General features: G+C 42.8%; 1 protein-coding gene and 1 long non-coding RNA gene across 4 annotated transcripts; both read left to right on the top strand.

The window, feature by feature from the left end:
- Positions 1-937: 937 nt before the first annotated feature.
- ARL4A (ADP ribosylation factor like GTPase 4A) lies at positions 938-4441 on the top strand. Of its 2 annotated transcripts, none has more exons than XM_067562124.1 (2): positions 938-976; positions 1724-4441. In XM_067562124.1, the coding sequence occupies exon 2, from the start codon at positions 1833-1835 to the stop codon at positions 2433-2435; it is 603 nt and encodes a 200-aa protein (XP_067418225.1). In that variant the 5' UTR covers positions 938-976; positions 1724-1832; the 3' UTR covers positions 2436-4441. The 2 variants fall into 2 exon arrangements, with proteins under 2 accessions (XP_067418225.1, XP_067418224.1); XM_067562123.1 differs by lacking the exon at positions 938-976 and adding an exon at positions 1424-1562.
- A 10057-nt stretch (positions 4442-14498) lies between these two features.
- Positions 14499-68655, top strand: LOC137162117 (uncharacterized). 2 transcript variants are annotated; one of them, XR_010922286.1, is made up of 3 exons: positions 14499-14678; positions 67540-67608; positions 67721-68655. It is a non-coding gene; the product is annotated as an uncharacterized lncRNA (long non-coding RNA). The 2 variants fall into 2 exon arrangements; XR_010922287.1 differs by lacking the exons at positions 67540-67608; positions 67721-68655 and adding exons at positions 45854-45939; positions 46799-46860.
- The last annotated feature ends 3434 nt before the right edge of the window (positions 68656-72089 follow it).

The following is a 72089-nucleotide window of genomic DNA, read 5'->3' as shown; positions in this document are numbered from 1 at the left end:
CTGGAGCAGGGAGGAGAGACTGGGCTGGCAGCTCAGTGCCCGGCAGAGGGGCACGGGGGAAGCCTGCTGAGTCCTGGCCCTTCCTCGCCCATATCTGTAGTTATCTGCTTGACAGTGGGTGGCTGGAGGGAGCCTGCCTGGAGTGCGAGGCTGCAGCAGGGAGCTCTGGGCAATGTGTGGGAGGCGGTGGAGGTGGAGGGGTCAGGGGAGTCCCTCAGCCCAACTTCCACCCCGGCAGAAATGCGGGGTGAGGGGTGGGCATGCGACCCCACGTGCCGCCACCGCCTCCCCACGCATCGCCTCTGAGGGAAGCTGAGGGAGCCCAGCACCCACGCTGGTGCCAGCCGAGCCTGGCTCCTCGCCCTGGGCTCCGGGTGCAGCCGGCCGGGCGCTGCCAGCGGCTTCTCCGCAGAGCACGGATCCGGGCGGCGGACGGGCCAAGTCCGGGCAGTGACAGTGACACTGACACGGGCGCGGTGCGGCGTCCTCCGCTTGAGTCATGACACGTCACGCGGCTGGGCTTTGCGCTCGCTGGGGGCGTGCCCAGGGCACGGGGTCAGGGCAGGGTCTGTGCACGGAGAGGGCGCGGCGGCGCATCGACTGCGGCCGCGCGGAGGGGTGGGGGATGGCCGGAGGGGCGAGAGCCCAGCGAGCCTCGTTTGAAGCGGGTTGCTAGGAGACGGATGCGCGCGGGGCCAATGGGGAGGCTGTTTGCGATGACGCTCGGGGCGTGCGAGGGAGCGAGTGCGTGGCGAAGCCAAACTTCTCCCTCCCCCGGGAGTTGGCGCGGGCTCCGTGGGTGCGTCACGCCTGAGGGCGAGGGACGGCGCGTGAGGGAGGCTGACTCCTAGTGTCCCCGTGCCGGGTCCGGGTGAAGGGGTTGGGGGCGGGGCCTGGCCTCTACGGCTTAAAGGTGTAGCCGACTCCCTCTCCTGGGTGTAGCCTGTAGCGCGCGAGTGGCGGCTCCTGGGGGCCGGTGAGCGGCGCGCTCCGTGCAGGGGGTGGGAAATGGGATCAGTGGGACTCAGGAGCCGGGGCTGCCGACTGGAGGGCTCTTGTTGGCCCCGCCACGCACGCAGCGCAGCGCAGCGCAGCGCAGGGGAGGGGCGGCGTTGCTAGGAGGAGGGTCGGAGGGAGCGGCAGGCTGTGGGCGCGGCTGATGCGTGGAGCCCCGCGGCGCGGGAGGGGGCTGTACCGTAGCGCGGAGCGCTGGGTCTTCACGGCTTAAAGGTGCAGACCCCGAGTCCCGCCGCCGCCGGATCCCCGGAGGACGGGATGGAGCGCGGAGGGAGGCCCCCGCCCCGCCGGTGAGAGGCGGCCGTCGCTCCCACCCCCTCCCACCCCGCAGCGCCCAATGGCCAATGGGCGGCGCGCTGCGGGCAGGGGGCGGGGCTCGGGGCTTTGCAGAGGGAAGAGACGCTGCGCCGCTCGCGCGCTTCGGCGGCCACTCATTCAGCGGCCGCGGACGGGCAGAAGGGCAGAGCGCGGCGGCGGCGGCTGAGGAGCCGACATGGGCGCGCCCGCGGCGTGAGGTGCGGGCTGCGTTAGCCTCGCCAGCCGGGGTAGGTGCGCGGGCGGGGCGGGGCGAGAGGCGTAGGCTGGGGCTGAGCGCGCGGACCTGGGTGCCGTGGCGCGGGGAGCGGCCGGTCTCCGGCTCCCTTCAGGCGGGGGCGGCCGGCCGGTCACTCCGCCGGGCTAACGCCGCGTCGCTTGTCGTTGGCAGGTTCTGAGCGCGGCGCGGCCGAGGGGAGCCGTCCGTCCGTCTGTCTGTGGCTGTGTCGGCGGACTCGGCGGCGGCTCGCTGTCCCCTCCCGCCCACCCCGCCGCCGGCGATGGGGAATGGGCTTTCGGACCAGACGCCCATCCTCTCCAGCCTGCCCTCCTTCCAGTGCTTCCACATCGTGATCCTGGGGCTCGACTCGGCGGGCAAGACCACCGTGCTCTACCGGCTGCAGTTCAACGAGTTCGTCAACACCGTGCCCACCAAGGGATTTAACACGGAGAAAATCAAAGTGACGCTGGGCGGCTCGAAAACGGTCACCTTCCACTTCTGGGACGTGGGGGGCCAGGAGAAGCTGCGGCCCCTGTGGAAGTCCTACACCCGGTGCACGGATGGCATCGTGTTTGTGGTGGACTCCGTCGACATCGAAAGGATGGAGGAAGCAAAGACAGAACTTCATAAGATTACTAGGATATCTGAAAATCAGGGCGTGCCTGTCCTTATAGTGGCCAACAAACAGGACCTGAGGAACTCCCTCTCTCTCTCAGAAATTGAAAAGATGTTAGCAATGAGCGAGCTGAGCTCTTCTACTCCCTGGCATCTGCAGCCTACGTGTGCGATCATAGGGGATGGACTCAAAGAAGGACTTGAAAAACTACACGATATGATAATTAAGCGTCGAAAAATGTTGAGACAGCAGAAAAAGAAGAGATGAGTTCTGTTTCCACACTTCTATTTTAGAGTAGTTCCATGGTCAGAATTTGACATAACAGCTTCCAAAGCCTGACCTGCTTGTTATGTTAAACAATCGGTTGCACAACCTTGCCTTGTGGAAGTTGTGCAGACAGAACCTTTTGAAAAGCAAAAACAGAAAATATTTTTCCAACGTTCTGGCACTGTTATTTCTGATGCCCTATAAAGTAGTATAAAGTTATCAGGAAACAGATAAGTGAGTAAATGTGACCTGGATGTCTAAATAGCCAAATAAAATGAGAGTTTTCTGCTTGGTGTTGTATTCATATATTTGAGGGTGCATTTTTGCAAGAAATTTGCATTGAAGGCATTCAGTGTTTTTAAACTTCTAATGCTTGTAAGTGGAGTGTTTAGGTGAATATATACAGCTTTAAAAATATTGATTTCAACAACGTGTATGGAGTTAGCAATCCATTATTTCAGGAGGCTGTGAGCCTTGGGGTTTTTTATCTTGCTTGTTTGGTAATGATTTTCATGAGAGAGTTTGGCTATGGTATGTTTTTTAATTTGGCACTTTTGAAGTTGAATCACTTTTAGTTCAAATACTTGAAACTTCAGTGCTGTGATTCTTCAACTGATACAAGTAAGACTTGTTAGACAAGTACACAACATGCAAGAGCATGGATCAGTTTTCCCAACATGTAGCATGATTTGGTGTGTAGTCTTCTTAGAAATAGCTATGCATTGTTATACAGTGCTAACTGGGTTTAGAATATACTCATGTCGTATGGAGACTTGTTCCAGAAATCTTGTTTTCTGTTCAAAAAATTAAGTTACTGTGACATGCCCAAATTATCAACACAAAATTAAATTTGTTGTTGCGGTAAAGGAGATGTGTACAGCAGCTTAGGTCTCCCAAGATTTTTACCAGTACAGCATTTTTAGCTCTAGATGACAGTCGGCAATAAAACTTGATCATAATGAAACCTAAAGAGAACTAGTCAACAGAGCACACTTTTTGTATCTGCAAAAATGCCCAGATTTGTTAGTTATACTGCTAGGTCACTTTCAGGATAGACTTTTTTTTATTACAATTCTTGCAGTGCTTGTGTTTAGGAATGTAAAGAAGCTTTATACACTTGAAACATTTGACACTGGGAAAACGTAAGTTTAAAGATGGCCTGTGTTCTGCTTTAATTATGCTTTAAACTGTTCTTGTTTACAAAATGCGCAAACAGTATTAACTGGGCAGGACAGTGCATCTGAGAAGGGAGAATAGTTTTTCTTACTGGTACAGAACTTCAAACAAGTTGTCTAGACATCTTGGTTAGCAAATGAAAAGGACTAAAATAGAGCCTGAATTTTAAGACTAACTTTAGTGGTGCTGTAAAACTTTATCAGAATGTTAGATTATCTTGAAACTTCCATTAGAAATATCAGACTTAAGGAACAATGCAAGATTCATTTCCTCTTACTCAACCAGCAAAGTTAATTCATTCTTACCTATTGCCATGTATTAGGGGGATAACCGCTAGAAATCTGAATGTCAATCAATGTAACCTATTGATATCTGTATAAAATCAAATTTTATAGCCAGCAGCTGTTTGTCCAGAGGTAACCAAAAATGCACTTTAGTGTTTTCAATTATTGAAAGTGACAGCTGTTTTTTAAATGAAATCTTAGTCCTTTTGAAAGAACTGAATTAGTTTCCAGTGGAGCTTTTGTATGTTGGTTATGTATGTACCTGCACTAGTGACATTGAAAGTCACTTACTCAGTAATGTCTATATTTATAAAAACATGGATAACTTCTTAAACCTCAATAAACACAACTCAAAACAAGTCTGCAGGGAGAAGGTGTTTGACTTCCTTGAGTTGCGGTGAAGTGTTCTTGTTGGCCTCTGTGTGCAGATCTCGCTCTCGATAGCAGTAGAAATATCTGCATGAAAATCGAACTCTTATAAATGTGAGATTTGTAAATGTGACAATGTTATAAATCACAGGTATCTCATTAAAGACTTAATATCAATGGCATGTTTGTATTATGTTCCATATGTTTTTCACAGAACTCTGTTTGCTTCTAGCTATAGCCACTTCTCTGTCTTCTTGTGCAGTGGTGGTGTGTATTGTAAACTTTACCTTCTCATGAATAGATTTAGATTTTACATACATATTTAATGGTCCAGCTCTCAAATTCTCAAAATTCTGAAATCATATATCATATTAACTGACTATACAATGATAATATTAAGTCCTTTAATAAGCTGAGACTATAATGCTCTTACTTGGTTTAGCATATCTTATGCTAGAAAGCATTTTTGTGACTATGTAGATGAAATATGTTGCATTTCTAATATTTACACAAGGTACTTTTTCATTGTAAACAGATGTAGGTTGAAATCTTCAAACAGTGCAGAGGATTCAGCCACACCTCTTCTTGATTTTACAGGAAACATGGGTAAAACCCTTGCACTGACTTGAAATCTCAATGGTGTTATCAATACAAAGTAATCTTTTAATTGCTCTCACATACTTGTGTATAGTGATTTAAGATTGTTCAGCTTTGACAGAAATATTTGGGGCCACTTTTTTCAAAATTATGTGGGTACAGTTGTTCGTACAATTTGTAGCACATAACAGCTTTTAAAAAAGAAAAAACCCTCACCTTTGAAGATTTTGAATGAAAGTGTTGCAAAATGCCTCAGATGTAGTGAATCAGTACCTATCAAATCTTATTCTACATTTTTATGTAATACCTTTTTATCCTAAAAGGGCTGAGGCAGATTTGCCTTATATTGCCAAACTTCCAGTTTCCCTTCTCCTCTCCCCTAATTAGTGGGTTGTAAGCTACCATTGTACAAGGAGGCATTGAAATGCTAGTCTCTTTTTATGGCTCATAAGTGAGGACTGTATGCTGTGGAACATGCCCTCTCCTTCATCTGAGAGCTTAATGGCTGGTAAAGTAGATTTTGTGGGGAAACTGATTCTCTGTGCTCCTTGGCCAAAGCCATGTAAACACTCTTCTTTCTTTCCTCCCTGCCCAACCTCTTCCGAATAGATATTGTCTGAAGGATCCTATAAGATGCTGTCAATGGGAGTCGCGTCTACAGCAGCTTGAAAGATCAACTATATTCCCCATAACTTTCAAGAAACACACTAGTGTTTCATGCACTACCTGTTGGTTCCCCACTGGCTGGTAACCTGTTATGAAGAACAGTTTGAGGCAGAGGGCTGTGAACATGGTTGTACACTATATCTTGAACCTCATAATCAGTTCAATAAGGTACCTTCTGCAGGGGACCCCGGCTGTTCTTAAAAGTAACCATGTTTGTGTACAAATCGCTACCCCCTTACTATAATGTAGTATTACATAATGCTGACTGGGAGCAGTGTTATCACTAGATAAAAGAAAGCTTCAAACAAGCTATGAGTTCTCCAATAAGCAGAAGGTGGGATGTATAAGGAAACCTTTATTTGAAATAAAAAAGAAGCAAGCATTTGTTTAAATGCTCTGTTCAAGTTATTTTACTGTTATGGAACTTAAAAGATTTGGTAAATGTTTTTATTGATATTTTATAAACTTAAAAAAGGTATTTGCTATTTCATATAAGGACAATTCAAACATTTTAAGCTCACTTTAGGAAATACCTAGAAATGTAAAACTGAAGCAGCTGTGTCAGAGAATTAATTATATCTAACTTTACCTACATTATTGAGATAATACTTATATCAATAAATCAAGCAAACTGTTCATTTCTCAGGTTTTATCTTACAAATGTGGCATTGCTTCCATTAATTATACAGGCTAAATCACTATACATAAACTTTATTTTTCATAGAAGTATATGAATTTACATCTGTTTTAGTTAGCAAGTAGTGTTGATCTATAAGATACATTGCAGGTCCTGTCCTTAACATTAAGTTGAACATTGCATTGAACATGTATTGATTATTCAGTTTTTCAGTACTCTGAATTATAGATGTCAGCAAAACAACACTTAAGAGAGAAGTTGCAGTTATTAACCCCTTCTAAATCATATTTCCCCTCCAGTAAAATAAAATGCTTGCTTCAACTGGACAATAGCTATATGTATTTACTGCTTTCTACACCCAATGTTCAAAAGACTACATGCAATTCTTATATTTCTGTTGGTGGTATTTCTATATAGTATTGTAATACACATGTTACAGTTTATATGTGTACTGATGTAACAAATCAAGATTGACTGTGGGATCCACAAATGTACATAGGAGCCTAAGTCCTACATTTAAGTACCAAAATCACCACAATCCTTTTTTGCTCCACTGTGAGCCACAAAACTGCTGCCCCCTCTAGGTGCTGAAACTTGCTGCCTAAATTTTCAGAATAAGAGCTCCCTTGGTTGCTATGTTTCAGCCTCTGGGTACAGGCACTACCTCCCACTATAAGTCTGGTCTCCTATCTTCCTGCTTAAGCGATTCATAAACTGGAGGAAGCCAACTAAGTTGTGGAGGGGGCCGGATCCAGTAGATGTATTCAGTCTGCCTATCAGATTGACTCCCATTCAAACTCTGGCAAGAAGAAGAGGAACTTTGCTGCTTGTCTTGTAGCTTGCACAGGATGTGGGAGACCCAGGTTCAATTACCCCAATCTCTGGCAGATGGGGAGAGGATTTGAATAGAGGTCTCCCACCTCTCAGCAGAGTGCTTTAGCCACTAGGCTATGGGATATGCTGATGTGTGAGTTCTTCAGTGTCTCCTGTTGAAGTTGTTCTACTGTGGATAAATAATTAGTGATTGATTGGAGTAAGAGGCATGGATGTGGGGTCTCACCGTCCCATGTGCTGGTCCAAACCACTGGACTACAGAATGATTCTCGCACTCTCAGAACCACACTTCTACTGTGGCTAAATGTTTAAATCATCATTGAGTTGGCAATGATTCTGTAGCCAACTGGTTAGGATGTCCACCTGGGAGGCAGGAGAGCTGGGCCCAGTTCCTATGCTCCAGTTACTCTTTCATTGTTCATTAAAAGTGGAACAGCTTCACCAGGAGATAGTGAGGGGGAGGCCCCATCAAAATATCCCACACTTCTGTGGTTAAAGCACCTCACTTGAGAGTCTGGTGTAGACTCCTGTTAAATTCTTTCACCTCTGCTGCTAGAGAGGGGGGAATTAAACCTGGGTCTTCCACATCCCCCATAAGTACTCTAACCTCTGGGTTAAAAGTTATAAGGTGGACAGTTGTGGCACCACCACCACCTCCTTTGGCCATTTTGTGTGGGGTGGGGTAAGGCAAGGTACATTCCTGACTCATTCCCACAAGGAAGAGTGTAGGCACTTGAGCTGCCTGACTCCATCAGAGGGGCTTCTATTTGTGGACTGCTATACAGAGCTTGGTGCCTGCCTACAGGTGCCTATTTTTGAGAGGGCCTGGAGCTTAGTGCACCCCTGTCAGGCCAGAATCTCCCATTGGCTAATCTATGTGGCTCCCGCCTAGTGTGCTGACTTTTGTGTATCACATTCATTGTACAGGGAATTAAGGCACCTAACTCAGCTTTGTGGGTTACGGTGTCATTCCTGTGATTTTTTTTTCTAGTCACCTAGAAGTTAGGTGCCATGCTGCTCAGTATGGCAAGGTCTAAGTCCCTTTGTGGATCCCACCCTTAAACTTCACTTCTGAGAGTGGGAAGAAGTAAAACTATAGGGAAACAGGAGCCTTTGCATGCAATTAACAATTCAACTGGAGAAGGGTAGGTGATGGGAAAGAGGTTGTTGGAAAAACCCTTTTTGTCACTAGCAAGCATCTACACTGTGATGCTACAGTGGCACTGGTGCAGTACTATTTCTGTGCCACTGTAATGTCTATAGTGTAGACTAGCCTTTAGTCTTCTATATAAAGCCAAATGCAAGCTAAAAAAGTAAAAACCTGGCCTTAAAGCAATTTTTAAAAACCTGACTGAAAAAGAACCACACAAAATAATCCCTAGAAGTAAACTAGAGCTTGGACGAAATGAGGGGTAGGAAACCCAGCAATCTCATTCTATTTTACAGATCCTTACCTCATGTAAAATTATATATGAACAATAATCACAGTAACAAAAGAGAAGATCATTTATAAGGAATATAAAACTTCATGCTGTAGGACATAAGCCAAGCATTAGCTGGCTGCAATCAGGAAGAAACTTCCCTTACAGGGAGACTACCCTCTACTTGTCTGTCAGGTTTCTTGCACTTTCTTCTGAAACATCTACTACAGGTGGCTGCTGGAGACAGGATATTGGACTAAAAAAATGATCTGGTCTGGCATTTCACTGTTTCTATAAGTACATTGAGTATTATTTGTTTTATGTTGTATACCGAAGGCCAAGCCCTTAAAATCTTTGCATCGAGTATGAAAATACACCATCATTCTGTTCAAACAAAAACTATATATTTTAATTATGAAAGATAAAAGGTGTTGGTAGTAAAAGGCAGGTGTAGTCAGGGAGAAACTCAGATGTCATAAATTAAAGAAAAAACTCTGAGTTAATTACTCTGCAACAGGTATAAATATTTTATCTTACCTTTAAATATTGTATTGAGTGTGGATTGGCAGGACAGACTATTTTCTACCATAGGACAGAGCATGTATTGTGTTGACAAAAGTTCTAGAACCGTGTTCCTTGTCTTTATAGAACTCTAGGAGCTAGAGGATTTGAACTTCTATCCATTTAAATCCTGCAATGCTCTGCTGTACCCAGAGTTCTAGTAAAGCGGGATAGGAATTAGATATAGCTGGAACCATTGATGTATTACTATCCTGCAGCATACACTTTGGCACGGGAGGGGAGAAAACCATGCAACTGTGCTCCTCAGTAGCTTTCTAATTTATCCATTATTGTCACAGAATAACCCCTGGGAAAGGGGAAGTTTCTCTCTCTTCGCCATCAGCTGATGGAATAGATGACAGCATGACACCACCTTCCTTGCACTGGGCAGGTAGTGGTTTGGCAATCTGGTTTATGTGATTTTTCAACCATGAAAACGCAGCATGAGCAGATGCAGTGCATTTGTCAACATTTTGCCAACCTGTGGAACCCATGGCCTGAGATGACCAGTCTTACTGGCCTGATCTTGCCCCAATTTGGGACTCTAGAGACTGCAGAAGCTTCTGCCCATTTAGATGAATCCTTCCTCAGGCACTAACAAGAATGCTCTTTCTCATTTGTTGTTTTGGTTTTTTTAAATTTTGAATCAGTTATTAAAATGTAGCTGACACACAATACTTGTAGTGTAATTAGAGCTCAACTATAGTGGGTTTTGCCAATTTTTTTACATGAAATTCTTCAATTTAGTTTTTAGTAACTATAAAATGAATGTTGATTACTTGTTATTGAATCATATTAATATATATGTCCTAGTAACTTTGTTTTTGCAGTATCACATTTTCACCTCTCTCCCCCCTTACCCTCCTTTGGCTGCCAAAACTTTAATAGGCTTTGAGTTTCCAGTGAATGGGGCTGAGGGGAGGAAAGTTCACAATAGGGTCAGGCAGAGGACAATTTCCACCTTTGCTGCTATTTCTATTTAGCTGGAGACAGTCTTTTGCAAAACTGGCTTAAGGTGGGGGGAGGGGGAAGCTCAAGCACTTTGGCCTTGTCTACATTAGGGACACTTTCTAAAAATATCCCATTGTTGCTAACCTTATTTAAACTCCACCAGTGTTAATAACATGGGGCGTTCTAGTTCTATGGCAGTTTATAACATTGCCTGATGTTTAAAATACCTACACCAGCTGATAATACATTGACTGCGCGGTGTCCCCATGTGCTAATAACATACTGAGCTTGCAGTTCTTAAAGTGGAGAAGTATCACAGACCTGGCAAAATAGTTTTTTTTTTTTAAAATGAGCCAGGTCACTGAGTGCTGCACTTAAAACAATGTCTTTGTAAAGCTGCTACTGCCAGATTATGATACATAGACCCCCCCCACACACGCTTTTTTCAGACCATTTTAAGCACTGTCCATTTGTGTTAGGAATGATGGGAAATATTTCTAGTGCAGGATACTTTATTTCTCAATGAAATCTTTGATTCTGGAGGAAACATTGGAAAACATAATGAAATGTCTCAGCAAATACCATGTTCTTCTCAGTGTTTCCCCTCAGAATTCTGAATGCAGTGTCAATAGGCACTGATTTTAACCAGTTGTTTTGTTTCTAGTATTTTATATTGATTTTGTTCCTGACCCGAAATGTTAAAAATAAACACTGAAAAATTTCTAGGAAATATTTTTAAAACTTTAAATCAACTATTACAGATATAATTAATAAGGGTCATTTTGGAGTACAAAGCTACCATAGGTTAATAGTCTTCTGCTGCTACATAAGTACTGAGATATTATAGTTTCAAAGCAGGAGATTGACAATATATAATAATCTCATTTATAATACCCTAAATATTGAATGTACATTTTATAATATTACATGATAGGTGATATTACTAAAAAGCTGCATTCTGATTGGCTTATAAAACATATTTCTTCTGTGTTTTAACCAGACAGAGATACGTATCTCTCACTGTATTAAATATACTGTATCTTTATGAATGAGCTGGAGTCTACTTACAGTAGAATTATTGACCTACTGCCTTTTAATTGTCACAGAAAGTAAATTTATTGGGACAAAATCATATCTGATGTAGGCCCTATTGAAATGTATGGTGTTACACTGGGCCTGCAGGTTGTGCCTACAGTGAATTGTGAAATTCTCCCTTGATTACCACAGCACCAGTGCAGCTCCACATACAGTAACAATGGAGCGCTAATGTAGTCCTGCCACCAGCATTTTTATATCTGTGTATCACATAATCCTACTAAGAGAAGGTCTAGCCAGCAGACTAGCCAGCAGACCTGACTGAAAGGCCAGCAGACAGTTTACAATTCATAGATTCCAACGCTAGAAGGGACCATTGTGACGTCTAGTCTGATCTCCTGTATAATACAGGACATAGAACTTCCCCAAAATAATTCCTAGAGCATCTCTTTTAGAAATACATCCAATCTTGACTGAAAAATCGTCAGTGATGGAGAATCCGAGCCTATCCTTCCTAAGTTGTTCCAATGGTTAATTACTCTCTCTGTTAAAAATGTGCATTTTATTTCCAGTCTGAATTTGTCTAGCTTCAACTTGCAGGGGCCCAAGTTTGCTCAGCCATTCAGAATGCTGACAGTCTGCTGCTGATTCCATTTAGCATTAGGCCACTGATGTTCATTGATAGCAGTTAAAATATGCTTGTCATTATGCATAGTTTTGACTTTAAAGCAAATTGGAATGAATATAAGGTCTTCTAGTCCTAGAAAATGAATTTCAGGGTACTGGTGATCAGCAACGTTCTTGTGTTAGAACAGCATCTCCTCAAAGCTTTTATCTGAAGCAGCTATTGACAAAAATTGCTCATAGTTTGTTTAAAAGGAGTGGCTCACTTTATACAGTACAGGAGAGTGTAATGTTGTGCAGTATTTTCAAACCTGAGGATTCAGAGGTCCCCTGTTCTCTCTCTTTGGCTGTAATGAAGCAGTCAGCGCAGGCTGTAGCTGTTAACAGATGATAATGCAAAGTGAAGGGGTGGGCCATGGAAAGCCCTAAGGTGGCTCAGCATGGTGCTAAATTCTCAAGAAGAGCTGATTGCTTTCCAAAAATAAGAGCAGGAACTAGGGCAGATAATCCACATAGATGCACTTGCCACTGCTACACATTCACGAATAGTTTACTGTATTCAGAAATAAGAACCTTTACACATTTAATGTTATGTACATGTAAACATACTGTACATATGCATATACACATTAATAGGATTCCTTCAAGAATTGCTCCTCTACTAAAGTATTATTTTATTATTGTATTTTACTGTTACTAATGTATTTGAACTATATTTAATATATTCATATTTTAAACCATTTAATTCTAAATGTGAATTGCAAACATATGACTAACTGAAACAAAAAATACATTTGAAATAATGTGCTGTGTTTCAGATTACCTTTACTTTATTATCAATAGGACAAATATTATCCTGATTTGGTATTTACCTTGTTCACACTACACATGAATCATGCCATTCTAGTTTAGCTCTAAATTATGATGGTGGTATTGCTACTGCTAAGAGCTACAGTTGTGTCAGCACTTCTCTTATAACTTCTTGTTCCAGAAGTTTAATAACCTAATAATCCATGGAATTTCACACTTGGCTGAAATTTGGCACAGAGGTTATGTGCTTGTGGGCTAGTTTTGAATTTTACCACAATTTCTTTTAATTAAATGCATTTGATAGGAAGGTAAATAAAGGAAAAAAGAAACTTGCTATTTTGTAATGCTCATTGTACTCCTATAAGATTAACAATAGCTTTGTTTATTAAAATGAAAACATATGAGCCCATAGTTCCTAGTGGGAACCCTTGGGAAATTTTTTCTTAAATTTGAAATGGCAGCTGCTAATGTTTGCAAATCAGACATTTTCAGGGTGGGTAAGCTTGTAGCCTTATTCCTGAAAGTACTCTGAGGGCTGGTCTACACTGAAAACTTACATCAGCAAAGCTACATCTCACAGGGGTGTGGATTTTTCATGCCCCTGAGGGATTTACCCATGCTGGCCTGATCCCTGATGTATGCAGAGTTAGGTCAATGGAAGAATTCTTCTGTCTGCCTAGCTACTGCCTTTCTGGGAGATGGATTAACTACAGTGATGAGAGAACCCCTCTTGTCACTGTAGTGAGTGTCTACACTGAAGTGCTACAGTGGTGCAGCTGTAGGGATTTGAGTGTAGACATACCCTCATTAATTTCAGCAGGACTACTCATGCCTACCTTCCTATTGTTTTTTTACTAGGCGTACTGATGTGCAATATAAAACTAATATAAATAATCCATGCACTGTGTGAGAAAGCTGGTGCTGATGAGTTCCCTTTGCGGTCAGATTTTTAAACTAAAGGAATTGGAAGAAGAATCTACAACCAGTGGAAACATAGAATCTCTTGAGGTTTGCTTAGAACTAGTCAACATAACCTTGAGGTTGTGTTAATTTTTTGTGTTTTGTGCATGTTCCCCAGGCACCAGTTGTTTTTAGGTGCCCAAGTCTGGGCTTTCAGTGGTTGATCAAGAAAGCCTCTTTAGAGGCATTAGCAGGATAAGGAGCATTTGAGTCTTGGGGAAGAACTGTGTACTTATGCTTATTTCTAGAAAGAAGGGACAATTCTGCAGGTCTGGTTAGTGACTCTGTGGACTAACCCCAACAAAGCTTAAGAAGACCGTGTCCTTTCCTAGCTTCAGAAAGACAGTCACTATTGGTTGGGTGGTGTAGAAACTGAGGCAGTGTTGTGCTTGGTGAAGTTCTATTTCCCTGTGCTATAGGATCCAGAGCTATTATTTAATGTCATTTGACTCTAGTAAGGAAATATCTTTATACCCATCTTAGAAGAGCCCCTACAAAATGCATCTTATCTGATTCTCTGAAAATAGCTGGTTTACTGTATCTATTGCATTGGCCAGACTCTGGGCCCTAGGAAGTCCCTAGTGTTGTAAAGGGGCATCTAAGCTATCCTAACTGGGCAGTTGAGCACTTCCCTGGCATAAGGAAATCCATGGCTGGCGCAGAACCACCACAGCTGTCTACATCACCCCTACTGATTTGCCTCCCTTCCTAAGCATAGTGGGCATGTTAGACAGGGACTACCAATTGGTGATTCCGAGCTCTGAGGGACAGCATTACTAATGCAGCATAAATTAGAGCAACCCCAAGGCTGCTCTAACATTCACTGTGGGCTGAACTGCCTTTAGCAACCCTGCAGAATAGGGAAGTGCAATGTTGGTATACAGCCATGTCACTAAGCTACTGGCCCCTTTGAGGGAAGTCAGAGCCTCATCTATCTATGTTGGGTTTCTCTGAGGAGAATGAGTGTATCTCAGGTTACCTGCATGTAATTAAGTGGTTGGTTGGCAGCTAACTGATTAATGAACACCTGGACCTGATAAAAGGCACCAGGTGGTGGTGGTGGTGGGAGGGTGCTTTTAGTGAGAGGAGGCAGATGGTAAAAGGGATTTAGGAAGGAACCTTTTAGATAACTGTAGGAAGCTCAGCTGGTGAAGTGTTGTATGCTGCTGAGAGAAGAGCTTTAGCTGGCAAAAAGGCTCTACAGAGGCCTTGGCTCCATGGAAGGAATCCAAGTTGAGAGTGCATTGTGGGTAAAAGGCCTGGATGTGGGAGTGAAATTCAGATGGCATCTGCTCCCTGCTGAAAAACCTGGGTGAAGGTATTCCTTGTGTTTGTGTGGAACTGTTGGTTAAATAAGTGGGGAAGGGATGTAGATAATGTTTTTTTGATACATAACAGCCTTCATTGGGGAAATTAAGGTGAGGTGTATGTGCTGCTCCACACCTGACTACAAGGGAGCATGTAGGGATGGCACAAGCTTTTGAAAAAATATCTTTGCCCTGGACCCAAGAATTAGCTCATCTGTTCAGCACTTTTGTCATTCTAAGAGAGGCTATAGGATTTGTTATTGTCCTAATAAGATTCTTGCATGCATCTGTCCTATTTTAAAATATTATCACTTTTCCCTGTGCTGTATTGGAAACTTTCTCTCTGCCATTGCATTAGGCATGGCATGGTTATTCTAAATTAAAATGTTGCATAAGGGTGTGAGTATAGATTAAAGAAGAGTACTCCAGAATCTGGCGCATAATCATAGCGGTTAGAAATGATTCTCCTGAAAGAGAACTCTGGTTTTTTGAAATTGCTCTTGAACATAGATTTAAACATTAGTGGATAGTTGGCAAATTAAAGTAACTAAAAACTTGAACAGGCTGCCTCTGGTTCTAAGAATTCATTTCAAATAAACCAAACTGTTAAAATCAAAGGTCATATTGTTATTCAGCAGGGAATAGTGCCACATTATTTTTTTTCACAGTTGGGGAATAATTTCTAGTGTCTGACACTTGCTGCTTGGATCTAGAGTCCTCCAGCAATGTTTAGTAAAGGTCTGCAATAAAAGAGATGGAATTCGGTAGTAAGTACATAAGGGATTCTTTATTTAACATGCTGGGCATATGCAGGCTTTGATTACACTTGAGGAAAATTCCTACCGTGATGCGGTGGGTTCAACTAAATTGGTGAGACCCTTACTGTAAATAGGTTCTGGCCACTACTGGCATTTTTACTGTTAAACTGATTGATTTAGCTACCATGGCACTGGAAAGTCTGCAAAAGTGGCAAGGACCTGAGCTTTGCCAAGCTGCTTCTCTGTCACCAATGAAGGGACAGCTGGGCCAAATTGCAGTGAGATGCCCCGTGACCTGGTGCATGGATTAACAATGCCACTCAAATTTGGCCCAGCCTCCCTTCCCTCACTGAGGGGCAGCTGGGCCAAACTGAGTGAGTGAGGCTGTAACTTGGTGTGCAGGGTCACAACACTACTCAAATCTGGCCTGGCTGTGCCTCCATTATGATGGAAGGATGGCCAGGCCAAGAAAAGAGACTCTGCTGTTACACCACCTAGCTCTGGTCAGGTGCCAAGGAATTTGAGTTCTCAAAAGTGTGTGTGTGCGCGCGCGCGCGTCTAAAATATCCCTTTAAGTGTTTAACTAATATCATGGCAAAAATGCCAAAGCCAATAGTCTCTTATGCTAGGGCACCCACCATTGTGAACACTCGTTAAATTGAATCCATGTTAGTACTGGTGAGGTTTTTAAGACTCCCTCTTTTCACCTTGGCTGCAGACTCCGTAGCATTCTTACTCCAACTTATAGTCTGCTATGCAGTTTCACCCTGTGGGATCTACTTGAATCTTGACCAGATCAGACAATTATGTAACTAAATGGATTGCTGAATACACTATCTCTTTCCCCATTTAAAATGTTAGGACATTATAGAACAGTCAAATGATTTAACTATTCAAAACTAAGAATGTACAAACAAAAATGGATTTAAAGTATCTTAACAGTAGCACAAATAATTCTCAAGTGATGTTTGAAGAATCACTTCTTGCATCTCATTGACCTGTCATCAGGGACGTGTATAGTTAAGTCCTTGGGGGTTCAGAAATCATCAGTGTTGCTGTCTCTGGGTCTGTTTGTGAAGAAATGTCATCCTCACCATCTTCCTCCTTTTGACTGGCTGCAGGCTGTGTCTGACCTCTAAGGACTCTGACGTGTGAAGCATTTCATGTTCATAGAATTCGCATTCCTAGGGGAAGCGATTAAAGTGGCTTGGATATAAGCCACTGCATGACAGTAGCAGTGTGGGGGTGGGGGGGTGTCAAATAGTGTAATTGATTTCTCTCCTTTCCTCTTGCGGACTAGTGCAGGGTCATCGCTGTTACTATTAAGTGCTGATGCTTGACTTTCTTGATCAATGTGCTGCTTCTCTTTAAGTCTGTGTCAATGTTATGCAATGCAAAGTTTGGCTGTTAAATTAATAGGCATCTAAACAGCTGTTGTGCAGGAAATTGTCCTGTATCTGAACATAGTGTTGCGCCATAGTTCCAGAGAAAATTACATCACATCTATTTCCAGGATCTCCCCTGTACTTCAGGAGTAAATATGGCTTGATTATAGAATTTTCAGCAGCTGTTCAGCCTCCATGTTGGCCCAAGTATTCAAGTATTCAAGACTCCAATAGGGAGTGAGTTCCTCTCCACCCCCTCCCTCCCCAATATGGTGGAAACCCAGAGACTAGGCAAAGTCTGAACTTCTGGCTGGATGTTGGTGACTCAATTACTGCTAACTTTCATGGGGCTCTCCTAGCAGTTTGGGGGGGGGCGGTCTGCTGAAGTACAGTCACACCCCTTCTCAGGGACATGAGGACTGGACCTGGTGCCATGCTACCTGATTCCTTTTGCATAGGGGAAATATACAGAAAGTAGGCTCTGCTGATTGCCTGCCAACAGGAATGCTCCAGATATGGTGTACACTATATGGACCAGTTGCCCTTCAATTAGAATTTAATCATAACTGTATTGCATTAGTTCTGGATAGCAGAGTACACCTAACCCGTCTATAAACAGACACTTTGGCATATGATTTTAGATAGGAAGGGACAGACTTTCTGATCTTTAACTGTGGCTGTTAATTATTATTTTTTAGTGTTATAGTTAAAGCTGTGATAAAGCAGGTAAGGTTGTTATCCAGTGGAGTTTAGATTATCCTGGACAAGAGACCGTTGTGCCCACAGGGACATTCTCTCAGTCAGGAGTCACTGGCTTTTAAGAGAACAGTTCCAGTATAGTCAACCTCAAGTATTCAAAAACCACATGATCTTTTAAGAATTTTGGGGTTTGATTTGCTTGCTGGCTTCTGAGCCTTTAGGTTGCACTCTGTTCCCACTTTCAAATTTTTCTCTACTATGAGGGCTAGGGTTTTTTTTTTTTTTTTTTTTTGTTTTTTTTAAAGGAGGTGGGAGTGGAGACTCAGTTGTATGACTCTAGGAGCTGGGGTTTAAAGCAAGACTCTCAATCATATCGTGCAGTAGCAACAAACACTGAATCAGACACTGAGCTAAGATGTAGCTAGATTCCTGCAAAAAGTCTTCTATTATGCAAGTAACTTAGCAAAAAATGACTGCCCCAAAAGGATCCACAACTGAGCTTGGCTGATTTGGTTAGTGAGGTAACCATGACTAGATTACATTTTGTGCTTAGGACATCCAGAACTGTGAGCCGCCGTGTTTCCTGCTGATGCAGAGCGGTGTGAGCTCTGCTGCTGCTGCTAAGCTGTGTGTTAGCTCCCTGACACATCAGCTTGTCTGCCTTGCCAGCAAAAGTTTCACGACTGTAAGCCCAAACTTTGCCTTGCAGGTAACAATCAGTGAACCCATGTTCCCCACCCTGCAGTGTCTGGTTCTCTCACTGGACACACACAGGAATTAGCTTTGCAGCAAAGAGAGTGTACACACCAGCCTGTTAGGCTAGCTGAAGACTCGCCCTCCACGGTTAATACACAGCAATGAGCCAGTTTTGTAATAAAACAAGAACGAGTCTATTAATAAAGAGAAGATAACATTGATTCTTGCTTAGTATCACTTATCGTATGGCTACAAATAAAACAAAACACTTCCTAGTTACTAAAACTTAGCTAGTTACAAACTTTGTCTAAGCAGATGTCTCACTTGCATCAAGTTTCCATCAGTTCTTGCCTTCAGGCCAGCTTTCACAGGCTCAAAGTGTGCTGTCTCCATAAGTCTCTTAAAGTGACTTTTTGCTCCCTTTGTGTTACTTGAAGTCCACTATCTCTGCCTCAAGAGCCTGGAAGGCTTCCTGGGGTGCAGATTCTGTCTTGCAGCATGATTGTTGAGCAGTCATCTTCCCAGCTCATTTCACTTGCTGGCTTTGTTACATCAGATGTAAATGTACTTTCATTGTCCTTTGCCTGTAACCAAACCAGTCGGACAGGTCATACACATTCCTTTGTCTAGAGAAGGCTGAGTTTATGCTCTGCCTCCCTAACACACTTTAAGAACCTATTTCCAGCACACATCTGTAACTCCTTATGCATAACCCATACATACATCACCAGTGCGTCACTAGTTTACATATGATACCTTACATTAGTAGTTTTCAACCTTTTCCTTTTATTGGCTGACCCCTTTGGAAATTTTGAATGGAGGTGTGGGCCCACTTGGAAATGTGTGTGTGTGTGTGAATTCTGTTCAGTCAGTTTACAGTCTGTATTTTGCAGGCCCTTTAGACATAGTCCATGGATGCCCAGGGGTCCATGGAGCACAAGTTAAGAACCACTGCCTTACATGACACTTTTGGGATATATATTATAACAATAGTTTGTTAGGAAAATGAGCGTCTCAGGCCTGATGTGAATTACAGGGGGCGTAATATGGCGTAAAATATGGGCGGGGGGGAGGAAGCTTCTGCCAGTCAGTTTTGAGATGCTCCTGTGGTCACAGCTCTTACTCCACAGGAAACAAAAGCCAAAGCAGAGGCACAGATTTTAATGTGTGAACTTGCCATTTGGCACCTTACTGGCTGAAAGGTCCAGAATGAGTCTTAATTCCTATAAGCAGATCTTTAATTCCTGAATTTGATGCACATATTTCATCCCACAAAACAAAACTCCTATAAACCCTGTGATAGAATGTATTGTTGCATTTTTCTATCTTGAAGGTAAGGGGTCTAACTTTTCCTGAAACCCTTCATTTTGCAAGCAGGGGGTCATTAGAAAATCTTCACTGCAGAAATAGCCCAGGGGATAACCATGGCCAGTTCTTGTAGGACCATTGAGGAAGTCTCTCTAAGGAAGTGTAGGTTTAAGCAGAACCTTAGCCTGCATAGCAAGTACAATACTGCCTGGAACTTCACTACCTTTAGTCCTTTGTGGGTTACTAGGAAGTGGAGAAATGAGCACAGGTGTTGGTGGCACAGCCAAGTAACTGAAAATCATTCTCTCTAATACAATCTTAGAAATGTGAGACTGGAAGGAACCTGGTTAAGTCATCAAGTCCAGTCCCCTGCACTGACATAGGACTAAGTATTCTCCAGACCATTAGTCTAACCTGTTCTTGAAAACCTCTAATGACCGATTCCACAACCCTCCTTAGATAATTAGTTCCAGTGCTTCATTACCCTGATAGTTAAAAAGTTTTTTTCTAATGTCTAACCTAAATCTCCCTTGCTGCAATTGAAGCCCATTATTTCTTGTCATGTCCTCAGTGAATCAGGAGAACAATTTATCACCCTCCTTTTTATAACAATCTTGATATATGAAGACCATTGTCATGTTCCCCCCACCCCAGTCTTCTTCTCCAGACTGAAAAATTGGGTTTGTTTCAGCTTTCTTCATAGGTCATGTTTTCTAGACTTTTTTTAGTCGTTTTTTGCTTTCCTCTGGACTTTCTCCAATTTGTCCATAACAGTCCCAAAGTGTGGTGCTCAGAACCAGACACAATATTCCAGTTGAGGCCTTATCAGTGTTGAGTACTGTGAAAGAATTAATTAGTTCTTGTGTCTTGCTTATAAAACTCCTGTGTGTGTTGCAACAGTATTACATTGTTGACTAATCACCCTTGTCTATACTAGAAAGTGTTGTCAATGCAAGTTACAGTGGTGATCAAATGTGCTGTAATTACAACACTTGTGCCTGTCCACACATCACTCATGTAGCCAAAGCGCGTCCATAGTTGGTGCTTTAGCATCAACTTTGAGAGCAGTGTGCTGTGGGCAGCTATCCCACTGTGCAACTCACTGCCTTGTGCCACTAGGAGTTCTGGGAAAGCAGTTCAACATCCTGTGTTGCAGTGATTTCTGTCCCTCCATTCCATGGGCTTCCAACTGCATTTTGCAGCATTTTTCAACAGCCCCAATCTTCTGAGTGTTGCCAATTCTATCTGAAAGGATGGATCCTGCACTGCTCTTCACTGTCGTTGTCAGTGTTCTGAACACATCATGGCTGGTCATGCAGTATGTCTTGAGCTTCCAATCGGAACAGGAGTCCAAGAGCCTGACCTGCTGTGTGCCAGGCAAACAAACAAACGCTGGATTACTGTTTGCATTCACAGAGCATCTGCACACAGTGTACTCTTGCTTTTGGGTGCATGAAACAAGCACTGGGTGGTGGGACTGCATCATTATGCAGATCTGTAGCCACTGCTCATCATTCCAGACTTTTGAATGCTCAAAACCACCTTCATGGAACTCTGTGCAGAGCTCGCCCCTGTCCTGCAGTGCAAGGACACCAGAATGAGAGCTGCCCTCGCAGTGGAGAAGTGTGTGGAGATCGCCATGTGGAAGCTGGTAGCTTCAGACTGCTACCGGTCAGTCACTAATCAGTTTGGAGTCAGGAAGTCCCCTGTTGGAGCTGTGTAATCACAAGTCTGCAGGACCATTAATCACATTCTGCTATGAAGGACTGTGAGTTTTGGAAATGTGTGTGAAATAGTGAATGGCTTTGCAGCAATGGGATTCCCTAAGCAATATATGGCATGCTTATCCCAATTTTGGCTCCAGACCATCTTGCAATGAAGTACCTCAATAGAAAGGGGGTAGTTCTCTATGATACTGCAGGCACTTGCGGATCACTGTGAGCGTTTCATTGACATCAGTGTGGTTGGTCAGGAAAGGTGCATGCTGCACACCTTCAGGAACACTGGCCTGTACAGAAATCTGCAAGCAGGGATTCTTTTACTAGACCAAAAGATTCCAATGGGGGATGTTGAAATGCCCATAGTGATCCTGGGAGACCCAGCCTATTCCTTACTGCCATAGCTCATGAAGCCTTATACATGCAACCTGGATAATATCAAGGAGCGCTTCAATAACAGGCTGACCAGGTGACGCATGACCATTGAATGTGTGTCTGGCAGATTAAAAGCCTGCTGGTGATGCCTTTATGGCAGGTTAGACCTAAATGAGGAAAATATTCCCATGGTTATACCCCCTGCTATGTGCTCCTTAGCTTCAAAAATATTAAGGGTGAAAAGTTTCCCCCTGGGTGGAACACAGAGGCGGATCGCCTTGTGACTGAATATGAACAACCAGATGTCAGGGTTATTAGAGAGGCACAAAGGGGGGCCATTCGAATCAGGGAGACCTTGATGCTCATTGTCAAAATAGTTCCTCAAGATGGTGTCTTTGTAAATAGCACTGTCCTATTGTGACTGATACACAGTGCAAGCTGGAAAGTAATGTGAGGTGCAACCACCATGTGCAAGAGACAGATTGCTTATTCTTCACAGAGTATGTCTTTATTAAATAATAATTATTCACAACACGCATGAAAAGCTGGGTTGGAGGGGAGAAAACAGTGAGGGGCACTGTGAGCTAAGTCCAGCTATCATTCTGGTAGCCAACTGAATAGGGTACTGAGATAAGCCTGGAGTTTGATAGGAATGTTTGGGGAGGGCATAGAAAGCAGTTCTGTATTGGCTGCATGAATTCAGTTTGCAGCATTATGAGTGACTTTAGCAGCTGTTTGCTCCTCCATGGCTTTTATCATGTGTTTGTGACCTGCTATCACTTGCTCCTGATTTTCCCTATCAGTCTGCTGATTTTTCTTTTTCCCTACCCCTGCCCCTCCCCACCCCACCTTGGGACTGGAGTAGTTTTTGGTTCTCCGTGGTTATTTTATGATCAGCCTCAGGTGCTGTGTGTGTGTGTGTCTGTGTGTGTGTGTGTGTGTGTGTGTGTGTGTGTGTCTGGGAGTTTCCTCTTAAAGGCACATCTGTAGAAGCACAATGAACAGAAGCATTGTGAGTGCAAAAACAGCATTGACACGTTATTGTTAAATATACCTTTACCTCGCTGTACTCTGGCAAGTGCACAGCTTGATGAACAACCAGGGCAGGGTGAGTTGTGCCTGTGGGGGGCCCTCAAGCTGGGGAAAGGTTCTGGGTGGGTGGTGGTTTAGGGTTTTGATGCAGGAAGATGGGTACAAAAATTCCAATTGGGCCACCATTTTCCAGAAGCAAGGTCCCTAGAAGCTGATCTCTCACTCCTGAGAGTAAGCAGGGATCTCCATGTGAGTAATTTCAAACTGGATCCCTATGTTGCTCACCTGTGTGCCGATTTTATCCCTGCACAAATGATGGCTGATTGGCATGGAAACATTTCCTACAATGGGACAAGAAACAATCTCCGGCAGAGGATTGGCGAGTACCTCCAGGAAAGTTTTTTCTTAGAAATCTCTCTGGAGGATTCCTGTGAAATCTCAGTGGCATTAACACACTTCTCTACTGTAGTGCCTAACTGACATGGGGAATAGTAAGCACATGCAAACACAGCTACCCTTGTGCATTTCTGTCCCTTCAACCATCTGTATAATGCAACAAAGCAAAGGACCGCTGTACCTGATAGCTGAGCAGTATCAGCTCAAAAAAATCATTTAACCAAGCTCCTGCATCCTGCATGCCAGAGCCGGAGGGCTGGAACTGCCTTGAGCCCTCCCGAGATTGAGACAAGATCCTGACTCCCCAAGTCACCAAACGAACCAGTTCTCTGTGCCACATCATCATCCAACTCAACCTCCTCGCCCCAACTTCATCGGGGCTGAGTCTGGTGTTTGCTGCCCCCAGACAGGCAGAGGTATCTGTGGGTCTCTTGGTGGTGAAGGTGAGGTCACCGCTGAGTATGGCTTCTAGCTTCTTATAGAAGTGGCAGGTCTTTGTCTCTGCACCAGAACGACTGTTTGACTCCCTAGCCTTTTAGTACACCTGCCACAGCTCCTTGATTTTCGCATGGCATTGCAGCATGTCCCCTTAGCCCTTCTCCACCATTAAATGAGAAATTGACCATAGGTATCCGTTCCTTCAGCTAGAGCAGAGCTGGGACTGCATAGTGCCTTCTCCCCAAATGCCAATCAAATCCAGAAGCTCCGGTGTGCTCCAAGTGGTAGACCATTTAATACATGGAAGTGCCATGATCAGCTGGGAAGATGAGATGTGAGCTCTCCATGCCAACCAAGCAGGAAGTGGAATTTCAGAAATTCCTGGGACTTTAAAGGGGGAAGGCTGGAATGGCTACAGGGCAGCGGAGTTCAAACTGATGGCCAGAGCGGTCAGGATGGGCGGACACTTCCTAGAGGCCATTTACCACCACTGAACCAAGTGTGGTGTTTACACTGATGCTTTGTTGCTAAAACTTTGGTGCAAAAAGCTCTACACCTCTCATTGAGGTGGTTTTATTTTGTTGGAAAATCAGGGGAGTTGGGTTGGTGGTGGGGAGGATTGTAGTGTGTACACCACCACTGCTTTGGCACCAAAAGCTGAGTTTGGTTGACAAAAGCCTCTAGTGTAGACCAAGCCATAGTTTGTGATCTATTAAAACCCCCAGATGCTTTTCTGTAGTACTCCTTCCTAGGAAGTCCTTTCCCATTTTGTATTTGTTCAATTGGCCTTCTTAAGCATAATACTTTGCATTTGTCCCTACTGAACTTCATCCTACTTATTTCAGACCATTTCTCCAGTTTGTCAAGATCATTTTGAATTCTAATCCTGTCTTCCAAAGTGCTTGGAGCTCCTCCCAAATTGGTATCTTGGAAAATTTCAGGGTTTTGTTTAGAAGATTGGCAGTCAAATCCCCTAGAGGTCACCAAATGACACAACTGGAGGAATTTCCCAGAATTTAAATGCTTCATGCCACAGTGGCTTGGCCTTCTCTGCACACTCCTTGCACAGTGTATAAGGCTGGCAAGTGTGTGATATCATTGTCATCCCCACCCCCACTTTTTCCTCTTTTAAGGAGGCAGTTTTCAGCTTGTTTACCTTAGACATATCAGGAATGTGGATTTTCCCTGGGTTTGCTGGAGTGCTTTTGGCTCAGATGTATATTTTTAGCTTTTCCCTCCTCAATTTTACAGGTATGGTTGTTTGAATTTTTTTCCCGTTCTTCAAAATAATTAGTCACTGATTTAAATATGAAGGCCCAGATCCACTATCACAACACCTAATGCCTAACTCTGAAGCACAGAAAATCACAGGAACAACACTGTGATCCACAATGCCTGAGTTAGGTGCTTAGGCTCCATAGACAATAACGGGGAGAGACAGGTGCCTTAGAAAGCCACCATGCTAGGTGGGGAGCTGCCTACTCTAGTCAATGGGAGATGCTGATGAGAGAGGTGCCGGCCTGCAGTCCAGATCTAGGCACCAAATTCTGAGAAGTGTGGGGCTTAGCATACCCATCTCTACTTATGATTCATGAACTAAGGGAAGATAGGTGTCTAGCTGCCTAAAGTTGTGGTTTGGGACCAATCTGATGGGCATGCTCAGAGGCTATCTAATCCCATAAAATAGTCACTGGCAGGGAAGAGGGCAAGCAGAAAGAAGAGCAGCTCCTTATAACCTTTAGCATCGTGCTTAAAGCACTCACTCAGGATGTTGGATCCACCTGATTTGTCCCTCCCAATGAGACAAGAGGTGGCAGATAACTGTTCAAGCCCTATGTGAGTGCTCTAACTACTGGGCTATTGGGTCATTCTCACACTCTTTGGCCCAATTAATATTTAATCAGTTAGTTAGTTAAAATGCAACAACTTCCATAGGAGAGATTGCGGGGGAAGACCCAACAGAATATTCCATAGTCTAGTGGTCAGAGCATCACATGAGAGGGAGAGACCCATGATCAGGTCCCTTCTCCTCATGGGGCAAAGGGGGGCCTTGAACTACGGGTCTCTCCCATCCTGGATAAGTGCTCTAGGCATGGAGCTAAAGATTAGAAAGGAGGGCTGCTGCCTCCTGGCAACTGCTTGTTGGGGTTAAGTGACCTCTGAGCATGCTTACCAGATTGGGTCCAAGACATTATTTAGGCAGTCCAATACCTGCCTTGCCCATGGTTTGTAAATAACTCTGGGGCTTAGGAGGAAGGTAAGTTCCTAGGCACTAGAGTGGGGCACCAGTGTGCATGCTCAGAGGCAGAAACACAGGTGCCTAGGTAACTTTTTTTTTTACACAAAAACGTAAGTGCCAAGTGATTTCAGGTGCCTTCAATATTAGGCAGCAGCTGAGCAATTTTGTGGTTTGCAGGGGTGTCTCAGAATGGAATTTCGACACCTAAATACGTGTGTGGATCTCACCCTAAGGGACTTAGTTAATTAACAAAATTTAGCTTTAAATTCTGACTGAGAACTCCTTCCACTCAATTTTCACTCTTGGTGCTTGTGCTGATGTCATGTCACTACTTATCCGCCATCAATGACCCTTAGGCTATACAGGACTTGAATTTCTGAAGTTTAAAAAAAAAAAGGGGGCGGGGGCAGAAGCCAATTTAAACCCCCAAACCCTTTCAGGTCTCCTCATGCATAATAAGGAAGCAAAGCACACAAGCCCAGCTGTCTTTATTTTGCAGGTCATCTTTAATGCTAATTACAATCTGTGCATTAGAATCTATTGACAGCACTGAAATCTGCTTTCAAGCTCTAGTGACAATACAAACTCGAATATTTAGTGATGGGACTCCCTGTTTGTTGTAAAGCAGCATCTTATGCCCCTGAAACTTGTGCTTGTACCTGAAGCTAGTGAACCCACTGGGATTTTAGTTTATTAAGTTATCAAATGTATATGACTTTCTCCTGTAACTTTTTGTTTGATCTATTTTATCTATTGCATAATAATGAAAGTCAATAGGGCATGACATTCAATTACATTCCTCAATGAATAGTGTTTTTACTTCAAATTACATAATGTAACTTGCCTTCAATTTTGTTTGTGGTTGTTGGTAGGTGGTGGTGTGTGGTGTGTGTGGGTTTTTTTATAGTAGAGTGAACAGAAGGTCTGGGACATATGAAAATAAACATCTTAGGAATTAAATGAAAACAAGAGTGACCCAGATTTGTAGGATCTTCTTTATTATCCTACTGGACTGTTTGTTTTTTTTGTTTTGTGTTTTTTGTGCTGTGGCAGGCAGGTATTTTGCAACTCACTTGAGTTGTTTTAACTTAGTCTATTGCATTACCTAATTGTTCTCTCAGGCATGCTTTATAGATTAGAAGTGTACCCTTAATATAAATGATTGATAGATGCTGTAAGCACCGTAGACATGCATATATCTTGTAGATAAACTTTATTCTGCTTATATACTGGTTCCCTTTGAACTTTAACAACTCAAAGATCCTCTTAGTCCTCTTTTCCAAGCTGAAAAGGCCCCCTGTCTCATTAATCTCTCCTCATATGGAAGCTTTTCCATACCCCTAAGGGGGTGGGAATATGATAGAGGTCTGTAAAATCATGACTGGTGTGGAGAAAGTAAATAAGGAAGTGTTTTCTCCTTCCCATAACAAGAACTAGGGATTACCAAATGAAATTAATAGGCAGCAGGTTTAAAAGGAAGAAACGAAAGTATTTCTTTACACAACACACAGTCAACGTGTGGAACTCCTTGCCAGAGGCTGTTGTGAAGGCCAAGATTATAACGGGATTCAAAAAGGAACTAGATAAGTTCATGGAGAATAGGTCCATCAATAGCTATTAGCCAGGATAGGCAGGGATTGCTGTTTGCCAGAGGCTGGGAATGCCTGACAGGCTGGATCACTTGATGATTACTTGTTCTATTCATTCCTTCTGATGCACCTGGCTTTATTGGCCACTGTCAAAAGACTGGATACTAGGCTAGATGGACCTTATGTTCTTTTCCCCATCATCAGCAGGCTCATCTTTGCTCACCTGGCAGGACTGGCTTAGACTCTTGCAGACTTACAAATAGTTCCTGACTTGTGGCTTAGTTTGAGTCCTCTGCTGCATCTCCCCACCCATCCTCCTTGCTGTTCATGGCAAGGGGTCTCTGTGTCTGACTCCTCTGAGTTATCCAAACTTGGCCCCATCAGCACCCCACAGACAAATATGGCATGCAGTTTGTCGTAAAAGCGGCTGGTCTTCTAGGCAGTGCAGATTTCTTGTTAATCTCTGTCTGTGGTATTCTTGGATACATCCTTCACTTTCACATGGCACTGCTGCTGATTCCTGTCATGCCTCTCTGCCAGCACTTTTTCCCCCCCTCCCCAGGTGTGCAATGTGCTTATAGACATTTCTATGGTTGGTCCATATCTGGGGTTGTACAGCCACTTCTCCGCACAGGTCAAGGTGATCCAATGCTACTTGCCTATTCCAGGCAGGAGTATGTCTAATTGTTCTCTGTGCACAGAGCCAGCCTGGTTCATTGGGCAGCTGAATGCGCACAACAAAGGTGAGCTGCTAGGTGGGCAATCAGGAAAAGGCATTTCAAAAATATGTGGGGACTAGATTTTTAGGGGGGTAGAGTTGGGGAAGGGCTTCCATTCTGTGATGCCTGGGCAGTGGCGGTCAAAACTGTGAACAGAGTAGTTACTGTGGTGGGGACAGGGGCACTGTGGAACAGCTGCTGGAGGACTGTTAGGGTCAACCTAACTGATGTCATGTCTACACTCACTGCATCGATCTAAGTAGGGTGACTCTGGCTCTGTGCCTGTTGGGGAGATGGTGTTACTGCATCACTGTCACACTTGTCTTCTGCCGACATAAATAGCCTGTAAGTGCAAATGTGTGTACAACTTGGTCAATGCTAGTGGACTTAGATTGGTGTAACTTGGTAGTGTAAATCAGGCCTAAGTATCACTTGTACTACCAGGCACCTCTGTGCCTGCATCATGGATTCCTATTGGCTTCCATGAGACTCCATGATTGTACAGGGTCAGAGCACCTGATTGGCACCAAACATTCAGTCAAGGGAATGGAAAGATAAAGCAAAAGCTCGGCAGGCAGCCTGTTTGGATTGCATGAATAAAGTGTCTTTTTGCTTAATGAAAACCATGGCAAATCATGAAAAGCCATATTGTCTGATGCCTCTTCTCTGCTGTGTCAATTAATATGCCTGGTTTTTTTGGGGGGATATGATCAGACAACCGTGCTGCTCTCTTTCCTTAGCTAGGATGATGTTCAAATATTATGTAATGCTTTTGTTGCAGTAACGCAATAATTAAATGCTCTAATTACCTTAGTAAAATATATATATTACCTTGCCCTATATTTATCTTTTCCTGAGCAATCTCGCCTTAATTAACTCCCTTAAGAAATGGCCTAAAGCTTTTGCTTTTAATGTAGTCTTGCATAGTACAGCAGAGGATGCCCTCTTGCAATTAATTTAAAACAAGTTGGTCTCTTTCTAACCAGTGATTTACAAAATGAGCTATTGTCTGAAGCCGACACTTTTTCAGGCAGGAAAAAGGGGGGGGGGGTGAGATCTGTCTCCATGTTCTATGGACTGGCTTCTTTTGTCAAAGAGCTGAGGAAACTGCAGAAGCATAATCTCCAAGTTGGACCTAGTGGGGTATGACCCTGGGAAGTGTAGCAGAAAGTAAAAGTGTATCTTTACCTGCTCTTTGTTCATTTGGACCAAGCCCAGAGTGGTTTTTTAATAAAAAACCAAACAAACAAAGCCCCAAAGACCATAGAGGTTAGTGGGAGACTTCCCATTGACTTCAGTGGGCATTGGATCATGTACCCACCCCCAGCAGAGGGCATAAGCTCATGAAAGAGGAAGAGTGCCAGCTCGTATTTCTCAGGTTGACTGCATTCTGCACTGGCAAATATTGGATGGTTAGGCACTGATGTAGCATGTGGTTAACTTGAGGCCAGTGAGCATCCCAGTGGCCTTGTGAGACTCCTCTTAACACTGGCGGCATATTACAGGAGAAGTCAGGGATCAGCATTGAGTGTCTGTCAGTAGACTTCCAGCAGGAATCCCTGGTATTGGCTTTAACATATCAAGCCCTACATGACTGAGAACTCTTCTGTCCTTGTCAATATTAAGGTTGATATTGGTGGAGATGGGGCTGCCTGTAGGCAGGGTGTTCTCTGGAGTTCACGCCCCCCTCACGTTGTGCAATTCTTAACCTCATGCTATAAGCGCATCATGAACCCCTGCTCAATCCTGGTGTGGTGAATTAGTCACAGCTCTAGTTTACTGCACCTCTGGGCACTGTCAGCATGCTAAAACAGCTTCCAGAGGAGCAGTATGGGCATGTTTTTAAATTGATATTTAGAAGTAGGCTAGGGAAATCATTCTCGGCTGGGTTAGCTTTTACGCTAATGTAACTGGGCTCTGCAAAGGTATGTGTGGAGTGCGGGGAGGGGGCATGCAGTTTTCATCACTTCACAATATCCCATGGGAGGTAATTTGAGCAGCAGCATGCAGCAGTGGGGTTAAATGAGTAGCCACCTGCCTTATGCCAGAGCTGGAAGTAATGAAGTTCCTGTGCTAAGATTTCTCCCAGTCTACCTATAGCAGTGCAGTCCCTTAATCTGGCCTGAACAGGAAAGCTTTGTTCTGAGAACAGGTGGTCAAAGGGAGGATAAATAGGGGACAGGGTGGGAATAAAAACAAGTGGGGATTGTTTAAGTATTTATTTCTTTTGACTGACTTGTTTGCATTTAAATGGTCCCTAGAAGGCTTTGAAGTGACCCTATTGATAGGAATGGGGAAAGGAAGTTCACACCTTTCCTGCTGCTGTTTGGTTAGGTGTACAGATGCTGTCTGCAAAGCTGTTTCAATAGGGTGACAATAGCTTCCCCTATAAATGTTGACTATATTAGTAATGTGCAAAGGTTCGAAAGTTCATTCTGTCATTTAAAGAAATGCTGAACAAAATCTGCACATTCAACAAACACACAAAAACTACTCCTCTCTAGTCTACTGGTTTACTAATCCTGGCTGAATTGAGAAGGGGTGGGATTTTCCCCATTCAGGTCAATGGGAGTTGGACGCTTCTGAAGATCTCAGACAAAATTCCCCCATCCCCTTCAGGCAAAGACACTTTTCCCATTGTTTTGTTTTTGAGGCTATAGTCTGCTTTCTACCTGGGCTGATCGGCAAGACCTGAACCAAGGTTCTCAGGATCTCATGCACTAACGTGTTCAGGGTTGTTCCCTAACATAGCTCTGACTAACTGTGAGAGGATTTTGTTTAGGCAAAGTCAACTTTTGTGCAGGTCTGAAAAAATCCTGTACACTTGGACTAGCCTGTTTGTAATGTCACAGTTTAGGTCACTGACAGAGCTGGAGACTGAAGTCTTCTGTCCAGCTAAAGTACGGACAGACGGACATGGCAATAGCTCCCTTATGGTGCCCTCTCAGCCACATCAGGGTCAGTTGTTGAGAGAAGCGTTTAGCCGAGAGGCGAGTCCTCTCTTCAGCTTCTTGTCGCCTGTCGTAGTGAATCATAAAAGGCCTAGTTGTGCCCCTTCTGCTCGGAGTATTGCCTTACTTCCCAGGCAGTCTCTCAGAAGTTGAAGGAACTGCTTGTGCGAAAGCTACTCACTGTGAATAAGTATCTGGCCCACAAGAGAATACAGACTGTAACAAAGTACTCCATGCCAAGAGGCATAGCATAGAATCTCTGGCCTAGTTGACACTTAAAATGTAGGTCAACATGACCAGTACTCAGTAAAAATCCACACCCTTGACCACTCTAGCTATGTTGACTTAACCCTCAGTGAAGATACAGCTAGGACAATGGAAGAATGCTTCCGTTGACCTAGCTACCATTGTTCAGGGAGGTGTTCCTACAGCAGTGGGGGAAAAACCCGTCTGTCACTGTAGGCCGCATATACACGACAGGGTAATGCTAGCATCACTATGGTACTACTATGCAGCTATGGTCTCCACAGTTTAGACTTGGCCTCTTCTCATGACCTTGCACTAGAAACAAGTTAGCATACGTCAGTCTAGCAGGTCTACATTAAGTCTCTACAACAGTGCAGTTACATCAGTGTAGTACCACTGGTGGCAAAAGCTCTGTTCTAGACAAGGCCTTATCATGTTTGAGCCATATATTTTTTTGCCAGACTCCGATCCTGAAAAATCTCCAAGCTCATGGTATCTTATCACTGGATCTCCATAGGGAGGACTTCTTTTGGGCTCTAGGGGTGTGAGTCCATCTGCACAGAGCATGTTTTAGGTTGACAACTCGAATGCTAAATCGATGTGCTAGCCACTAGAACAGATTGCAGTAAGAATAAACAATGAATTCCCCAGATTGCTCACAATGATTACTACACAAGTAGCCCTACTGAGTTCTCCTTTCTCAGTCATACCTTACACTCTGTCCCTTAATGTCCAATCTTTTGCTGTATTTAATATTGGGAAGCAGCCTACCTCATAACTACAGTTATGAATGCAGCTGCAGGAACTATATTCAAGGCTGCTAAAAATCCACATACTGGAGCCAGAAGGAACACATTTGGTTGAGCTGTAATGCCACAGCAGCTTTGCAAACATCTGAAGTGAGGAAAATAGTCTGCTTATAAAACCTATTTCATTGCAGTCTCTGAAATAACCTGCTGAATTGAAACGGACGTGAATTTTTCATGAATGATGGCAATCATACCAGGTAGCTACTTGGGAGGGAAGAATTTGCCTACAGTTTCAGAGTCCATTCCAAATACGGTTAAACCATAATTGGCAGACATTAACAGTCATCCTTATTTTAGGGGTTGGGTTGACTCTGAAGGCCTGAACTAAACACAGTGAGCCAGCAACTTGATGTAAACTGGCATAACTCCACTGACTTCAGTGGAGGCCTTGTCTACACAGGACCTGTTGGGGGGCGGTGGGGAGGGGAAATCTCTGAGATGGGGGTGTGTGTGGATACGTGGTCAATAAAGGTCTAGTTTATTAAAGGTATTTAGATACCTTACTCTCATGGAAATCAGCCTTTGAGGATCTGGGACAAAGTGCCTTGCATCCACACACACCTTTATCTCGTGTCTTCTTCTGCTATAATTAATCCACTTTCAAAGTGACAACTATTTTGAGCTGAGCTATATTGTTATACAGATCATGTGGATTTCATTTCACATTAACACTCTACACCTTCAGTACCCTCCTGCTGCTATCCCGCACTCAATGCTAAGTGTGTGTGGGGTGGGGGGGAACATGTTATCATAATTCCAGGTTACATTTTCATCCACTGAACATGGACAACTCACAATTTTTATGCATATATTACATAGTCGCATCCAATTCCTAGCTACGTCCTGTGAGTTTAAGGGAAAGGTCTGGGGTGTGTGTGTGTGTGTGTGTGTATGCACGTGCAATGGGATTGGGGGGGTCTCTGGGAATAGGGGGCTGGGAGTGCAATGAGATGCAGTGGAGCTGAGAGAAGTCTCTGGGGCTGGGACAAAATAACAATGGAGGGGTGCGTGGAGGGAACTCTGGGGATGGAGTGACGTGACAGTGGAGTAGGGGGTATCTCTGGGGCTGGGTAGAATGACAGAAGGGTGTGTCACCTGGGCAAGGGGTGCAATGATAGTCAGGAGATCTCTCAAGGGGCACAGTGAGTCCCTGGGGCCTATGCTGGGGGTACTTTCTCTGCTCCCTGCCCTGTCTCTTCCTGCTGGTCCTGCTTGGAGCCTGTTCTTACAAAGTGTTGGGTTGTCAGTGAGGAAGGGTTGCGGGTCATCCCTGTCTTCTAGGCTGGGCAGGGGCCAGAGCTGCTACATCTGCCACTCCCTGGATACAAGCCCCCCTCCATGTGTGCATAGCAGATGTGGCCAATGAGGGGGTGGTGTCTGCCCATGGGGGAGTGGCATAGAGCCTGTGTGAAGTAGCAGCTCTGTGCCCTTCAATGTTACCCTCACCCTCCCTCCCCAAGCTTTGGAAAAAAACTCAACAACTTTTTACTGGGTCTGCAACCCCTTCCCCGTTGTGACTCCTCCCACTTTAAGCACTGCCTACACTGCAGGACTTGACATCTGGATAGGCCTGTCTGGGTACTTTCTGATGCCATTTCCCCTGCTCCCTCAATTTAAATGTTGCTACATCCCCTTGCCATAATCTGGATGCGACCAGATGTGCTAAGTTCTCCGAGTCCCAAGTCCATTTCAGATATCCTAGCCTGCGCTGCTGCATGGTCATGTCAGGGGAGAGGAGGAGGAGCGTGTTCGGCATCATCTTTCCAGTAATTACTGGAAAGCCAAGATCTGCAAGTGGCACAAATACAGGCAACGGGGTATTCTGGAAATGCATGCCAGTGTTGCACCAAAGCCAAGGAGCTATGGCAGAATTACAAAAACCAGCCCTGGCCATGCTCTCAGTAAAGGTGCATACCATGAGACGCTGAACCAGATTTGCACCTGAGAGGCCACCACACCACACATCTGTCTCTGGACAGTAAGACCATAGCCTGCGATGAGGCACGCATGCCCTCAGAAATCACACAGGCAATATTCTCCAGAAAACCTGTTGGACATGGTGCAGAAACAAACACCCACTCCTTGCCAATTTCAGCATGTTCCCTGTCTTCTCACTCATTCTTGTACTGCAGCATGAATCCTTCCCTCCATTCCTGTTTGGGGGAAGGGGGGAGAAGAAATTCCTCCAGACAGCTTAAAATCTCTGGCATGCTGTACAGCCACCTGAAGCTGCCAATGGAAACTCTGGTAAATCAGCGAGAGTCCTATAGCACCTTAAAGACTAACAAATGTATTTGGGCATAAGCTTTTGAGGGCAGAAACCCATTTAGTCGGATGCATGAAATGGAAATGTCAATTTGGTATGTGTATATATACATATGCAAGGATGGGTGAGTTACATCAGTGAGGAGGGCAAGTGTTAACAAGGTAAATTCAATCAGGGTGGATGAGGCTATTCACAACAGCTGATGAGACGGTGTGAATGTCAGAAGAGGGAAGTTATTTTTTTGTAGTGGGGTAGCCACTCCCAGTCTCTATTCAGATCTGATCTGGTTTGATAGTGTCAAGTTTGCATATGAGTTTGTTTTTGAAGTATTTTTGTTGAAGTTTGGCAACTTTCAAGTTTGTTACTGAGTGTCCAGGGAGATTGAAGTGCTCTCCTACTGGTTTTTGAATGTTACCGTTCAAATATACTGTGGTAAATGTGTCTTGAGTCAGAATAACAGTGCTGTAGATGGAACCTCCTCCAGTAAATGCTGAGTGCTGTATTACCCCTATCTGCCTCTTTGGTGCCTGCGGCAGGGGATACGGAAATCTTTGTTCCAGGCAGTGGTTGCATGCTTCCATGTCTCCTGGATGTTGCTGTAGCACGTAGTGCCCTTAATCATCCACTTACTTGTCTAATCTCCACCCAACCTCAGACTGCTCAAAAGTGCACCCAAACCAGAAAATTAGTTTGAGGCTTTCTCCTCCTCCTCCCACCCACCCCAGTTGAATCCCATGTTAAATGTGTCACAATCTGTACCTCTGCCTTACCCACCTCTCATGTTGCTTGAGGGATAAATATACTACCCCTGTCTCTCCCCAAAAGACCAAGAACTATACCTGTAGAAAATTCATGTAAAAGCCATAATCTGGTGATTTGCCCAGAGCTTTTCTAGACTAAGATGTTCACATATGTAAAGTTTTTAAAGCAGGTAAATGAGCCACTTGAGGTCTCAGAGGTTCTTTTAGGCATGTGATATTGTGGAGACTTTACCAGGAAACTTAGATGCAAGGGTTATAAAAGTCAATCCTAACTTTGTAGCAGGGATTAATTTGGTGTAGTACATTGCATTGTTAAATCCATTACAGGAAGTGTATCACAGCTGCAGAATTCGATGTCAGTGTATTTGGCTGATCAGTGCAAGTATTCTAAACAAGAACTGTAGCAAAGATAGTGGTCAAGTTTAGTGCACACACAAAGCAAGATTTGATGTCCTAGGGCTGCCCATGCAGGTAGTGTTTCAGGGGCTGGGGGATGCTATCCTGGCAAGTGTCTTCCTGGTTATCCCTTTGCCTTTCTGAACAGGACTATTCTCTGCCTCTGAGGGACATGCCTCTGGATAATATACTTCAGCCTGCAGGGATGTAAATGCAATTCCTAGCCTGTCCCTTGATTCTCCACTCCCTATCCCTGTATAAGGGTAATGTAAAGGGGTACAACATTGGGCAAGGACCCCATTAGAGGGGAAATCACTTAATGCCTTGTGTCCAAGAGCACAAGAGAATGGAATTCCAAAACTGAGACTTTGGAGAGCTGTCACTTTGTATCATCCTTGGCATGGAGGCTAGAATAGTGGTATAGCAACTACTTGTATGGGTTTTTTTCCTGTGTTTTTTTTTTTTTTTCCTAGCAACTGGCATGATACAGCCCATAGGGAGAAGGGTGTTATGGTAACTGAGAGCCTGGCAAAACCCTGAGGGAAGAGACAAGACAAGGGAGATGTTTGATCTTATGAATAGGTCCCACCAAAGATTTTAGGTTTTTTTTGTTTTGTTTTGTTTTTAAAAAAAAAAAACAAAAAAACCAGGAATGGAGGGAAGAATTCATGCTGCAGGACAAGAAATGAGAGAAGATAGGGAATATGCTGAAGTTGGCAAGGGAGCACACCAACCGATTGGACAGAGAAAGTTGTAGGAGAGGATGTTTGTTTCTGCACCAGGTCCAACAGGTTTTCTGGAGAATATTGTTGCCCTGTGCTCCTATATAGCACCCCAACCTAACCCTGTCTCTGAACCTTTTGAGAACATCGTAAACTGGGACCCCTTTTCACTCCTCCAACTGCAGGAGATCATTTGCATGCCATTACACAACCATCTCCACCCCCCCGCCCTTCCCTCTCTCCCCCTGCAGAAGAGGTTAAAGAGAGCCTGAAACTCTTAACACGGGTACAGTATTTTTTTCCCATGTACTTCTTTCCCCCTCCTTAATCTCTCCTAACAACAATTTTTTTTCAACTGGTGGAGCGCCTTTCCTCTTGCACTATGACAACATTGACTATGGAGTGTGTTGCTTTGGTGGAGTTTTGAAATCTAAGAACACGTTTCCTTTCCCACCGCTTTCTGCTGAGTCAGCGCAGTGCAGGAGAGTTCCTGACAGACTTAATGGCCTTTGTATCTGGAGTTTTACAACACACTCAGACCACACCCTGGCGTAAGATAAACAGAACACTTTGTCTGCTTACGAATTCTGTACTTTGCCCAGGACGGGGCATTTTCAAAGCTGTACTATTGTCATTTTGTCCTTTGACATGCAAACTGCGTTTGTATGAGTGCAGTGGCATAGATTCTCTCAGCCAGTAGTTCGGGAGATAACTAGATTAGATTGGAAGCTATGCAATGTTCTGACAGCATGGATCGATCACTTTAAACATATGCTGAAGGATTTCCAGTCAAGAAGGCACTGTTGCTCAGAACATATTACAGAAAATGCTTCCCTATCTCTTTATCGACTAAGACGACAGAGAACAGACAATTCTACAGCTGAGTGTTTGTGCCCCCTTTGTCACTTGATAACCTAAACAAAACTCCTGTTGAATCCACCCGCCCCAGGTCCCACAGTGGTTCCACTCTCCCTGAAGAGGGGCCTCAGTGTGAGTCTATGCAGTGAGTGGCAGCAAGTCTCAGAGCTTGAGTCTACAGATGCAGGCTCGCACTACAGTGCTAAAAATAGCTGTGTAGACACTTGGGCTCGGGCTCTGAAGCCTGGGGGAGGGGAGGCCCTAACATCTACACAGCTATTTTTAGTGCCTTGATGCTAGCCTGAGTCTGTAGACCCAAGCTCTGAGACTTGCTGCCATGGACTGTTGCTTGCTGTGTAGCTGTACCCAGTGTGGCTACATTTAGGCTCGGTTAACACTGCTCCTTATTTTTCTGGATGCAGTGACTTGAGAGCAGGGCAAGCATTGCTTCGCCCAGAAACTGACTAATGGAGCTATCTTCACAATAGGGGGTTAATACACTACGTTGAAGTCCTGGCTCTGTAGAGAGGCACCATTAGCTACTTAACTGAAACAACTAATATCTAAGTAAAACTTTATGATCATATGCTGGTGGTTATCAGTGCCTGTGCAGAGTTCACATCCTTTGCTGGCCTAGAAAGCAAGGGACTGGACTGGGGACCCAACTTATGTCTTCCTGTGTATGCATTAACTCTAGGGCTGGAGTGTCTGTCTGGCTGCTATTAGACTGGGGAGCTGCACAATAGCCTCCGTTTTGTTTTGGGGGTATAGAGGAAAAGGAGGTGTTAGGACTACGCACTGTGGTTTTAACAGCCTTTATCATAAATAACTTACCATAAAGAAAATTTATGGCCCCAAGGCTGCCATCCCAATGATTCATATCCTGAGAAATGTCAAGGTGACCCATGGTGACATGATTGATCATGACGTCTCTGAACTGTTCTGAAATTATTTACTGATTCATGCCGTGTTCAAACACAAAGGTATGCACCCTTTGAATCATAAATACCCTAATGGGCAAGGATCCAGGAGAGAAGTAGTGTGCCTTGTGTTCGCATTATATAAATATTATATCTAGTGAGCTTGCTGGATGAAAGATGCTGCAGGTGAGTTGCAGAATAAGCTCCAGGTGCTACAGAATGATTCCTGCCTTTGTAGTAACTGACACACTTTCCATTCATCTCCTTCTATCAGTGTAGATCTGGTTGAAAAATATTTGTTGAATTTGGGTGTATTTTGCCTGTTAGAGATACAGTCCATTTAATCACTGAACTTTGAAGCTAAGGTTATTGCAATGGAAATATTAGGGGAAAATATTTTCAGTTTGCTTGCATTGGGCATTTGATGGTTCTATGTGCTTAACTTTCTCTTGTATAAAAAAAAATTAGTCTCCCTTTTTTGTTTCTGTGGGTCTTCCACACAGCGGCAGGTAAGCAAGCAGATTTTATTTCCTTAGTGCCTATAAGCCATAGCCATGGATCGGGATCCAGTTCTGCTAGGCACTGTACAAGCAGAACAAAAAGGTTTGTGTTCCAAAGCACTTAGTCGAATTCACAAGATGGAAATAGATGGCAAGATGGAGGAGTACCAAAGAAAACAATGAGACAATAGTGCTTAGCATGGTAGCCGTGATCACCTGCAGCCTAATCACTGTCAACTTTTTTGTAGGCATCACAGCAAAGGAGAGTTCTAAGGAGGGATTTGAAGGAGGATTACAAATTAGCTTTGCAGATGTTTAAGGGAAACACCCCAGTTATAAGAAAAATGTGACACTATAAAACTGGGGCAGAGACTCACAAGCAGATGTACTTTTAATGGAGTGTTTTTAATTGCCTAGACTTCAAGTTGATATCCCTTTGCATTTTGTAAATAACTGTTCTCATTTGACTGTTCTTTGGATAGAAATCATTGAATTTCTTTGACTTTCTGGTGTTGTCACGCTATTGATGAATCATTTGACACATTACTTGATTAGTTTTGATTTTTATGTATATATAAATGTGATCAGAAAGGGCAGCGATTTAAAAAGTCCCTTTTGGATTTTGTTAAAGATTTAAGACAAATGTATGAAGGAGGTGGGGAGGATGAAATAAATTCTCAATATCAATCATACTGGATAGAAACATCACCAAAATAGAGAACAATTCATGTAAGTGCCTCTTTTGCTCTAGAACAGTGGTTCTTAACCTTTCCAAACTACTGTACCCCTGAAGCCTGAGTCCCACCCCCACGGGGCTGAGGCATGTAACTTAGTTTCATGGCGCCCCTGTGGCTCCAGGCAATTGCCTTTCTTGCCACCCCCAATACCAGCTCTGCACTTGCGACCCCTCTAAACCCCCAGGTTAAGAAACACTGCTCTAGAAATAGGAAGTTTTGTGTGTTAGGAAGTGGCATTTATACCAAGGACCAGGTGGAGTAGCCATTCCTACCCCTGAACTGATGATCTTCATCTTATTTTTAGAAAACCAGTATTTTTACAAAACACAATAGATTTTCCTTTCTTTTTGGAATGGGTTGGGCTTCCTGCCTAGCAGCACAGTCGCCTCCCTGATGATGATGATCTAATAGTTTTGCCTTGAAAGCTGTTCCCTTGGAGTACAGTATATTTAGTAAAATCAGCTTGTTCTGGAGTCTGCATTGAGTAGGTTTACGTTTTTGACATGAGTCAGTTAAACAATTTTAAAACTCTGTCAGTGAATAATAAGCAACTGAAGGCCTCGTCTACACTTAAAAAATAGGTCGACTGAATATAGGTCGACTTACAGCCACTGCTGTAATTACAGTGGTGGCTGATGTCCACACTGCCCTCCTTGGGTTGGTGGAGTGTGTTCTCACCAGGAGTACTTCCACCAATCTAAGAGGCAATGTGGGGAGCTGAGAGCCCAGTCTCTCAGCTCCCTGCCGTGAACCCACAGGCTCCTGGGCTCCCTGTGGGCTGCCCCTCTACTCCCTGGTCCCATCTGGGACCAGGAACCAAGCACCAGGCCCCACCACCGATGTAAGGGGATGCAGCGTCTACACTGATGCTGCATGCCCTAACTATGCTGACACAAGCCCTACACCTCCTGTCAAGGTTTTATTTTGTTGAAAAAAACAGAGCAGTTTTGTCAGCTCGGGGTTGATTATAATGTTTACACCACCTCTATTTTGGCAACTGCTGCTGCCAGTGTAAACCAGCCCTTAGTCTCAATCAAGACATTGGTTATTACTATGAATTAGGGTTATACTTCTTTCCCTATGCCAACAAGGGAAATCACTTTCTTTTAGAACTGTGTGAAATATTTATTGAACCTGGAACATCCTAGTCTTGTAGGAGATTCTTTAGTGTTACAGATGAGTAGGTCAGACCTGATAGTCCCCTGAAAGTCAGATGAGGGAAGTATTATCTAGTGTTTGCCAGGGAGGTCAGGGAATGGGACCACCTGACTCCAGGAGGAAAGAACAGGCCATCTGTGCTTCTCTGAAGATATCAATAAGGAGAGGGAGGTGTCTGGGGGGGCTTGTTGCAAGAAACAGGACAGCTAAGGGTAGTTTAGAAAGGGTAACAATGAGCTGCCTGTGTAGAAGTTTCTGTAGAGAGGTTTTGAGGGTAAACCTTCCAGCCTGAGTTCCAGAGGGGTAGCCGTGTTAGTCTGTATACAGCAAAAACAAGGAGAGTTCTGTAGCACTTTAAAGACTGACAAACTTAATTTCAGCAGGCATAAGCTTTTGTAAACTTCAGCTCACTTCCTCAGATGCAGTTGGTAGAAATGATACAGCAAATAGGTAACATAGTGGGCATAAATAACAATGGATAAAATGGTGGATAAAAGCCAGGTACTTGAGTCCTAATGACAACCATTGAGTAGGAGGTGAGAATGGGTGATCAGAGCAAATTACTTCTTGTAGTGAGAGCCATTCCAAATCCCTGTTTAAACCCAGTTTGAATGTGTCAAGTTTGCAGATAATTTCTAACTCAGCTGTTTCGCTCTGTTTCCTCCGTTTCCAGCCTGAGCAAATCAAGCTGCAGGACTGAGTTGTGAAGCCCTTTGCAAACAAGCCTGAAGGGTTCTTGCATCCTTACTTTCTTTCCCTTTCACTGGCCCAGGCGCTCCTGTTTTTATAGCCTGTGGTGCAGATGTTTCACAAGAATAAGGAAACCTAAACCATAGTAAGAGTTGAATCAGTTGGAGAAGACACTGAGTAACTAGATTGGAACTATGGTACAGAATTCATAGTCTGAGAGCTAGAGCAAACACATATTTGTACAATGACAAAGTTAGGTGAGTAGCTGATTTGTCACAACACTTGGCACAAGATTTCTGTTATTCCTTTGCAAATCCCAGATCCCAGGCTAGCTCTAGCAGCAAAGGGAGTGAAATCAGGTCAGGGGCTCAGGCTGTCAAAGCTGTGTGTGTGCACAGTGTTATAGGCTAAGAAATCACCATCCAAGCTTCAGTCTGCATCGCCTACTTACTCAGCTTCCAATACATGCTGAGGCTTGAAATATAGTCTGGAAGCCATCTAAGCCTCACTACTATCTTGAAACAGAGCTAGGGCAACTGTGAAACAATAGAATTAATTTTAGAAGGTAATAGAAGTGACCCAGTTTTAGAGAGAGCCAATATAAAAATGTAGCGTTAAGTAGTCTGGGCAATTATTCTGCACCACCTAGGACTGTTTCTGATGTAGGTATGTGTTCTGGAGGGTCTATTTTTGCTAGAAGCCCTCCATTAAACTGTGGTGTTGGAGAACAAACATTCAACAACATTAGTTGAATCTGAGGCTTATATTTCCCAACAGCTGAAATTTTGTCAGTGGCAGCAGCAGTGATCTGTGGTGTAGAAAAGGCTCAAATGGGGTAAGCCTTTTTTTAAACAAGATGACACCTGAACCTTGTCTGTACTACAGATTCTACTATCACTAGCAGCGTGGAACTATTTGGAGCTAAGGGTTTGAAAAACCTTATTGTAATCAGAACTTGAGTCAATTCTGCCTGACCTACTGCCTGAGATGTGTCTAGTAACAAGCTAAAATTTCTTAAAACTTGTTTTCTCAACAATGGTTTTACTGTGGGAAAACTCTAAGACAGAAGTTGAATTTTCTATGACATGAAAAGCAAATCTTTCTGAACATTCTTCTGCTTGACCAGCTAAACATTTGTTTTCCCTAATTAAAGTAAAATATTTCCAAGTTCAAAAGCAGTTTTCCCTTTGTTCTTTTTCAGCATTAGATCTGATCCTTTTACTACTTTGCTTTGCTTATTAGTATCTTGAGTTCAAAGGCACTTCTCCTCACCCCCATCCCCAGTACCCTATTATATAAGATTTGATATTTAAAAGAATCATCACAACCTGGTCTGATCTCAAATATTTTTCCTGCTTTCTAATTGGTAACAAACATCAAGTCCTTGTTTGTTCCATTTCCCATCTGAGATTTGTGTGTTTAATAAAAATCCAAGTCAGGCTGCAGCCTTGGCTTCATTCCAGGATTACATTCTCCAAGACAATGGGCAGTAAGCAGAGTGGAAAGCCTTGCTGTGAGTTTATTGTTGGAGGGATGACATGGTGATGTCCCTTCTGCTGCAGGGGTCAAAGGCAAGATTCTGGCATCTTGAAGCTGGAGATCTGAGCAGATGATTCTTTTGCAGCTGGTTTGATCCGAAATGTCTGTGACAGCCAAGCCAGTTTAAATTTGTGTTCAAAAGTTAGTTGAATTTAGATCACATGTGTAAAATCAATTGAATACAGTCTAATCTCCTTAGTACCTTAACAGAGTTTTCCACTAACTTTAATGGGAGTTAGATCAGGCCCTGATCTAACCACTATTCCAGTGAAACAAAAAAGGTTTTAACTTGACAGTGACAATAAGGAATCAGGGTTAGATACTCAGCACTACATCAATTTGCACCAGCTGAGGTTCTGACCAGCATCTTCCTTTTATCTTTATCAGTCAGGATTGATAGATTTTATTTTTGGCAGGATGGGGGATAGAGGGAGGGAATATCTTTAACAATTTGCAGGACTGGGATCAAGTGTGCCATAAATACATGCCAAAGCAGAAACAGTTTTTTTTTTAAATGTGCCTGGAAGTTCTGCCCATGGGGCCCAAACCAACCCTCATAGAAACCAATGGGAAGATTCTGGGCTCATCCTACAGGCTTGGGCCCCCGCCCCTTCTAAAATGTGAAAAATATCACCATTATCTAATTGGCAATGGTTGGGAGACTGGGCTAAGCAGGCACATAGTGATACGAGCATAACACAAACATACAGTCCAAGTGCTTAAAAGGTTGCGTGTTTGAACAAACATCAGAAGGACCCTGACTTGTTTTTTTCCATAACTGCTATGACTTTGTGGCTGCTTATAACTCCTTAGAAACCTGACGCTTAGAAGCCAATTTTTATATATATAAATATTTGTAACCCAAGATGCATATCTCCTTGTTCTGGGGTTGCTTAAGATGTCTCTGCTGCTGACCAATGATTTATTTTTTAAAAGATTACTTATAAAGAATAAAATAACAAATGGAAAAGAGGCTTTAAATTTGACCTCTATCAAACTTGACAATGGACTATACTCTGACAGTGGGCTGTAGGCCACTGGCAGTGGGAAATCTCTCCAGAGCAGAGTTCCAGCATTGCAAGGCAAGATCTGATACAGCACCAAGCAGATGACGTAAAAATAACCCCACGCCCTGTTTCAGAGGGGGTGGAGCTGGGTAGCCCAGCCCAGAAAGTAGGTGGGCTGACCAGGGAAAGTGTACAACTGGTGGGGTGGTGGGCAGAATGTATGCTGATTCAGTGCATCCTTGGAGCAGCCTCTGTTTTGAGAAGCATTTATGGATCCCTAGTTTTAAATTAAAGGTGTCCTTTATTGGTTTATAGCCAGATAGCATGCATGAGGCATTGGGACAGGTGGTGCTGGGTAACAGGTGCCTATATAAGAAAAAGCCCCATATATCAGGACTGTCCCTATAAAATCAGGACATCTGTTCGCTGATTGATTGAAACTCTGACAAAGGTACAACCTTCCCCCCCCCCCCTTCTCCCACCTCCTCCCTTGGTGGTGAGTCTCCTCCCTCCCCCTACTTGGAAGGCGAGTCTCCTCCTCCCCTTAAGTATGGTTTACATACATTGGGTCTGATGCTCCTCACACACTAGTGCATACTGGGCATAACTCTACTGAATTTACTGGAGTCTTATATTGGTGTAAAATCATTTGAGAGCAGAACTGAACCCAGTGTTGTAAAACTGAAAATTGCAAATGAGGGTTGCCAACTCTCATGATATTAAGTGACTTTTTTCTTAAAGATTCAGATTCTGGAGTCATCTGAATACATCACTATCCTTTTTTTTTTTTTTAAAGTGAAAGTATCTAGCCATCATACTTATGGGAAAAGCTTGAAAACCTGAACCCTCAAGGCAAACAAAAATAAAATAAAATGCATTTTAAAAAAAAAACAAAACCCTCATGATTTTGTAAATGTAATTATTTTTGGAGGGGGAACAGAGGGCTGACTCATAACTTTTGAATGCTTGGGGCTGCCTTTTACATAATCAGAAGCTGGGAATGTGGTCTGGGGGCGGGTATTTGCAGATGCACTTTCAGTTTGGTTGGAAGTGGGTGTCTGAAGGTTGTTTGCATCCTAGAGACAAGACTTTTCCTCTTCAACACCATCAGCAAAATTCTGAGAGGATCAGCACTTTAAAACATGAGCAAGGCTCCCATTGGTAGCAATGGGAGATGCACGGATGCATCTAGGGTCCTAATTTGGCTTAAAGCGATCATTGTGCTATCAGCAACCATGTTATGTAATGCAGTGTTGCTGATCAATATTGCCAGCTAAATAAAGAGTTTAATGATCAGTGTTACGTTGTGAATAATTTTTTACTCAAGTGAATTTGGACATGGAAACTTTCACTACCCCATCTATACTGAAGGGAAGAAGTCAACTTTTAAAAAATTAGTATCTGAATTAAGGTGGTAAATATATAATAGTGTGTGTGGATATGGGTTACAAATATTGACTGGGTTCAGGAGCCACAGTAGTACAATATTGCCTAAGGTGGTAACGTTTGCATGTGTCCCTAGAAAGCATAGGGAAGCATGACTCTGTGACCTCCAAAGGATACTTCATGGTTACAGCACTCACTTGCTCTTAGAGACAAGGTGGATGAGGTAATATCTTTTAATGGACCAACTTCTGTTGGTTAAAAGAGACAAGCTCTCAAGTTTACCCAGAGGCTCTGTGTAAGCTTGAAAGCTTGTCCCTCACCAACAGAAGTTGGTCCAGTAAAAGATATTACCTCACCCACCTTGTCTTTCTAATATCCTGGGAGAAACATGGCTACAACCTCACTGGCTCTTGTAATATACCTGTAAAGCTCTAGGCCAAGATTTTCAAAAGTGGCCATGGATTTGGAATGCTCCCTTTTTTCGGGTGCCCAATTTTTGACAGATTAAAGAGCCTGATGTTTCAGAGGGTGCATGCTCATCACTCTCTGAAAACCAGGCCCTTTCAGGAATCTCATGTTGGGCACCCAAAGTTCACTAGCCACTTATGAAAACTCTGGGTCCTAGTTTACATGTGGCTTTGTCTTCCTCATCTTTGGGAAGGGGATTAAAGAAAATTTTCAATAACATAGTCTAAGGAACTTTTCAAAATTACTTATGTTGCCTGAAGCTAAAGGCAACGTTGCATGATGGGGAAAAAAAAAAAATTTCAGCCCGCTGTTGCCATTACTCTGTTTGTTAGTATTTGCTTTGTTTTATCTCCTGCTAATGAGATGGGATTCTATAGAGCAAAAAATCTCTAACTGGCTATTGTTCTCCTATCTATCTAGTTTTGGAATAGGCTCCAGGGTCTCTCACCAGCTGGTCTCTTCTATCTTAATCTTCTCTACTTTAATGTGATCCCAGCTACAAAGAGGTAATAAGGAAAAGTGGAAGTAACTGAATTTCTGTACTATAATATTTGGCACATATAAAAAAAACTATAAAGGACTCTACATTCAATGTTTGTATGAAAAAATGAATCTATGATGGTAGATGAGTTTTAGGGTATGAGTTGGAGAGCCAATTTTCTTGGTTAACATCAGATAAATAGGGCTGGTGATGTTGGATGACATTAATTTCTTCAAAATTGGAGACTTTAGAACCAGTACATGGGGTTTTTTCTTCATATTCAACAGCCCCTAGTGAACAAGTATACTCAACTTCAAAATGACAGTTTATTTTCATGTTCTCATTGAGCTATCAGTGAGTGAGCTGTAAAAGGGGTTTATATTACATATATTGCTTTTCATTTTATATCTTAAATAGGCAGCAATATAGAACTGCAGAGTTACTTTTACATTTTCCTTAATGCATCTTTGTGGTCACTTATTACAGAGCTTCAGGATTATGCAATAATGCATATACCTAGATATGCTGCAGTACCTGTTAATTTCAGCCAAAGATGAATACTTGGTGCCCTTTGGTTAATCTGTTATAGGAAGTCAAAATCTCTGAAGGGAGTTGTTAATGGAACTAGAAGTGGGAGCATTGCAGTATCATAACAAAGCTAAATTTATATCGAGGGGAACTCCAAAGTATTTTGCATAGCTTCAGCAGTTTCTCAGCACCTAGAAAGCTTCAAGAGAATGAATGCTATTCTTAAGCAGTTACAATTTATACAAGTTGTGGATATTTTTAAAGAGCTAGTAACTATTCACACAGCTATTCTTTCTGTTGCTGGAAACGTGGGATCATTATGTTGATTTTTTTTTTCTCTCTCTTTAATCCTGCAGTTGCTCTGGGTGTGCCTGCAAACTGTTTCCCACTGATAAAGAACTGAGTTTCTCAGAACAGCCCTTACCACAGGAGTTCCGTTTTGAATTTGACAAACGTACTGATGTGCAGGTTTTATGAAAAAACTGTCCAAAACTAGAGTCAGAGGGCCAGATCCTGTGACCTTACGCAATCTTTACTTAGCCGACTTCAGTGGGAGGTGGGCCTGAGCCAGGCCCTCAGGATTTGGCTGAACTGTTTAAAATTCAGAGATCAGAGAGCTATTTTCAAACACACCCATTCACATAATGACACTTGTTACCACTGCTTCTGCCTGTGCTCCCACAGCTGCATGACTATTTTTTAGCATTCTAGCTGGATGAGATAGTGTAAGTACGTCTTAGAGTTCCAGTGTGGTCACAGGTTCATCACAGCTTTAGTTCCAACTGTAGACATAGCCTCACTCCTACTTCTCCAAGTGGCTAAGTGGGTCTCCAGTCATAAGCTACAATAAACTGCACCTCTAATGGTCCAGTCTGGAACTATACCTCTGCAAGTTGTGTTTTTAAATTTGAATAGAATAATAATTGAGCACAAATGCTGCAAATATGGCCTCATTCTTCCACAGCCCTGCATCAGATCCTATTTTTCTCAGAGGTATTTGTTCGGACATCATAATTTCTGTGGAAAGGTCTTGGCCTGCTCTTCTTCACCAGGAAGGAAGTACAAGCATTTAATATTTGAAATATGAGCAGTTGGGATGCAACAGATACATTAATGTAAAGCTGACCAAAAACATTTTTCCAATCTTTTTTTGACCGCTTTTGTGAAGCATGTTTCCTCTTTTCTGCCCAACCAGCTCTTGTAACACAATTTAGCTAAACAAAAGGAGTGAATGTTTAGGGTTACCAAATCAGAATTTGCTTTCCAGAGTTAGACTATGTCTACATTGACGGCGGCGAATTCGCCACCGTCAGATTGACTTATCTGGATCGACTGAGCGGTCAGTGAAGACCCACTGTTGATCCAGAAATCGACGTATTAAAACCACCTCCTCAAGTGGCGTAGTGCTGCATTGATAGGAACGCGGTTCCCATTGGCGCAGTACAGTGAAGACGGAGTGCAGAACAGAAGCACAGAAGTCGATGGGAGTTACGCAAGTTTTTTGCGTAGTTTGCATAACTCCCGTCGACTGCCGCTGAATTGCCAAGGTATGTGTAGACAAGCCCTGAGTCTGTAACACTTGTTTAGATCCCTCTGACCATTCCCACTAGCACACTGGCTGTGGATCCGATTTGTAGAATGTGATCACCAAAACAATTTTAAACATACCTATTTAAAACTGCGAGGTTTGTTTTTTTTGGTTTTTTTTTGGCAGTATTCACCCCGCTATGGCCTTGTCTATATATGAGCATTTTAGGGGAAAAATCAAATCCCTGATGTTAGCTAAGCCAATGGGGATGATAAACTCATGTTGCAGTTCAGGGTCACTGCACCTGTATTTCCCCTCATTGGTCCAGCAAGACACTCGCTTCCAGCTCTCCAGCTGTTGTCTTTTTGGACATCTTCTTCCCTTCTGAGTGCAGTATTTCTAGGCTGCACAGTTGGCCTGTCTTCACTGTTACTCTCAGCAGAGACAGGCTGCCCAAGCTCACCTGCTCGCTTTCTCTCCAGAGACTGAGATTGTCAACGGTTAGAAGTGGACACAGCTCTTTCTGAGCAAGCCTAACTTATTCTTGAGGTAAAAAGCACTAGTGAGAAATGCTATTTAAAAGAAGCTACATATCTGCTAATTAGTTCAACAGTCTCCCTAACTCTAATATAGTAGAAACAGTCCTTCAAACACCACACCCAAGAGTTTTCCTGTGTGGTCACAAGTTCAATCACCGAATCAGCTCTGAACAAGCACACTCATCATAAGTTTACACCACTCTTTATACAGTTTAGGGGGTCTTTGACTGGGTATTACCAGAAAGAGGTAATTAGCACACAAGGGCGTAGCTTCAAAAAGTTTGCTTTGGAGGGAAGAATTTGCATTCCCCTTATGCCTCATTTCTTAGGAAATCCACTTTTCCTGAAAGCCCTTTGAGGTTCTTATTACAATCTCTGGAAGTTATTAGGTCTTGTCTTGTCTACTCTAGCATTTATGCTGGCAAAACTTTTGTTGTGAACACCCTCCCCCAACCCAAGCAACATAAATTTTGTTGGCATAAGCGCTTGTGTGGACAATGGAGATGCTCTCCTGCCGACATAGCTACCGCCACTCGTTTAGGTGTTTTTATTATGTTGGTGAGAAAGCTCTCTCCTGTTGACATAACACGTCTATACACCTGCACAACAAAGGTTTTGCTGGCATAAATGCTAGTGTAGATGAGTCTTTAGTCAATCTCCTAGAAAAATTACATATTGTAGAATTCTATGTAACACATTCACAATTGCATTTAAAACATAATCATCCCCAAACTTTTAAACCTAATTCTTCAAGGTTAATGTAATTAAATGACGTTAATTCAAGATATTATCAGTGTCACCGCTCCAGTCATCCTTTTTATCACCTGCTTCTCAACTCTGGTATTTCCTGCACTATAAGCAGTATCATTGGGGAAAATATACAGAAGTAATGACTAAAGAAAACACAATTTCCTTCTCCTTATGTCAAAACAAATGGTACAGTCTTTATAAAAATATGTGTGTGCTAATCACTACCTTATTTTGCTCTTCAAGTGCCAAATCCTGAGTCCTTTAGTCAATTTTTACTGAATCTTATTCCAGTCACTCCCACTCACCTGACTTCAGTGAGAATTTTGCTTATGTAACAATTAATAGTTGTAAAAGATTTCAAGATTTTACTCAAACTATTTTAGGAAGAGAAAATGTGTGTAGGTGCAGTGAGAGAGGTCCACTGCAAACACACAACCTCACTCCTACCATACTAGAGTTAGGAATTCAATTTCGGTGATTAAAGACACAAACAAACTGTGAACCTCTATATCCTGGCAGTACATTCAAAGATATTCCACTTTGTAACTAATTTCCTGCTTGTTTGCTGGCTGATCAAAAGGCCTACATTGCATAGCACCCTTCATGAATGCTATGGAGAGTAAAAGACAAAAAAGAACTATCTAGCTTAAGGACAAGAAGCTATAAAACCTACAGCTATCAATAACTCCCTGTTCAACAGGTGCAGCATAAGTATATTTCCCTTTGCTAAGCAAATGGAAATATTAGTTCTAGTAATACCTTTACATTTTACCTCTATCTTCATATTTGGTAAAACAGGTCCCAGACTCCTCAATAGAAACTGAACATTTTCAGAGTTCAACATGAAGAAGATCTCCCACTTGGCCCCCATGGACTTTAAGCCCCACACTCCCTGGAGCATCACTGTAATGCATTGTTATGCTGGAAGGTTTCAATCATTGACCTGGATGAAGCTGATGGTTGTACCAAGCACCCTTCAGGCTAAACAAAAGGCACAATTAAATGCTCCTTTGTATAGTGATAACTGAAACAATAGAACCCACTGCCCAAAACATACACTACCATGGAAAGGCCTGGACAGAAGCCAGGCCATGATGGCTGAGTGGTTTCCCTGGGGCCTGACTGCAACTGCAAAGGCTGGGGCACTGAGTGGCTACAGTTGTGTGTATATGTCAGAGGCAGAAAGCAGATAAAGTGAGAGAATCCGTCCTTAGTGTGGCCCTAACTATATATCTACATTGGGTGTGTACCATGACCTGACTCTCCTGCATGTGTCCGTGCATTAGCAAACCCAGCATCAGAGTCCACACTGCAGAGCCGCATATATGCCATGTAGCCGTGTTCACACTGATGCTGTAGGTACATTGTGTTTCATGCTTGGATTTAGGGGTGCATATCCCATAACCATTAGTGTCCTCACCAGCTGGAACTACTTTACTACTTGGTGTGTGGTCTTATTGTGAGAGAACAATTCTGTCCCTCTTGGATGTCTGGGGGGAAGTGTTTTCAGCCCCCCACATTTAAAATGCTCCCCACCCCCAGCGTTTTTAAATGCACTTCCAGCTATGAATGCTTCTCATTTGTCCATTACATCCTGAAGGTGAGCCATGGATCCATTGGATCAGCTGATCCTGCTTGCAGGTGAATGGTGTATGCAGCAGAGCTGACATTTGGTGAAATGTTGGATGGCATGTCGGGAACAGTTTCTGAGACTAAGAAAGGATTCAGAGGGTGAGGTTCATTTGTGGCACCCTGGACACAGCCAATGAATGCCACAATTGGTTGTCCTTTCCCCTCTGTAGATAGGTGCTTCTGGTGGAAGCCCACTAGCACAGTGTGGTGAGACTGCTTCATCCTGCAGACCTCCTGCCACTGCTGGTCATCCCAGAACTTCCCAAGAACAGCTGCTTCCTTATGTGGGATGTGTGAGGAGATAGCTCTGACCCTCAAGCTCCAGAACAGTCCCAGAAACTCTGCAGGGTACTTGGCAGTCAGCAATTCCCCCTCCCTCAGGGCCCTCTCCTAGGGGAAGAGGTTGGCACAACTCCGTTCCTGTTGCTGATTCCTGCAACAAGGCAGAGACCTCTAGCTCCTTCCCTGGCTCTGGCTCAACTGAACTGGTGTGGCCCTGCCTCTTCCCGTTCTGCCCCTCTGCTTCCAGAGTGAAGGGGCAGGCCTGGCCTGACTCCACCCACCAGAGGGTGGAGAGTGGTTGGTCCCTGTGAGCCTGGGAGGGAGGCTACTCTGCTTCGCTACAATGTGAACTCTGCAAAAGTGCTAGCAAAGGTCTATATAATTTCTCCAAGAGCCAAAGACCTTCTATTTCCTGTAGAGGAAAGATAAACTGATTTATTTTAATGTCTTCCTGGGCCAACTAGTTTTTGCTTTTTCAGAGGGCTTGTTTACACCTAGTTGTGCTGCTGTAGCATTCTATGCCACTGTAGCATGTCTGTGTAGACATTACCTATGCCAATAGGAGGGATTTTCCCATAGGCATCAGTAATCCACCTCTTTTGTCAACCTAGTGTTGCCTATGTAGACACCTAGTTCGGGTTAACTTCAAAGGTTGCGGTGTAGATTTTTTTTTTTTTTCACAATCCTGACTAACGTAGTTAAACTGACTTACTGTTCTAGTGTAGAGCAGGTCATGCATAATTATCTGTTTGACTACGTATTTGTAAGGCCCATATCAGCATAGTATTTGAGCATCTCCCACCTGTAAGAGAGAGAATGGTATTTTTCCCTCTGTTCTCCTCCAGCCTGCCAGAAAGAGTGTTTGATTTCTTTCATTAAGTTCTTCATACACACTCCCTACAAACAAACCAAAGATGAAGTGATTTTCATATTTTAGCTCTGATCATGTCATCATCTTTATCTCCCTGGGGAGTAAATTCCATAGTCTAATACCAGCTGCTGTTAAAGTTCTGTCTCCTGTGCTCACAAAACATCCCCTCACTGGCTGACAGCTTCATTGTTCCAGTGCAACAAACCTCTGTAGCAGATCGTGGTGACCGAGGGAGAGGTGGATCTGTCAGTTACCCTGGGCTAATCCCATGGAAGGCTTTGTATTCAGTGAGAAGCCAGTACAAAGGGGAGAGTATAAGAGTGATGGTGATCTGGTTGGAGGGATGTGGCTTCATTCTTAAATATAAGTTTGAAGTCATGGGATGCAGATCCCTGTGATCAGATTGTCTGATGGGAAAGTGTGCAATCCTCTGGCCAACCACAAACAGAAATAAACATTTTTCCCCCTCTATGTTGCTATTTGTTAAATCAAGCCCCGGGCTTGGAATTCTCCTGGATACACAATCTGAGGTCAGATTTTGGTGGGAGGACTGCCATTGTATCAAGGTTTTAACACTTGCTGGCAATGCATTTGAAAGATTTCTGGGCATGTCTGCTGTGAATAAAGAATTGACAGAAACCACATTATTTAAGTTGGTGTCATCTTAAATTGTATCCTACGCCTCTTTAGTAGCCATCTCGTTGTACCTGTGAATAGTAGACCATATCTATAGCTGAATAATCTGACATTACAGCTGCTTTGCTGGGACTCAACACTTGAACTGAGCAACATATTCTATTTGTGCTCGGTAACTGAAGCAGCAAGTCTCCCTCATCAAGGGAACAAACACAAAGCTGAGCTGAAATTACTCAGCGCTTGTTGTATTTGCATTCAGCCAGAGAGCTTATGCATGGAGAGCTCTGATGCTGCTGAATCACTGATTTGTGGTTTGCCTCAGTACAATAGTGAGAGGTGATGGATATGAATAATGCTAAAATCTATAGTGTGTGTAATTCTTCCTCTTTTCATTCTCACAGATCTGCAGACATGTGGGACCTTACCATGTCAACAGTAATTCCACCTCCTCCCCTTCTTCCCCCTACAGTCAATTCTAAAGCAATTTGCATCTGAATCCCCATGGGTTCCCCTTGCAACACTGGGTCTGACCTGATAAAAGCAGGTCTCCAAGCCTTTCAATCATCTTATTACACAGAACAGCTAAATAATCTTGCCTTCCTGAATATAAATGACTTGCACACGGCAAGAAAAGGCAGCTGGAGCGCCTCCATGCAGAGCTTCTGCTAGGCAGCCGCAGTGGCTGCACTTTTAAAGGGAATGATGGATTTCACATGAAGTAGAGAAGCCAAGGAAACACATACAACATCCTGAAATACATAGAGAGCCCTAGAAATTACTCTAGTTGTCTGTTACATTCACTGGGGAATTTAAGGTGTCAAGACGGGTTCCTGGATCTACTTCTCAGGAGATTCCTCTACAGGATTCTTTCCTAACACATAGCCATCTTTTTGTTGGCACTCCTGATTTTGTTTTTAATTGAATCAATTCTTCACACTAATTGTTTAAGGTTCTTATTATGTGTTGGACAACAGATAACCGTGTGCAGCTCAATTACATTAAAATATGGGTGCACAGACCTTGCCTGAACGCTCAGCTGGTAGCACTACATGCTGTGGTGTGGGAGATTACATTTCAGACAGTAGATTTCTCAGAAATGTTAATGCTCCAGGCTGTCAGGGTTCCTAGAGATGATGCTTCTATTTTGCAGGGAGTAGGATTCAGCCCACCTTGTGACACCTGTCCCCTGTAAGCGGAGGGCTAGACTAAACCAATATAGCAGCCTTTGCAACTGCAGGCTTGTTAGCTTTGGGGCTAGGGCAGCACATGCAGCTGCTTCTGGCAGGGATGACTGATTGGAATCACTTGGGGCAAAATGGCAGCCCCAGCTGGAATAGAGAGGAAAGCCACTTGGGCTTGTTTATTCAGAGAGGAATATCTAGGCCCACCAATTAATATTCTACTTGCACTACAGCACTTGTAGTTACATAATAAGCAGGCTATTTTTTTTAATGTAGGGATTCTCATAATGAAGTATCAAACACTGGGGTCTATAGCAAAAAGTTTAGTTAGATAATAAACCATAGCTAAGAACAATCTAGATAAGGATGAGCTGATGGTTTTTTCACAAGTGGTGTAAGGCATTTTAATAATACAACTCCGTTAAGGGTATCAATAGTTATAAGCAGCTGCCAGCAGCAACTATGGAGCTTGAAGGCTGCCTAGAAGTTCTAGCTAGTGCAATATAGCTAGCGACCTTCTAGGTAGGGCAGACCAAGAGAGTTTATTGCACCTGTGCTTGCCCAATGTCTGCTGTTCCATGGGAAAATGTAAGTTGCTGCTCATGATCTAGACCCCAGCTGTCTCAGAAACTGCCTCTCTGCTCACTGATATTTTTTTTAAAGGCACTTTCTAGCTAGATAGCCATGTGGTTTGGGGAAGTTGGGATCACAACTTTTTTAGGACTTGTCTATATGGCAAATTAGCCTGCTAAGATGGGATATAATTCTACAGTGCTCCAGTGTTCTGCGCAGTGTCTGTGAAGACTCTGCTGCTGCATGCCGGAAGTTCCATAGTGCACTTTGATCTACTGTTGTTTCAGTGGATTCTACACTGTAGATTTACACCCCAGCTTGCTAGTGCACTAGCAACTTGCTATATACACACTTCGTTAGTACCGGCCTTCCCCTCTGGGCTTTAAATTACTGAAAATGCATCTTTTTCACTAGAGTACATTCCAAGTGAGAAAAAAGATTAATCTTTGTTCAGCCTTTTCACTAAAAGCAGGCACTAGAAAATTAGGAGTAAGTTGAAGCATCCCATATCTCCCCTCTTGTACCCAGTTTGAGCACTAGTGCAATGTCAATTTAAACTGCATCAAATAAAAGGAAAGATGCTTTCTTTTGTAATAAACACTGGACTGTGTTCAGTTATTGGCTCTGCCACCGACCTCTTGTGGGACTTTGGAAATATCACTTTCTCTCTCTGCACCTTAGTTTCCCCTCCGTAAAGTGGAGGTGATAATACTTCCTTTGTCTGCCTTGTGTATCTTAGCTTGTAAACTATTTGGGACAGGTATTGTCTTTCACTGTGTGTTTTGTATAGTGCCTCACACAATGGGACCTCAGTATTTGTTTGAGGTCTCTAGAAACTACAACAACAAAATAAATCAGTTAAAGGAAACCAAGTGGGTTTTTTTTATTCCTTTCATAAGGGACTACAATTTAGTGTTCTAAGCAGGCTTTACAGGGTAAACAATAAACAAATAGAAACTCCTTCTCGTTTATCTTCCGTCTGCCTCTATTAACTAATTGCTCCATTGTTTCAAAGGCACGATGTTTCTCTCAGTTCTTTCTCATTTCAAGCCTACCTGAGTTCAGTTGACTCATGGTATCTCAGCTACATATAGTCTCAAGATTAGTTATTCTTCTCCTGGTAACCTGGCATGACACACCAGAATGTTCTAAGACCTGTGCATCTGGCCACAAATAATCAAAGTAACATATGACCAAAGAAAGAGGAAAAAACATAACACCATTCTTATTCTTCCTGGAGGCTTTCCCTCTTGGTAGTCCATAACTATTTTTCTAGCCTGTGTTGGACTACACAAGGACCCACATGCAAATGAGTGGGAACTCTGCTCTATTAACTCTCTCTCTCAGAAAGCATCTACAACTTTCCCTGCCTGCTGTCCCAATCATGTAGCCATGTTGTGTGCAGCACTCCCACTATTTGCAATGGGAATTATAAGCACAAAGGCCTTAAAACACAAAAGGCACGTAGCTGTTGTAATACTGAGCATCTTGAACCAGTGGTCTACATACCACGCTACCTACTGAGCAAAGGTTACAGGGCAGGTCCTCTCTCCTCTCCCATCGCTGTTTTGTGTGGAGTTAGGTGGTCTTTAAGCATGCCTACTGGATCAGGCTCTCCATGTGACTTAGGTGTAGGAGTGGCTATTCTCCCCTAGTTTGTGGATTGCTCTGCGGCTTAGGTGGGAGATAGGTGTCTGGACGCCTAGAAAGAGGCAGCAGTTTGCGTGCTCAGAAACAGGGATATGTGTGCAGGAGCTTTTACTGCAAAAACTGCCAAGTAAGTTTAGGCATCTACAGGATTAGGCAGCAGTCAAGGCGGGGCTTTTGTGGATTGTAGTGGTGCCTAAAATGGGACTTGGGCTCCTAAATCTGTGGGTTAGATGCCTACATAGCTTTGCAGAGCCAAGCCAAAGTAACTACAGGATTGGACCTTCTCCATCTTAAAAGATATGTTTAGAGACCTACCTACCTTTTCCGAGGTAAGCACCCAAATCTAATCCCTTCACCAGGTTCCATAGGACATATGTAGGACTGCAGTAGTAAATACACAGGTGTTTGTGGCTGTTTTGTAATGTCCCCTCCCAGAGATGACAGAACCCTCTTTGAAATGCTGCTATATGCCAAGATTCTTCAATATTCTATTTTCCTAGTCTATTCCTAGTCCTTCATACAAGACACTTGTTCCCAATCCATTGCACATTTTTGGGGGGGTTTGTTTTGTTCTTTAAAGCATAGGCAAACCTCCATGAAGACACTACCATCACTTTTGAACAAGTTTGCTCTACTGTTGCTGTTATCAAGTTTGCTCTACTTGAAAGTTGCTAAGTTTGGGGAGGGGAAGAGGGAAGGGGAAGAGTATCATGTGGTGTTTCAGTTCTTGTTTTTCAGCAATTCATGCTCAATATTCTGAAAATGCAGAGCTATATGTTTGGGGGATAATCCGTTTTCTGGCACATTGGAGCAAGGGAGTCTTGGCCTTTTCCACTTTTGACCCGGTCCTTTCTGTAGGAATCCTCAGTGTTGAAAGAAACTTTTTTTTCTTGACACTATATTTTTGCCCTTGTGACCTTCAGGGGGCCTATCAATTTATTTCTTTGGATTTCCAAATTCTACTGGCAATCTTAAAGTATTTTATGAGAGGTTTCTAACTCTTAGATAATGAATCTCTGCTTCTAAAAAGGCCTTAGGGTAGATATGCAGCGATCTAGCCTCTGCAAGAAAATGTAATCTGAGAGTTGGTTGATAAATTGTTCATTCATTTCCATCTAGCCTCTGGAAGTCGTCTTTGAGAATTTAACTGATATTTTTTTGGTGGCTTCAGCAATAAAAGAGCTATAATTTGTTGTGGATGGATGGCTAAAATCATCCTCTGCCCAGCTAGTTTACGGTGGTATCCTTGAGTGGCTTATCTGCTTTTTATGCTGTCCTGATTGACGGCACATTTTTATTAGTCATAAAAGAATTAGTTGGAGGACATAGTCCAGCTGTTCCACCCTTCTCAATTGAGCATTTGTAGAAGACAAGTAAAATTTTTGGAAACGATTACATTAAAAACTTAACAGTAGAGCTGCAACCTGTCTGACTTGCTCCTTACACCAACACAAATCTAACATGTTCAGTAAATGGAGCTGTACAGTTTCCCTTCCTCACTCATGCTTCTGAGCGTGGGACTTTTTGCTACATTCCACTTGATAATAATCTGGATAGCCTCAATATCCTTTATGGAGCTAAATGGATATTGGCCCCACTCACGCAAAGACATAAATTAATTCGTCCCTTTATCCATACAAGCATGCCCTCCTAACCTCAGTGGGACTAATGTGCAAAAGCTATGCTCATACTGAAGTCTTTACAGGATTGGAGCTGTTGTTTGGCACTGATAGGTTTGCATATAATTGTAATTGAAGATGCATGCAATCTTACACCTAATTCTGAAAATAGAATTGTTTGTATTGGTTTAGCAGCTATGTGAATAAAATCAAATGTAAATTTCTGGGCCTGATCCATAATCTCATGATCAGCTGTGTCATGAACAGGAAAGGTAACTTTAAGATACCAATTCTTCCATTGTATATTCACCCCAAAACTGCAAGCAATAAAATTAATATTTCTACTATCCAGGCCCCTGAATTATAAGGTAAATGTTCTTTAATGATTGGACGCCTGGTAAAAAATTACTTTATGATTCTTCATCTACATAGGCTGATGAGAAGGTATGTGTCCTTATGGCTAGGAGCTATTCTTCATCCACAGGAAGCCCAAAAACTGTACGAGCTTATTAACTGTCCCCAAAAACACATCTGGGAAAAAATCAAAATGAAATAGCTTAATTGTAAAACCAAAAGGCCAAATTAATCCTGATGTAACTCCATTGAAATCAGATCCAGATTTTCTCTTGTCATGATTTGTGTACTTCAGCATGTGGGGGAAATATAATTCGTGGGTGATTCTTAACTATGCAAGGAATTGCTCAAACAGAAGTACAAGCTGTCTTAAGCGAATTCCTTTTTTATAGAACAACACACAAACACTATCAACTTCCCCCCCCTCAGACTGGCAAGCAGAGCTGGTGCTGATCCTGCTTCCTCTCCATTCCTCACAGCTCCCTTATGTATAGGCTAACATCTACAGTAGTGCTCATCCTGTGGAATCCTTGTGTTCCCAAAGAGCAAGGACTGTCATGGCGTCTGTGTCTGGCCTTTTCACAGTGGGCACTGTGTGGAGAAAAGAGTCGCAGGGCTGCCCTCTTCTCCTCCCCCCCCCTCCCGCCCCCCAGTGGACTTGTGCAGGGCTGGGTATAATCTGGTTTTAATAATGGACCTGAAAAAACTCCTCCACCCATTCTGATCACAGCTGAACTCCAGGAAAGTTCAGACCTAGGCCTGGAAATGACTGTTGTGGCTCAGGCATCCCAGCTAACGTATATTTGAAGAAAGAAGAGTATGTTGGCAGACTTTAAATAGAAATCAGTAATTCTCATTACTGGCAAGCTGAATAAGGAGTTCAGTTATTGGCTGGCTATCTAGGAAGTGTGGTTATCCAAGAAAGGAGCATCTTGTAATAGCCAAAGTACTTCCTAACTTTATTGTAAGACGCAAAGGAATAAGGACAGAAGAAATGAATGCAATCTCAGGCTAATGAACAAATGTGGTCTTGAATAGATACTTTTTTTTCTGTTTCTAGAATTTATCATTTGCTGAAACCACCTGCAGCAGGATCTAAAGCTGCCTCTTTATAGAAAATACCCACAGAAAAGAAAATACTGGAGGAATGTCCCCTTTCAATCTAGGGCCTGCTTGTTCTCTCTAGTTTATCTCTTTTGAGTTTTCCCAGCTTACGTCAGCATGAGTGAGAGAGAATCAGGACCCTAATCTTCAAAGAGATGTCCTGAAGGAGCTACATGAAGAAAAATAACCTTTCTCTAGGTGTACTGAAAATCATTCTGGGAGCTAGAAAAAGAGTTAACAAATTTAGTCCTTGTGGTAAATGAAAAAGATCTGCTGTATTCAAGGAGATAAATAATATGCTCTAAGGTTTTACCCTCTGGAATCATTCATTAATAGCTAACAAATCTGTTTCATTCTGGTCTTCAATACAGACCTATTAAAGTTCATTTAGCATCCATTAACCTCAGGGAAAAAAATGGAAATGTGCTCTATTACTGTCTGTCCTATCCTGCTTTCTTTTATGGGGATATTGAAAGGAATAGGCATTTTTCTATTTCATTGATATCTTGCTAATTACAATATAATAGCAACCTGTAGCATAATACCGATATGTAGGGCCAGGGTGATTTTTTTTTCTTCTCTGTTTTAAGATTTTTTCTTCTTCTTCATGCGTTAATGAAGTCAGTTAAAAACCTGCTCTCTTGTCCTTCAGCCTTTGGAGAAAAAATGCTGTCTAGTAGTTGTTGCCATATGTTTATTTGGCCTAAGGAACTAATGGGGGGCTTGATGCTACATGAAATGGGAGTGTGGCCCTTCCATTGCCTTCCAGTGGAAGTTATCTCTGCAGAGTGCTTGTAGGGTATGGCCATGGAAGCTGAATTTCCTCTCATCCTGGGCTGGATGACATGGAAAGGGGAAAAAGTGGTATTCTGGTATATAAACTTCACTCCTGATCCAAGGACAAGTGTATATTTTTTCTGAAATGATGTGTGAAATAGAAAACCATAGCTATATTCTTTAGTATACGGAGGTGGGGAAACCTGAAACAGACAGAAAAAAAGTGAGTTCCACTCATGGAGTTTTCCACTGCATTGTTCTCTTCGGTGGGTCTCTTCCCAGGCCTGCCCTTCCTCTCTAATTGAGCTCTGAGCCATTCAAAGACCACCTGGATGGTGTGTTCCTTGCTTTCCTCCTGGAATGACAGCAGTAATCCCTGACTGGTCATGGAAGTGGAGGGGACAATCTGGCACCATGTTATCATTTTGAACTGTCAGCTTTGGGTTGCAGAATGAACTTTCCATTCACGTTAATGGAGGACATTCATCTCTCCTCCTCAAAATTATTATGCCTATCTGCAGGCTTGATAAGCAAGCAGGGTATGGGTTTACGTTTAGGAGGTACCATTCACAACCATTAGGGCTAGGTGGGTGGGTGGTGGCCTGTGTGTTTTGAAATGAAAGTCTGATTTCATGAAATGAACTGAATGGTTTCTGGGGCAGAAGAAGAGAGTTCCCTCTAGCAGCAACAATCAGGTAATGACTTTTCCTGACACCAGGCCCTAATGGTGTGGAGATGGACGGTAGCTGGAGGGTAGTGTGGGGAAGCTCACACTCATAGATTCACAGATTACAAAGCCAGAAAAGATCATAATGATCATCTAGTCTAAACTCTTTTAACTATATAGGCCTTCCCTGAATTAATTCTTGTTGTGAATTAGAGCATATCTTTTAGGAAATAAAACCAATCTTGATTTAAAAATTTCTGCTGAGGAGAATCCAGCGCAACCTTTGTTAAGTTGCTTTAATGATTGCCACTGCCCATATTGCCCGTACTTGCCCTGCGATTATTCTGCATGGCTCTCAATCCAGCACCTTTCACCAGTCCTATATTATGTTGAAATACAAAAATGCAGTTTTAATCCTTAGATATATTAACCTGTCACTACTGTTGTTTTTGAAAGGTCTCCATTCCATTAAATGCCTATGCAGTTTACCTCCCTCACTGACAGGAAGTTACAATTGGCCTTTTGCAAGGGAAAAATATATGTGATGTGCAAAAAATAAAATGTAGAAAAAAGATTAAATAAATTAAGCAAAATGATTTGAACGAAAATGCTAATCAGTAATGTATACTCAGCATTGGAAATAACCACCCATAGTTTTTTGGATACAGATGCTGTAATATAAATAAGGATGTACCCAAAGATTCCTGTTTAAACTTGCTCTGAGTCTTTCCCTTATAAAAAGATTGTATTGTTGATAAACAGATTAAATTTGGCTTCATTTAGAGCAAAGAGATATAACGCTCTTAATGTCAAGACCTTGCTCTCTGAAAGTCATAAATGCCACTCCTAAAATCCCAGGAAAGGCTTTTTACTTCTTCAGGAAGAAATCTGAATGTTTTTTTCCTTCTGGAAAATCTACAATGATACTTTCCCCCATGTACAGTGTCCTCTGCTGGAAAGAACATCTCACAACCCTCTTCCATCCAAAACTAGATATGGCTCAGGGAGATCCTAGTCCATGTGCCTCCAAAGTTAGATTCTAAGGTTTAATTCAGATCCAGAATCTCTCTAAAATGGCGGAGATCTTGTGAAACTGCCATTTTTTGCCTTCTCCCCTCCTCTAAAGAACCTATTTGCTGCTGCTGCCTTCTGGGATATGGGTTACAAGTCCTCTCTTGTGTTGCCTTGATCTCCCTAAACCAGAGGAATGGTAGGTAACAGAGGACTCCAAAGCATTACCAACCTCAATCATTCAAAAATCATGAGTGGACTTAAAAATAATGATTCTAAAAATAATAAATGTTGGATTCTTTTAATTTGCCCTTTGCTTTTGAACCTTTAGATGCATTTTTTCAAGCTTTTCTCAACAATGGTGAAAGGTAGAAACTTTTTATTTTTTTTAAACGAAAGCTGAGATTTTCACATAATCATGTGACTCCTGGAACTGGGACTTTAAGAAAAATACCAGTATGTGATCTAGTAACAAAGAGAAGCCTGTGCCACTTCACTGAAGGAGTATGGGGGATTAGCGTAATCACACTATCCGTTGAAAAACTGCTTTGGAATTACGACAGGGACAGAGGGACCTTAAAAAGCAATAAGGGGGAGTGGCCAGCCTGTGGTCTCTTCTCGAAGATCCCAAGATGGTGGTGAATGTTAGGCTTGTGGGCCACCCTTCCAGAAGATTGGAACAGTAGCTGGAGGTTCAGGAAGGAGAAATGCAGTGGCAGGACCTAATTCTCTTGCTTTTGAATGTTAGAAATTGAAATTGACATTTTCTGGGTTTTGGAACTAGACTGAAAACTAGGAAAATGACTTTCTAGACGCAAACACTCTCAAGGGTTGGGGTGTTTGAGATCCATAGTTTCAGTTTAGCCTTCCATCTCTTTCCCCAAACGGGCCTAAACCTAAGGGGGAATTCCACAACCTCTCTTAAAAGCCTATTCCAGAATTAACTATTGAAAAAGGTAAAAATCTAAAAGAAATAAAATAGTTGTAGGTATAGAAAAGTAATACTTTTGTTATATGCATATATTAACTTAGAAAGTTATTTAATCAGCTTCAAGCCTAAGAAATGCGTGAGAAAGAAAAGAAGGGGGGGCTAATAGATAAAGAAGAAGTTGAAGGCCGAACAGACATCAAGCGCCTGGATACAGATAAAGGGCAAACCACAAGACAAAGAAACCAAGGTCTACCCGCTTTTGCTAAGGCTATGTGCCAACAAACAATCCCGTTAGAAAAAGGTCAAAAAGGCACTTTAAAAGACGCATGCGTAATAAGGTGTTAAAATATTATCGCACACCCTGCATAGAAAATTGGTTCATTAGCATGAACATGGAATGACGTTTGTATGAAAAAGACAATGTATGTAGTAGGCGGTCGCGAAAGGTATAAACCTTTTAGTACCCAGCCAATGGGGAACGAAGGGAGGGATTCTTTCGGCCGGGATAGGAAATATATACTGCTGAATAATAAAGGAGGGGCGCGCTCCTTTCAGAATAGATTTTTGTTCTGGAGTTGTGCCCAGCTTTGCAAACCTGTTAAAGAAATAAAAAGTAGTTTTTTTTTTTTTACTCTTTACCTGTATCCGATGTTCTTTATTAAACCTTTTTAGTCAAAGGTATTTTTTACACTATCCTTATAGTTAGAAAGTTTTCCTAATATCTAATCTAAATCTCCTTTACTGCAGATTAAGTCAATTATTTCTGTCCTACTTTCAGAGGACATGGAGAACAGTTGATCACAATCTTCTTTATAAACACATTTGAAGAGTTATTGGGTCCCCTCTCAGTCTTCTTTTCTCAAGACTAAATACGTTAAAGATTTTTTTAACCTTTCTTTATCAGTCAAGTTTCCAAAATCTTGTCATTTTTGTGGCTCTCCTCTAGATTCTCTCTTCAGTTTGTCCATATTGTTCCTAAAGTGTGGTGCCCAGAACTGAACATAATACTCTAGCTGAGGCCTAACCAGTGCTGAGTAGAGTGAGATAATTACCTCCCATGTCTTACATAGCCTTTGTCACAATTGCATCATATTGTTGACTCATTTGTTATCCACTATAACTCCCAGATCCTGTTCAGCAGTGCTACCACCGAGCCAGTTATTGCCACTGTTTAGTTGTTCTTTTGATTTTTTTTTCTTCCCAAGGTTAGTACTTTTGCAATTGCCTACTGAATTTCATCTTGTTGATTTCAGACCAGTTCTCCAGTTTGTCAATCTTTTTGCATTCTAATCCTGTCCTCCAAAGTGCTAGCAACAACTCCTAGTATGATGTCATCCACAAATTTTATAAGCATATTCTCCCCTCCAATGCTATCCAAGTCATTAATGAAAATATTAAATAGTATCAGACCCAGGACAAACCCCTGTGGGACTGTGCTAGATATGTCCCCCAAGTCTGACAGCAAATTATTGACAACTACTCTTTGAGTATGGTCTTCCAGCCAGTTTTGCACCCACTTTTTAGTAATTTTATGTAAAACTGAAAGAAATTGATTTTTACTGTTCATTTGGTGCGACTTTATTGCTGTGCTTGTATAAAAACTTGTTCTGAGAGGGGAAGTCTCACTTTTTTCCTTAGTGCTGTCTCAGATAGTAGGGTGTGAATTAGTTATTACATACATCTTTGTATTGTCTAGGGACAGAAATAAAACATTCAGTGAAATAAATACAGAAAAATATTACCAAAAAAGTGTGTGGTTTTTTTTGTAGTAGGTGAAAAAGTGCTTCGATACTATAGTAATGAATGGCAGTTTAAAACCTTAAGGTAGATAGAAAAGGTTTCTTTTACTTTAAATCATCAAACATGGGCAAAGACTTCTAGAGCAAATATCTAAGCCTGTGGTAGTAGAGCTGAAAGACAGGTCCTGGCTAATGACAGTCTGTAGAGTCTTCCCAGAATGAATTTGTACAAAGATCTAATGAAGACAAACAGTTTATTTAAGTGTAGCTGGAAAATTCCCATTCAGCTGGCAGCTGACATGAATGTTGTTAGTCAGAAGATATAAGCAAATGACAAATAACTGAATACATGAAAGACTGAGAAGACAATGAGCTAAATTCTCATTAGCACTTCTTTTCTTCTCCTTTCGCTATTATAAACACATTGTTCAGTGCTGGTATTAGCTGCTCTGTGCTGGTAAATGCCAAAAATCAACAGTAAAATACCATACAGATGGGGAGGCGTTCTTTGGCCCAGAGAGCAGTCTTGTCTCAAGATGGTCAAGGGTTTTGCATCCTGTGGGGAGTTTTATCTTAAAAGTATTCAGGCATATTACTTTATGTACCAATGAAGCAACTTTCAGGGATACAGGAACAACAGTTGTATACAAAATAGAGCGGTTGCTGTAAACCGTGAACAGATTGGTATTACTGTATTTAGCTTGAGGGAAAGCCTCTCCTAATCAAACTCCAGGAAGGATAATTTTCAGCAATAGCAATGACAAAATGCCCTTTCAAATTGGAACAAGCTGTCTTTTCCCCCAATCTTTACAGACAGAGCAGATTTATTTTGTGTTCATTAACAACTAATGAAAATTACAAATAGCTGTAAATTACATAGATGTTTAATAGTGCAAGCAATAAAATAAATCTTTATTTTATAAGCAAAGACTTCTGTGATCTAACTACTGCCATGGGCCCAGTTGGACCTGAACTGCAAAGTTTGAATTCAGCTTTGAGTCCAACACCAAAACTTAAGCATTTCAGATGCCAGGATTTGGTTTGCATTCTGGAAATCAAGATGCAATGTAAAATTTGCATCTGGTTTGGGGTTCTGAGCTTCCCCAAAGCCTGCATGCTGGGATCCAGAGTTTTGGTTCTTGTCCATTTCTAACATTTAATTTGCAAGTATACACTTTGTCATATCTGTTGTCTGCTTTTCCCCTCTGTTTTCAGCCTGCTTAGAAAAGCACCTGCCACCCACTCTCACACTCCCTTTTTTATATTGTTTTTGCATGTGATGGATTCAGATGGTCAAAGAAGAACAACTCTCAGTTTAAAATGTGTTCACCTGTTTGCAAGTTTCCTAGATTTTTCATTTGGAGAGAGTCAATTAAACTCCACTAACCTAACGGTAGGTTGTTCTGTCCTTTGGAAAGAAGATAAACCTTGTCACAGCATTAGTATTTATTGTCCAGTTTTAATTAGAATATAAATCCGAAACCAAGTTTTTCTTTCTCAGTGCATATTCAGGTGGAAGAAAATAAAACCCCTTATATTCATGCTTTTATGGTGTCTGCTTTTAATGGCACCTGGTCTCAAAGTATCTCTCCTGCTTTTTGTGTAATGTCAGCAGCTTGTCATAATTAAGCATGTAGGAAAGCATCACATATATATTGCAAAAAATTGCTTCTGTTTCTGCTGGTGGTAAATTTAACACCTGATCTATTTCTTTTGTGATTCTGAGTATTAGTCACCCAGGCTCTATACAGCAGAAAGATTACCTTTGTTATTGCTGTTTTTCTTTCTTTCTTTCTTTTTTTAATTGTACCAGTAAATCATTGTGTCTTAAGTCTTTTCTCTAGAGTTCTTCCACACTGCCAAGCACCATTGCAGCTTCTAGCTGCATATAATGCCTCCCCTGTCCAAGCGCAAAGCTGCTCACAAAGATACAGAAGCATACACAGACAAAAGGCTAGTTCAGTGGTTAGGATGCAAGTTTAAGACTTGAGACCCAGATTCAATTCTCTGCTCCACCACAGACTTCCTGCATGACTGTGGGTAGGTCACTGAGCAGCCAGACTTCAAAGGTATTTTGGACTTTGAAGTTGTAGATAGATACTTTGGGCTTGTCTACACGCCACTAGCAGAATGCATCACGGGGATGTGATTTGTAAAGCGTCCTAACTACCCCGTATAGACCATGCAAGTTACTATGAACTAGGGACTTTTTAGAGTACGCCAGCAGGGTCTACACAGGACAGTTAGAGCACAAAACATTAGTGCACTTTACAAATCACAACCCACTGGTGTGTTTTGCAGCACACATTAAGGCCTTGTCTACATCTCCAGGTGTCTAAATACCTTTGGAAATCTGCCCCTTAAGCTTTCTGTCCCTCACTTTCTGACCTGTAAATGGGGATAATAGCCCTTCCATACCTCCTAGGGTTGTCTTGCAAAGAAATATATTAAGATATGCCCAGTTATGGAGGCCATATAAATAAAAAAGGCACCATTGTGATTACACTTGCTCTGAGCAAACCTTAGTAGTACTTTGCTTTTCAACACCCTGCTAATCTGCAACATGTAGTAAGGATTTCTCAAAATGCTGCTTTTCCCATGGCCCCATTGACCCTCATTGCTCCTCTACAAATAGAAGGGTGTCCTGGGTTAACCTGTCAGAGGATAACTCAACAGTGAATTTATCAGCATGGCTCCCCACTTAATCTAACCATATTCCTTTCCCTCCCAGGGACCCTTAGCAAAGAGATATTATCCTCATTAAGTACTTTTCTGCATCGTGCAGTCGAGCTTAAGTTATTAGACTATTTAATACTGACCAGCTTTACTTCTGACCTGAAGAAGAGATCCGTGTAAGCTCAAAAGCTTGTCTCTCTCACCAAAAAAAGTTTGTCCAATACAAGATATCCCCTCACCCCCCCTTGTCTCTCTAATATCCTGGGACCGACACGGCTACGATAACCCTGCATGCAACTCTACTTCAGTCCCTGAACCTAATAGGGTGGGAGAGGCACTGTGGCCTACTGGGTGCAGCTCTGAACTGGGACCCAGGAGACTTCTCTCTATTCCTGGATCTGCCACTGGCCTGCCAGGTAACTTTTTGTGCAAGTCACTTCAGAGCTCTGTGCCTCAGGTTCCCCAATCTGTAAAATGGGATAATGATACTAATCTCCTTTGTAAAGCACTTTGACAGCAGCTCATGAAAATTACTATATAAGAACTAGGTAGTATTATTTATTATATTCTCTTCAAGGGCCAGTGTTTTGGTGCCATTTTGAAACTAGGACCATAGTGAGCATCCTCCATCTGAGGAATGTGCAAGGTAAGCTTCCTTTGAAGGACAATAATGTTTCATAGTATGAAGTATGCTAGCTGAAAGCTATGTAATATGCATTAATATTCCTGTTAACCCTTGCTTACATTTCTCCCCACAGATCTCACCAGAACTGCAAGAGAGAAGACAGAAAGGATGGTCCATTATAGGTCAAAAATGTTCATAATAGAGGGGCCAGACTACCTGCCAATGAGATTTCTCAAAGTCAAAAAACTGAAGACCAGGGATGATATTGGTTTGAAGTTGCAAACAGAACTGAGGAAGGAGAGTGACCAAGCAGATGAGAGGAACCCAAGGAGACCAAAGTTTGAGGAGAAAAAGATAAAGATACTAATGGGATGTCAGCATCAAGACAGGTGAAGGATTTTGAAGTCTTGTGGGACTATATTTGCTGTGACAGGGATGTGAGACCTCTGGTCAGGAGGAGTTCCATGGGGAGACTGTGAGAGAACGTGTGTAAATACAGCCTTGGTGTTGAGTGTCTTTGTGAGGCCTCCAGATGCAGCAGGCACTGGCCCCTCAGTACAGCAGCACATCACAGGATGTTGCATAGAGTCATAGAAATGTAAGGCAGGAAGAGACATTAAGAGGTCATCTAGCCCATCCCACTGCACTGTGTCAGGATTAAGTATAGCTAGTTACAGACCATCCCTGATGGGTGTTTTCTCTTGTTACCTCCTGACTACAGCCAAATGTACCAGCTCCACTCCTTTATAGTAATTGCCAATAGACTCCGTTTTCTTTAGTGATTTTGGCTTCTGCCACATCTGGTTAGTACAGTTGTGCTGCCTGTTTGTTAAATTGACTTTTCAGAGTGTAACTCTTTGTCAAGACACTGGAAGCTGTTGTACTGTCAGTGATGTGTAAACAAACCAATTTATTTATCTTGTAACAAAAGCACCAACGGGAAGCCTACCACGTCTCACAGCCCAGTTCACTATGCTAAAATCAGCATCCAGTTCTCCATTTCACTGCATATGACCTTTGAATCCAATGTTCTGCTCATTTCAGTAATGCCTGTGTTAATAAATTCAGGCAGAAGCAGATTGTTTTTAAATGCTGCATCAGGAGAATGCTCAGGATGGAACCAGGCCCAATCTTCTGTTTCCACTTCAGTTTTGGTCCCTGCACGGTGTGGTGCCTGTGGTGGTCATGGTGGGGGTTATGTTCCATGAACTGTCAACGTGTATTTTGACTTAGGTGAGGAACAGTCTCACGCTCTTTCATTTGCAAAGTACATGTGTAAGGTACCTCCAAGTCTGTGTCTACACTGCAAGCGAGGGCTGTCATTTCTGCTGCTTGTGTGCATGTACCGGTGCTAGTATAAAGAGCAAGTGTACACAGTAGTGTGGAGAGCGGCAACAGAGTCATGGCTGAGCCATGCCGAATACAAACAGTGGGTTTGTACATGGGACGTCTCAGCCATGCCTGTGCTCCCGCTCCCAGTGCTACTGTGGCTACACTGCCATTTCTACTCATGCTAGCTCAATGAGAGCTAGTGCAAGTATGTGTACGTGGCCAGGAGTCTCACATCTTTGGCCCATAGTGTAGACCTAGCCGAAGTAAAATAACATGGACAGCAGTTGCAGTATCCTGCACCTAGAGTTGCCAGGCTGGCTGTGCATAATCAGTAGCAAGGCATTGTTGTTCTTTATTACCCCTAATCATATTTGTTAGAGTAGTGCCTAAGGGCCAGTCAAGATTTGGGCCCCCCGTGCTAGGGACTGTACAAACAGAGTAAGACAGGCCGTGCCCTGGGGATCTTATAATCTACCTAGACGAGGCAGACACAAGGGAGTAAAAGAAACAAGCAGAGTGAACACTGTGATGGCAGCCAATGTCATGTTAGTTGGATGAGCTTAGTTAGGAGGGGTTCAGCTAAATGGAAAGAAAAATGAAGGGAAGGGGGAGGACAGGGAGAGAGCAGGGAGAAGACGGTAAGAGAGGCAGGTGTGGAATGAAGCTGAGGTGAAGAGATTGGCTTTGTTCCAACCTTCCCACTACCCCAATCAGCGCAGGGCAGAGAAAGTCCAGTCAGAATTGTGGGAAATTCTCTGAACGTCCAAAGGCTCCTGCTTTGGCTGCTTCTGCTCCTTATGGCTGGAGTTTCTGGCTGGCTCCTCTCTGAAAGGATGTGGTGGGTGGGGAAGGGAGGCATCATCCAGGTCCAAGTGCTCCCATGGTGTGGGGAGTAGATCACTGCGGGGAGGGGTGGCCCCCTGTTTTAACACCACCAGCCCCAATCCAGTGCAGCTGGCCCTGCTCTGGCTGCTTCTGGTCCTACCGCTATGAAGTCGCTTCCGCCCAAAGCTAGTTAAACACCACACCCTTGCTTTCACAAATTTGATATGGAAAGCGATAGGCATCTTATTATTGATTTTGTACTGCAACAGTGCCAGTAGGCTCCAATCAGATCAGCATTGTACGAATACATTGTAAGTGGGAACCTGTGCCTCAGAGAGCTTACCATACAAATCAGGACAAGACTCGGCAAGTTGGAGTAACAAACAGATGGAGGGAATAAGGAAAAGAGGCCCAGGAAGAATGAGCTTAGCGTTAAGGCACTGGACAGGACTACCTGGCTTCAATTCCTAGCTCTGCCACTGATTCCCTATGAGGACTTCATCTCTGTGGCTCAGGCAGTCCATCTGTAAAATGGGGATAATATATCTTCCCCAACCCTTGATCTTGTATGTTTAGATTGTAAACTCTTGGGAACTGTCTCTTACTATGTGTGCATACAACAGCCAACACAATGGGGTCCTGATTTGACAGGGGCCCTAGATACTACTGCAATGGCACTGTTTAATAACTGTAATACGGCTGGCTGTACTATTTGGTAAAATCTTGACAAAGGAAATGCCTTTAAACCTACAAACAAGAGGTGCTGATGCCAGCAGTTCCTGCTGGTCACCTGTATAGCCATCACCAGATAACATGAAGCCCACATACCTGATTCCACCATCATTGCATTTCAGATAGACCCTCCGGCTTGCCTCTAGTATCCCAAATGCACGTTCCACCACCAGCCTGCGCCTGCTGAATCTGTAATTCAAGCAATGTCCATTACAGTTTGTATAATCAGGGTATCATTTCAAAAACAAAAGAGGTGGGTGTGCAGGGCTTCGAAACATCACAGTAGGGCAGTATGTTTTGAGGAAGATCCCACATTCCTATAAAGTCCTGAGTTCTTTCAAATTCTGGCAATATAGGGTGAAAATCTGACAGTCAGCTGGAGTTGAGGTTTGTTAGGAACTTGCAGGATGAGACCCTCAGTTTGCAAGCAGTCAAATGAAAAGAGGGTGCACAATCCAGAACATCTTCCTGTCATACCAGAGGGGATGGGATCAGTGCAACTCAAGGTATAAAGTTTTTGTTTAACCTATTTGTAGGAATAATGAGACACTGATCAGTTTTCTTTTTAACTTCCTACTATAGTGGGAACTCTAAATCTCTCTGTATACCATGCCTGATGAAGTGTTTTCTTTCTTTGTGTGGTCTCATTTGATTACAATGCCAGGAGTGCCTGGCTGCATTCCATATATAATTAATTGCAGCTTTGGTTTCAAATTGCAATGGGGCCAGTCTGCCTCTAAACATTGCACTTGTTCACATCTTTAGATAGCATTCTGCCAGGCCAGCTGGTAAACGAATGGAACCTTTCACAGTGAGCCTAATGGACATGAATGGTTGAGTCATTGCCCTTGTCAGCTCTGTAGTTAATCTAGTGACAAACAAGGTTCAGGCTGGTGCAGTTGACATTCTCTTTAGTGCCTGTATTTTCCGGGTAAACACTGCATGTAAAGGGATTTCATTTCTGCCAACATTTTAGTTTCTTGCTGTTTCGGATATAAAATGTTCTTTATGGTAATGCACAAGTGAAATCTACAATACACTGTGTTCATTTGTTTACATTCCCTTAAGAGGTAATCTAGAGCTCAGACCACATTAAACTTTGTATGTGCAGGTTCAGAATCCAGACTCAAACCGAGATCCAATTTCCACAGTTAAATTCAGCCTTGAACCTAGTTCTTTAAACTCCTAGAGTATGAAATGTCACGTTGGTCAGGACATCTGAAATATAGACTTGTCTCTGCTTAAAACAGTACAGCAGCAGAGCTGCACTGCTGTAGCAATTCGGTGTAGACACTACTGACGCCATGGGTGTAGGTAATCCGCCTCCCTGAGAAGCGGTAGCTAGGTCGACACAAGAAATCTTCTATTGACCTAGGACTGTCTACATGGGGATTTAGGTCAGTTTAACTCTGCCGACCTAGTTTTCTAGTGTAGGCTGGATGCAACAAGATATGTTCAAGACAAGCTATAATTTCGCTCTTGCCAGCGTGCATCATTGTTATTTTGTTCCACAAACAGATTTTGTATATGTGTATGTACGGAGGTTTTGATTTTCAGCTTCCTTAAAAAGATTTTTTTCTAAAACATCTAATCCCCTGTGGGAAAATCTTGTA

Source organism: Emydura macquarii, unplaced genomic scaffold, assembly GCF_026122565.2.
Source record: "Emydura macquarii macquarii isolate MOO-44397 ecotype Brisbane River unplaced genomic scaffold, CSIRO-AGI_Emac_v2 contig_2422, whole genome shotgun sequence".
Taxonomy (NCBI): Eukaryota; Metazoa; Chordata; order Testudines; family Chelidae; genus Emydura; species Emydura macquarii.
The sequence above is the reverse complement of the archived record's forward strand: the minus strand, read 5'-3'. Positions and strand labels throughout refer to the sequence as shown.

Excerpts from the sequence above, each read along its gene's own strand:
- ARL4A (XM_067562124.1), top strand. The coding sequence starts at position 1,833 with ATGGGGAATGGGCTTTCGGACCAGACGCCCATCCTCTCCAGCCTGCCC.